Source organism: Cricetulus griseus, chromosome X, assembly GCF_003668045.3.
Source record: "Cricetulus griseus strain 17A/GY chromosome X, alternate assembly CriGri-PICRH-1.0, whole genome shotgun sequence".
Taxonomy (NCBI): Eukaryota; Metazoa; Chordata; class Mammalia; order Rodentia; family Cricetidae; genus Cricetulus; species Cricetulus griseus.
In genome coordinates, this window is record NC_048604.1 from 117700916 (window position 1) to 117772006 (window position 71091).

The following is a 71091-nucleotide window of genomic DNA, read 5'->3' on the forward strand; positions in this document are numbered from 1 at the left end:
CAGAGTAATAGAACAAAAAGAGGCCTAGAGGAAGAGAAGTGACAATATAGTATTTCAGGGAAAAGCTCTCCTAAAGGACTAAGGGCTGGCAATGGTATGGGATTGCAGTAGATAAAGGTCAAAAGCAATGCAAGTCTGGTAGTCAAGGAGAAAGGGAACAGAAAACCTGAGGACTGGATATGCTGGTTCATGCCTATAACCCCAGCTACTCGGGAGGGTTGAGGCAGGAAGATTGAATTTCAGCTCTGGTTGAAAATAAGAGCACTGTCTTAAAAAAAAGAAGTGGGGGTGTGGCTCAATGGTGGTAATAGTTAGTTGCTTAGCATGTGTGAGGCCCTGGGTTTGATCCTCAGTACATCAAAAAGGGATCAGAGAGCTATCTAAGAATCAGCTCTCAGAATGGGATGATAGATCATATTTTCAGCACAGTTCCACTGAACTCTGTAGTCTACTTTGGTTTATGGAAAAGAAATTGTTTGCAAGTTGCCCATAGGGAATCCATCATCAACATTTAAAGGAAACCAGTGACAATGGTAACACTTTAGGAATATGAAGGATGCAAAGTACTTTAATTTGCTCCTTTCCTCGACAGGTTTATTGCCTTTTAAGAAAATTTTTGTAAAATATAAATACAAAGGCAGAGAATTTACTTACAAAGTTAAAACACAGATTTCAAACATAAACACACAATTCAGAAAATTTTAGTTTTATGTACATTTTCAAGCAACCTCAACATATTATGTTAGTTTTCAATATTTTACAGGGTACAGAAAAAAATAGCTCAAAGTCTTCTTTAAATAAGAGCATAAAATGTTTAAACATATAAACAATCCGGTTTGATGTGTGAAAAGTAATTTCACAGCTTTTAAATTAGGATACAAAAGTTTCATACAATTAGTTGTTGTGTGTGGATATAGTTTGAATTTATATTACATACTACTGGATTACATCCAATAGCATTTACCTGGCATGAGCAGGTACTCTGTAAACAAAACATAAAAGTACATTGCCACCAAGTGCCTTCACCCAATCCACTCCCCCAAACCAACCACACGATGACAGTCATGGCCTGTCACCAGAGCTTTGTATGAAATTACGTTAAAGTATGGGGCTCCTTTTTCTTTTTTTGTTTTGCTTTTTTATTCCTTAGAAAAGAAAAATGTTCCAAGTAAAAACAAACATACATCTCTCAAAGCATGTGTGCACTGAAAAATAAAGACATTTGAACAGCTTCATAAAAACTGACTTAAAGTTTAGAAAGAAAACACAGGCTTCTAAGTTCTTCTGACTGGAGTAACTTCTCTTATATAAAGAAGAGATATTTTCATATGTAATAGTGTCCTTTCTTTACAGAAATCGTCATATTATGACACATATGCACAAGGATTAACACTATGACACACTGTACACAGTGGGTGGGCAGGGCAAGGCAGGGCAGGGCAGGGCAGGGCAGGGCAGGGCAGGGCAGGGCAGGGGGCTCACCAGTAGTCCTCAGGGCCCCCCGTGTCACTAGGGTGGAGCCACTCCACAGTGGAGCCCAGTAGAGTCTGGAGCTCATTGGTGAATTCCACCAGATCCAACAGCTCCTTGCTTTCAGAGTTGAAGGCTTCCAGGTCTTTGGGGCAGGAGAACAGGAGACTTGCAGAGACCTGTCGGTAAAACTCTGCTTCTGCAATGGTGACAATTTCCAAATTGGGATAATTGCAGCGGAATATCCGGGAGGACATTTTCAACCTCTTGAGCACATCTGAGAGCAGAAGCCAGTTTCGTGGCCTATAAAATAGAAAGAGATGGGGGTTAGATTTCTGGTTCAATGGAAAGCAGGCCAGTATTCCCACCTCTTTGACCTCTCTGAGGACCCTCACCAACAGATTACTAAACACAGAAGGCTATCTCCTCTCCCCTTTCCCAATTCTATCTCCATCCTTCAGTTATCAGAGTAGTGACACCTTTGAGAAGGGATGCTTAATAGTCTTTAGAACCTGTCACTGTTTGTAATGGCATACGTGTTTATAGCTTCAGAGCTGAGGAGGACATTACTCATTAAACACCTTTGTTAACACACAGTGTAGCAGTTTCTTGACATGTACACCCCAAAGGACTGATTATTAAGGTGCAGTGACACACCCATAGGGAAAACATGGGATCTAACCAAATTTGATGACACATTAAGGACTCCAAGTGTCCTAGATAATTGTCCTATTCTTAGGTGAGGAGGTAGTTTATCACTATAGTCCAATTATATCTCAAGTGCCTAGGGGAGCCCCTAGGGCGACTTATTGGGGGATGGGGTGGCAGCTGCTAGGGGAAGACTCATTTCTTAACTGTTGACTGCTACAGAATCCAAGATGGTGGCTTTTCATAGGAATTTCAGTTGCTGGCTTCAAAGCCCATTGGCCCCAAGAATGACTTGAATATACATACAGCTTCTCATGAGGGCAGTCTATACCATGCTATGGTTAAGCCCCAGCTCCACTGGGCATAAATAATCAAGCTGATCTGGACCATTATCCAAGGTCTGAGGACAGCTAAGAAGTCACCCACCACTCATCTATCTTCATCTGCCTAAAGGGACAAAGTGCCTTAGAAGCAGTTTGGACAGTTTGTCCCACAGATAGCCATGCTCACCCCTGAGCGACGGACACTTGGATGTTATAACACGGCAAGAGGGAGTGTTCAGAAAACTCAAACTCAAACATATCACTGTAGGAATCCTCCTCCTCATCTTGGTCTTCTGGTCCTGGGGGGTTAGCCAAAACATCATATCCACTTTCATCATCTGGTTCTAATGTAAGGCAAAGGAGAAAGAGGCATCAGTTGGCTAGAATATCATCTGACTACCAGATCCCAAGCAACCAAATCCTTCTTCCGGTGCCCATCTGCCACCTCCCTCACCCAGAGCAGGCAGAAACATTCTAAGTCACTCACTCACTCTCCACTGGACCATGAACAGTGATGCTTACCACACACACAGCTGCCATAGAACTCCCAACCACCACTGGAGTCATCCTCAGTGCGACCCTGTAGGTCGTTTAAATAGTCTGCAGAGAAAAGGGGTGACAGAAGATAAAATATACTGGCAAGTTAAGTATGATATCACACAACTATACTCTCAGAACTCGTGAGGCTGAGGCAAGAGGATTCTAAACACAAAGGGATCCAGTCCCCACATAAAACAAAACCCTGTCTGACAAGAACAAAAGGAAATGCTGATCCAGTGAGTGTGCCTAGCAAGTCACCTCTCAAATTTCAGAGGTCCTCTGAGGTGCCTGACTATTTAACCTGACTTGCTGAAGGACAGGCCATCTTGGCTTAGTAAAATGACAGCAAAGAAGCTTTGCAGTCTTGTAAAACCAAGGAAGAATTGTGTTACTACATCTTATCTCCAGTCCACCGGGCAACTCATCCAACAAGTACAACTCAAGGTGGCATGGGTGGATCATGAGCCAGCTGAAGGAATTCTCTGGCACCAAGTGTCTGATAAGGAACTGAAGCACAAGTGTCTGACAGTCACAAAACCCTCTGTGCTTCTGTTTTCAGGATCATATAACACCAGGGGCTTAAAAGATGGGTTTATCCTAAGACCAAACACTATGACACAAAACTGCATGCCTGGGAGCTTGGGCAATTTCACACTGACTTGCTGTGTAAACCTATGGGCCATACTTAGGTGAAAAGTGGATCTGTAGAAGATGCAGCTGACTAAAAAATGCAAACAAAGGCAGGGGGTGGTGGGCCATGACTGTAATCCCAGCACGCAGGAGGCAGAGGCAGGTGGATCTCTGTGAGCTCAAGGACATCCAGAGCTCTGTTACATAGAGAAACCCTGTCTCAAAAAAACCACAAACCAAACCAAAGAACAACAACAAAAATCCCACCAAAACTTTAAAAATCTTTGCTTTCTGCCTAGTCACACCTAAATCTAAAATATGAAGTTTCTATCTCTTCCTTTCTACCTATCCCTCTGGTGAAGGCCAGGGCTTCACACGTGCTGCTAAGTGTTTAATTACTAGACACACCCACCCACACACAGGCCCAATCTAACACATTTTTTTTTCTTCCCCAGAATACGTCTTGATACGGCAGTCAGGCTGGCCTTACACATACAACCCTCTATCCTCATTTTCTCAGATTACCTAAGACTGTACATTAATACCATCAAGCACAAGTGAATTGAACTTTTATATAAGATCATTCACCCAACTCCATCATACCTGTTAAAAACTTCTCCATAAGTTCACTGTGGGTCATTTTCATGATGGTTCTACCTGAGTATGTAGCCAAAGTGGGGTCAGCACCATAGGAAAGAAGCAATCGGACAATTTCTAAGTGGTCATTCTCCACAGCATCATGCAGAGGCCTGGAAAGAGACACACAGTGGCATTAAGCTTGTGCACAGCATGCTTGCCTCCCAAGTTGTCTGATTTAGAAGCATGGAAAATGGAATAAGGGCCAGTGAAGGGACTGTGTCAGGGCCAGATCTTAAGTTATATCTAATTTACCCTTAGGCATAAGGAAGAGTTCAAATCTATGTTGAAAATGTCTTCAGTGAAATGAGGTAGAGACAGACCATGTAAAGGTAATTTACAGAGGGGTCAAAAATCCCACAGTGCAAAAGGCAATCACTATAAAAAAACAAAACACACAAATAAAAACCCAGCGACCTCTGCTATTAGCAGAATTTGCTCAAAGAAGCACCCCTCCCCCAGAAGCAAGTCCTGGAAGTAGGGACAGATGGCCTTCAGTCTGTCCCTAGGAGTATTCCAGCTCAGGGTTCTATAAGGCAGCACCACCCCCTCCCTGACTCCTCTCGAGGACCAGGGCCTTCTTGGAGGCTTTGGTCTGTGGGAGAACTGGTCAAGACTGGGATGTTTTTGTCTACCCCTGCAGAAAAATCTGTTCAGCTCAGTTCTAGACTGGAAATCAGCACAGGTACAATTTACTCTCCACTTCTCTCCCTGGGGTTTCTGCATTCCCTGGGAGCTACTGTCTGCTTACCAGGGCGCAGGGAGAACAAGATACACCACTAACCTGGTTCCATCCTGGGCACTGCAGTTAACATCGGCGCCATATTCAAGGAGGTGGCGGACGATGTTGAGCCATCCCCTGGCACAAGCTTCATGCAGTGCACAGTAACCTGCGTTGTCACGATGGTTCACATCACAGATCTTGTTCTCCAGGCAGTATAAGACCACTTCCTGTGGGGAGGGAATGGGAAACACCATCCGATCACCATACAGTCGCCTCACAAGAAAGACTTCTTCATAGTTCTAAGACTACACACTGAGGCCTGAGAACCCACTGTGGTTTGGGTGGTGCCTAGATGTTTACTGAAGGGCCCACAACAGTGTGAAGGACTCTGTGTGGCCCAGGGTTAGGCAGCTCCAAGCGAATGGTGCTTTTCCTTTTTCAAAGCCTCCATAGGATGTTTGTGGGCCTGCAAGCAATGTGCTACCAAACACTTGTCTCAGTGCTGGGGGAACATGCAGAAACTCAGCTGCAGAGACCCCAAAAGGGCTCATTCGAAGCCAGGCATGGTGGCTCACAACTGTTATTCCCAACACTCAGAAGGCTGAGGCCAGAGAATTGACACGAGTTTGAGATTAGCCTAGGATATGGGGTGAGATCCTGTCTCAACAAACAAAATCAAGGGCACATTCATCTGTACAGTGGCATTTATATTCTACAGAGTCATTATAGATAGTCAACAGCCAAGTTTAGATAAAAGGAAGCAAATGTGAAGCAAATGGAAGAGCTTCATGACACCCCGAACCCAGAGCAGGTCAGGCAGATGGCAGCCCTGTGTGAAGACAGGAGGCAGAGTCTGGGCAGCCTGGGCTCTGGATGAGAGGCGGGGCTCTTGCCAGAGACCTTAGACCTCACCAAGAAATCACACAAAGCCAAGTGAGGTGGCATGCACCTGTAATTCCAGCACTCAAGGGACTAAGGCAGGAGGATGACTTAAGTTTGAGACCAGCCTTGATGGCAAGCCTGAGATACAAAGCCAAATCCCCTCTTAAAAACAAACAAGCTTGGGGGTGGTGGCATATGAGTTGTAGAGGCAGAGGCAGGCACATCTCTGTTAAGCTCTAGGCCAGTCAGCCAGGACTGTTACAAAGAGAAACCCTGTCTCAAAATACCACCAACCAACCAAACACTGCAAACAAAGAGACAGTTGGGAAAGAGACATAAAAAGTAGCTCAGTGGTGGAGCCTTTGCTTGGCATGGGCTTCATTCTCACCACCACGGCCTCAAATAAACCCACCTTTCCTCACTTTTTACTCTACTAGAGACAGAATCAATGCACTACACTCTTATTTACTTAAGTCAATGACAGGAATCGGGTAGATTCCATCCTAGAACAAAATAGAACAAGCCTGCCCCTGCCCCTGCAGAAGGCACTCAGTGTCAACACTTTGCATCCGAATTACTATTAATCTCACTTCTTTATCATGTTAAAATATTAATACGAACCACTCCCAGTAAGCACAGCAGTAATTTATTCAATGTCTTATTACCATGATTAAGCAAGTTTTCAAACACATTGAACAGTATCTGTTACCAGGAAACAGGTTACACTATCTTCCCAAGTTATGCCAAGCAGATCGTTACTGACTTCTAAGAATGGGGGAAAGCAATGTGGGGTAGCCTAATCTGCCTATGAGTGAAGGGGAAATTTCACATTGGGCCTCCCTTCGTGACACTGGGGGAACTCATCTGTTAGACAGAAAATAAGGGGCCTTCTGGCCACTCATAGACCTGAGGCATGAAAACTCTCATGCCCTTTCTAGGACAGTTCAGTCAAAGGTAAAGACTCACTTGGGTGCGCCTCCCTGTGAGCCTAAAGCTGCATGCTGGCAAATCTGACCATCTGTGCCCTGTTGCTTCAGGTCACCACAGCAGCTCCCTTCTAAAACAAGGGGAAGAAGGGAGAAGGCATGCTTGGCAAGGCATTTCTTCCTTCAGGTCCTAACCTGCCAGAAAGCCTACAATCCTTTGAGCTCCCAGGCCACCTGCCCTGAGCACCGGTATCCAGGATACCGCATGCAGCCGCTGCTCTTTTAGCAGGCCCTTACTAGCCAGACTCGAGTGGACGGCTGCAATCTAATGAGTTGTGTGCCCCAGCCAGGAAGAAACCTTGTCACGTGACTCTGGGATCGGCCCTGAGCACCACTGACTGCTGTGCTAAGATCAATTTATGTGGATCCCGGCAGCCTGCCTGGTGTCCTCTCAACCCAGGGTTTATTTGTTCTGACAATTATGGCCCTCACCTAGAAACCTTCATCACTACAGGGCTGAATTGAGGGAACCTAGAAATGACAGAAGTCAGAGCACGAGGCTAAGTCGATTCTCTCTTTTCCTGGAGGATGGCAGGCAAGGCAGCAGTGACCACACACTAGGTGAGGCATTTGCCATGGCTTATTCTCGTGCAGTGGCACTGCTGTCACTTGGCCTGAGATCTGTTCATCTGGGGCGTGTCTAGGAAACAGCAGGAAAGTGGGGAGTGTTCTCATCTAACACTTGGGGTGACTGTGGTCCAGAGGGATTAAGATTCCCAGGTCTTCAGGGGGAGAGTCAAAAGGTCCAATGAAAAGCTCTGATACAGTAGTGATCAGCATCCGTCTGACCCTCTGCTGGGCTCAAACATGCCAACACCACTCTCCTAGCTGGGAGAGTGATAGCTTCTTTACAGATGCCAACTGCTGTCCCCAACAGAGAGAATAAATAGTGAAGATATGTGCCTGCCCAACACATTTCTCAGTTATTTTCTGCATCAGAAATGGGTGTGTTTGAAGGACAGCCCACCCATTCCCAAACAAAATCAAACTGTTTTTGTTGGACAATTCTGTTAAAAGGCCATAAGCCGAATGCCATTAACCGCAAAATGTAACCATAAAGGCCATAAACCCGACATTGTTAATTAATTAAATGCCTCATTAACTTTTTTAAAAACATGATTTATTTAATTCATAGAAAATTTAACCATTACCACTAAATGCACAAGCATGTGGTTGCATACTGACATTTTAGCTGAAGAAAAAGAAGCCTCCTTAGCAGGAGACAAGCAACATGAGTGTGCCTCTCTGATCAGTGGTCTAGTTAAGACAAAGCTGAAGAGATGGGGTGCTGTAAACCCCTAGATCCACATTAGCTGAAAGAGAATGAGGCTCGGGTGACAGGGAAAGCTTTTTTATTGCACACAGGCATCTTTAGCCAAACAGGAAGCAACAGTGTCAAAGTTCACTCCTGGGAAACTCTCCCATAGCTGTGTGTTCAAGCAGTCCCTTATGGGGACTGCTTGAAATCGGCACATCTGAATGGCCTTATCAGACATCTTAAATTCTTCCAAAAGAAATCCAGGAAAGCTAGATTAACAGCTAAAACACTGGGCACTGAGATTTACATATTAAAAATTACATGTGCCTATATGTTGGGGGAGAAGTTCGATAAATATTCCCTGGGACAAAGGAACAGAGCCTAAAAAGTGTTCCTTAGTCTAGGCTTTAGACCTACTGGCTGTATAAAAATTGTTCCTTAGAGAAGCCATGAGGGTCTCTTGAGCCTCGAAAGGGTTCTCTCTTTGCAAAGGAAATGGTGCTAAGATCAAAGGCTAGGATAGAAGCCTTGTTTCTCTATGAGTAAAGCAGACTGCTGCCCTTGGGGAAATCCTCATTCCCTCACTGTCTCCCCTGGTGAGCCTAAGCACAGCACTGGTGAAGCCCCATGGAAGGAGTGGATGCAGAGCACACAGCCTCACCCTTGTCCTTCTCGGTATTGTGTGCTCTGCTTGTGAGAAAACAACCTGTGGCCACTGCTACTTAATCCACAGTAACTGAGCTAATTACCAATCATTCCATCTAGTTATTTCTGAGATAACCCAGAGATGTGTTGGTGCCAACAATGGCACATACAACCAGAAACACGAGTGCACCCAAGAACCACTCTTGCCTCAAGTTCCCACCCACAAAGCCACAATTTCCAGGATGGGATCTAGGTCACTCTGGGGTGTGTGTGGAATACAGGTTATGGTTACAGGAAATACAATGCTATCATAATGAAGGTGAGAATGCAGGGGTCCTGGCTAAATCCTGCTGGCCCTAGCCTGCTGTGGTCCAGTATGGATGCTGCCACCGCTTTCCTTCACACCTCCACACTTGCTGAGCTGCTTTTTATTTTCACCATCCAACTCCCAGAGCGCTGATGTCAACATTAAAAAAAAAAAAAAAAAAAAAAAAAAAGAGCGCCTTTTGCCCTGTGGGTTATTGCATCACAATTTCAACTGGCAAGTGTGTGTGGGGTGCACATGCGGGTAAAAGGAGCCAGTTAGCTCCAGGAGGTTCTGAACTGCAGAAGGGCTCCCAGTGTGAACCCTTGGAGAGTCTGGGCTGATGGGACACGGCCCGGCTTTGCAGTCACTGCACAGGATGGACTTATCTTTTCAAGTTCTTCAGTCCCTCTAGGGCTTTCTTCAACAGAAAGTGCACCTAACAGCAGTTATCAGCCCAAAGATGATGAAAGGGTCTTCTGGATCACACAGGCTTAAGAGCACAAAGTGGAGTGTTCAGTTGGGGCAACACTGAGGACACAGGTGCAGCTGCCAGCAGTGAGTTTGGGGCAGAGCCCTCAGGCCACCATTCCCTCTCTCATTCGTCATTCAAGTCAGTGCTGCCTTCCCCACCTCCGTGGGTCCAGGCTAACCCTTCCCACAGTCACTTCCTACCCGCTAAGACTACCTTTTTACAGGCAATAGCATAAGCCACCCTAAATAGAGCTAATCACGCCTCTACATCCTTGTGAATCACAAACCAAAAGAAATCATTGAAGTCCCCCCAGTTGCCAAGTCCCGGGCTATGTCAGACTTTCTATCAGACAAGTGAGCAAAAGCCTGGTCATAGCCTACCTGCCTGAACAGGAACTGAACATCTGAGGCCTTTATTTCTTTACCCCCCCCAACAGACATAGCCAAAGAGACAGCCGCCAGAGTGGGGCTAATACAAACATCCTGCTGGGCCTTGGAATACCTCCTGATGTGGAGGGGGCTGGGCTCTGCTCTCCAAGTCCCTCCATGAAGCTACTGCCCCCAGTCTAGAGCAGCAGCTACTGGATGTTTCAGATTTAGAGTGCCCACAAGTACACTCACCTCATAGCCTAGCCGGGCAGCCCGCTGCAGGAGGGTCTCGCCAGCATTCTTGTTGACAATAAGTCTCCGAGCTTCTGGCGGCATGGGGCGAGACTGGGTGGTCTCTTGAGGAGAACTTGAGCGTGGCAGCTGTGTGGCCTGGGAGGCCGGCAGCAATTGTTGCAAACGGTCAAAGGGCTTTGGATCTTGCTTGGCTGGTGACAATTCGTAGTCTGTACTGGGCTCAGGTCGTTTTCTGAATCTCCGCACAGTCATCTGCCACAAGAGAAAGAGGTGCATACAGCTAAGGCTGTGGCCATTTAAACACACCCATTGCTTCTCCCTGTCCTCTTCCCAGAGTGGCAAATTCAGAGAGAGAGACACTTTTTTTTCTTTCTTAGGAAGGAAGGGGGCTGTCAAAGAAGGGTTGGGGATGGGGTTTCACTCTTACTAGTTTGAAACTTCATGACCATCCAGAACACATGCCCCTCTACAACAGGAGTGATGGGGGGGGGGGAAGTCCCAGAAAATGGGAGCTGAGTCCATGAGAAGCAGGCACAAAGGGGGAGCGGGGCAGAAGATACCTTGCTGTCAGTGCTCTCCACATAGTAGTCTCCAGTGATTGGCAAGCCCCTCCTGGACTCCTGAGGTATCAAGTGCTTGGTTTTGCACAGTCTCTTCCCGGATGGCTTCTCGCTGTTGTCGGTGTATTTCTGCAGCGGGGAGGCAGCCTGGCAATCCTCTTCTTCCTCTGTGCACAGCACATCTGTCTTCTGGCTTTCTTTAATTTTCTGCTGTTTGGCAGGCAGCCTCGAGGCTGGCGTGCAGCTTGGCTGAGTCTGCTTTTTGCCACTTGCATTGGTGGATGAAAGGCTCTTCATGGGCGGAGAGCCGGAGAACACAGGCAAGCCTAAATACGGAGGGGGCGGTGACGGGCGGGGGAGGGGGAGAAGAAGCAGGCGTTACACAGTTGTAGCCGATGCAGAAAGAAAAGCCCATTGTTAGCACTGATCACTGGAGCGGCTTCAGTTTTTAAAGATATACCAATTATGTTTTCAAAGCATTAATATTTTAATTATCCCACATTCAAATGGCAAATAGGTTAACCCTCAAAATGCCAAGTGGTAACTTTCTTCAAAGGGCCAGGACAAGAGAACAGAAACTGGTTCTTCCTACTCTCCCCAACCCACTGGGCTCAGAATCCAGCTTGAGCCTGGAGGGACAGTGTTGGCAAGGTTGTGGGGCCACCCAGCCTTCCCTTCCTGCCCAGCCATAGACTGGGAAATAGGAAGGAAGTGGAGAGAATACAGGAAATGGGTGTGCAAAGGTATCACAAAAGTGCACCGCCTACCACAAAACCTAGTCAGAGTCAACTCAGATGGCTCAAGTCCCCCAGCACCCCAAAGGCCCTTTCCCATGGAATGCATGACCTCTGAGAGCAGAGGGGGGAGTCGAGAGGTGGCCTCTGCATACCTTGTTCATTGTCACTGGATTTGAGGGACTCTTCAGACCAGCCTCTGTTGCCTTTGGCCTCTGCCTTTTTCCTGCCAGGCTTCTCTTCAGTGATGTTATTCCCCTGGGAGGTGACCTCAGGCTGAACAGCCTGGGTCACTTCCTTTCTGCTTTGGCGGCCAGGTTTGTTCTCTGCTGCCGACACCTGCTGCTCCCACCGTTCTCTAAGGTGCAGCAAGTGGCGTTGCTTTTTAGGATGGAGCCCTGTTAATTCAATGCACACCTTCAGGTTGGTCAGCTCACTATAATGTGGGTCTTCTAAGTGGTTAGAGGAACTGTTTGTCATTTCCCTCTCAGGCCAGTCATCTAATGGAGAAATAACTACAAATTAATCAAAAAGCCCCCTGGGGAGGGAACAAACTGTCTTACATAGCACCAATGGGGTGGGGGAGGGGAGGGGTGTGGTCGCTGTCTCTGCTTCAGCGGGGCAGGTATTTTTCTTTGACCGCCTCTGGGTTTGGAGGGAGGGAAGGTGGGTGCCACCTCCCCAGGGCTTCAGAAGCAGCGTGGGAATGGCAAGGCTGCACCTAACACCCGCCTGCTGTCTATGAGGGAAGATGGGACAGGTGCAGCAATAACCCCACTGTGTCCCCACACAAGCACACCTCAAGTGGGCCCTCTGCGGCTGCATGCACAGGCCTCCCAAGCAGGCAGTGGAAGCTGGCCGAGCTCACCTTTGGAGATTCGTCTCCGCTTGGCTTTCAGAGGGTCCTCTGGTAACTCTTCCACAGTGGTCTCAGTGTGGGTGCTGTCATCTGACACTTTTCGTTTCTTGTCTAGCCGGAGGGTGGGGCTGTGTGGCATGTCCACCACCCCCTGGTCAGTGGGTGGCTCAATCACAGGCGGCGGCGGTGGTGGCGGCTCCAAGAAATACTTTTCTGCAGGAAGATCTTTGTCCTCTGGGGCTTCAAAGGGATCGTGTTTGTTTCCAGTACTATACTCGCCTGTGTGAGGAGAGACAACACAGAAATGGAGGTCCAGGTCCTCGCAAGGAGACAGGATATAGGAAGGACTGCAATGGCCAAGGTGATCCCCACCCATCAGAAGCATGGGGCCAATATAAACAGAACTTCCAGAGGAAGGGGTATGCCAGAATGAGGCAGCAGAAATTAAGGCAGGTCCCTTGTCTTTCTAACTTTTTTGGAATTGGGGTCTGAGGTACCCCCTCTCAATCCAGTCTGGTTAAGCTTAAAAAAAAAAAAAAAACTCCAGGGAAGCATTTGTTCAAGTCATTATTAGGAAATATGGAGGGGCAGAGGGTTGTAGTAAAAGACTACATATCCCCAAAATGTCATGTACCCAAGGGGCAACATCTATGTTTACTTGAACAGACAGACAGAAGACAGTGAAAAATGAACACAGATGGGAGTGTTGAAAGACACTTAGGACCTTGATGGGCAAGAGGGGGCAGAGAACCCTGCAGACCCAGGGCTGCTGGGAGGAGGGGACTGGCATAGCCAAAGGCAAGGATTCCTTAGCACATGGACTTCAGAGACAACTTCAAAGGGCTCAATCTGATGGCTGCCCACAGAAATCCCTATCACTAAATCAAGGAGCTGCTCTCATTTAATGTCCAAAATAGGGGATCCCCACGGGGACTCAGGTCACCTAACCTGCACTCTTTCTCTCATGCAAACATCTATAGACAAGACTTCACCCCTTCACAGTTTGCTGTGTCTTTTGTAGCCAGGCAAACATTAGCAAAACTGCTGGCTCCAGCCCCCTAGGGCTGCTTCTGTTCTCTGTAACAGACCAGACAGGAGGAACAGTAGGCACCCAACTTTTCCCTGAATCACCACAGACCAGCACCATTTCCTAGTGTTGTTCTAGCTTAGACGTGACCCACAAATGACTCTGGTGCAGCAGTTTTTCTAATACACAACAAAACATAAACACTATGGGAACCAGTGAAACAGTTCACCTGGTGCCCAGCTGAGGAACTGAATTCCATCCCTGGGACCTATATGGTGGAAGGAGGATTGTCCTCTGACCTCCACATATGCACTGTGACATGCGTGTACGCACACACAAGATCCTCAAAACAAAAACAAACAAACAAACAAAAAAACCACTATGTAACAACCACCATAAGGTTAGGCAGTCACCCATGGACCACTAAAATGATCCCACATGTTCCTGGGGGTGTGGGTCTGGGGCTTTGGTATCGCTACACAAGTCATTTTGTAGATGCAATAAGCATGCGCTTCATAGGCTGAGCTCCATCCATTTCCAATTCCACCCTTACTTCCCAGCAGCTCTGCTCATGCCTCATCAGCTCCTCTCAAGGGCAATCTAGCATTGAGTGGCTGTCAGCTGCAGGGTGAGCAGCACCTTGGGGTATGGAAGGCTGGATCCAATCTGAGCTAAGGAATGGCCCCATGTCTCCAACTGCTCCTCCTCTTCATGATGGTACACCTTATAGACAACAGCCAGCAGCCAGGCCCCTTGCAGTCCTCAGTACATCGAACTCAAGGACACAGTCAAAGCAAGCATTTGGTAATGGCAATGTCCTGCCATAAGGATTGACAGCAGTTAGAGAAGACATGCACACTGCCATAGACCACTGCACTCAGCTTGGCAGGGTCTCACTTGTGCTAGCCACTGTGACCCTCTTAACTGCTCTGGCACTAACAGTACCACTTTACAACTTGGCCATGCTAGGCTATAAAGTGGAAACATTATGACCAGCTGCCTCTTCCTCCAGGGGTAGGCTTCACCAACTCAGGCTGCTCAGGGCAAAGGGAAGGGCCAGAGAAATTACTTATGCAGGATGCTAAGATCCTCAAACCAGCTTGAATTTACCCCAGTATTTTAAAGTATACATTTTTTTTATCTCTTCCTTTTGTAGGTGATATGAAACAAAGGTAATGTCACAACTGGCCATGCAGCCACTCACTACCAGACAGTGCATTCAGTGTGGGGCCTAACCCAGATTGTACTGCCTCATTTTAGCCCTTTCTAGCATTGCCCCCTCCCTCCAATCAATCTCTTAAGTCTCTCTCTACAATGAGTGTTTTACATTCACTTCCTAGTCTTATAGCTGAACTCTGGGTCTCATGTAGGCACCTGTACTGTTGTCTAAGCTATCTTTCATGGGGAGGTTTTCCACTGAAGTTTTCATTTATGGCCTCACTGACAACTACTCCTAACAGTGAAATGAGGCTTATCTAAAATCATGTGACCCTTTGCCCAAACTGCACTGTAAAACCACCCAAAAGACTATTTTATGGGCTGGAATCAGCCAAGGGTGACCTGTCTGTTGCTCTCTCAATAGGAGCATCCTTACAAAAGCAGGCTTTTGCTAGTTCTTTTTCTTCTGGGATTTCCCCATCCAGGCAAACTTGCACACAGGAAAGGTGTCCCTACCACTCACTCCATTACCATCCACTACTCATTGACAGGGAAGAATGGAGAACACATTGCTCACTGGCTCCTTCAACTCCCCACCATTCCTTATCCATCTGGCCACTGTATTCCTTAGCCTCCCGGGGGGGGGGGGGCGCCTGTGACTCACTGTATGGCATGTCCCCTTCTGCCTTTCCTGAGAAAACTCCAAAGCAGTGCCTATTGTTCTCTCTCCATTCCAAATTGTCATCAAGAACTCTCACTGATGAATCTGGAATTGACACTAGTCCACACACCATCAGCATCTGTTTTCCCTGCCATTCTCCAAATCTTTACAAACTGGGTGCAACCCTCTTCTTAGTCATCAAGCCTCTTAGGGCAACGATTTCCCATTCCCTTCAGAGATGCCCCAAAGATCTGCACCAGGGTGCTCTTCCAGGAGCTAACAACAATTCTGAAGCAAATTCACCCCTAACTGACATCAGCCATTGGAAGCTCCTTGTCATTCCAATACACTTTGACTTGGACCTCCTCAAACGGGGCCAGTCCAACCCTTAGAGCAAAGGTGATGGGCCGATGAGAACAAGCAACAGAAGCCTTAGCCACCAGGCTCTACATACTGCTTGTACTAGTCCCTTGGCCATGCCATGTGGGCAGATGAGGGTGTGGCTGTGTTTGACACTTGCTCCCTATAGCATGGTCATGTGACTTGCAGCACATATATCCCATAATTTATCATGACTGTGCTGCCATACTATACCTCATAGAAGCATCACCATGGCAACATTTGCAAATCACCATGGCAACAAAGCAACTTCATCACTGTGGCAGCCATGCCCAGTGAGCCCTAAACAAGATGGGAGAGTTTAAGACTTCTGAGAGTTGGCCTCGATGTCAGTCCTCTCTGCAGGTAGCTAGCTGTCACCCACAACAGAGAAGACCAGGTGACTGATGCCAAGGCATCTCTCCTCCAAATTCAAAGTAGTTCATAAAGCATGCTGCTGCTGTCCTGGGGGAGAAATTCCCCAAGTGACAAGTTCCCACAAAGTACCTTGACTCAGGCTTCCTCCAGTTTCTGTCCAGGCTACCACTTAGCAGGTCCTAGGTCCATGTCACCAAAGAGACAGTAGCTTATATTCGGAAAAGACCAGGCTAACGCTTCCTTGTCCTTCTCCATCTCCAAAACGTCACTGGTACTTCCTACCCACGAATGTCAGGTGTGCAGGGAAGTGCTTCACTCATTTGACCAACTTCTACAATAGCTGAATTCAGCCACCATACCAAAGAGGGCAAATTCAAATTCTGACCAAGGCCCCTTCCAAACAGATGCACCCACCATCTCAGGGAGATGGGAGCAGAGAGGCTGACTCAGAAGGGAAAGGGAGAAGAGACTGGCAGCACATGCCTATAATCCCAGCATCTGAGAGGGTGAGGCGGGAGGAATAAGATCAGCATGGGTTATGTGGTAAGATTCATGTATCACACTCCTACCAAAAATAAACCCCAAAAGAACCAACTAACCAAAAACTGTGGGAGTAGGTAGAGTTTAGAATCCTGTGCCCACTAATCCAAATCCCCACCTTTACTCTCATATGCAAACAGCTTGGCTCTTGTCTGTGACATCTATGAGAAGTAAAGGGATCCATGAGGAACACAGCCTAAGCCCACCTGAGCTGTGATGGCCAAGATGGCTCAGTAATTCACAGCTGAAGAAATCTAGGAGTCCCTGTCCTCCCACAATGAGGTAAGGTTCTTTAAGGGTGTCCCTGCCAGTCAGCCACAAACATCAAGTCCCCAGACAAGTGTGTGGATAGTAACATACTTCCTTCTTGAAAAACAAGCCTCTTGCACATCACCTGCAGAGCACTTGGTGGCAATTTCTGGCTCTTACAAGTGTCAGGAGCCCTGTCCTAGTGCTCCAAAATAGTCTACTGTCTTGGAGGGGCCTCTCAAGCTACTCCAGTTTCTTGTCTCTACTGTCAGCAGAGGAAAAAAAAAGCAAATAAAAACAAACTGGGAAGGAGGTAGACCTCCCAGGCAGGTAGGTGGGTGGCTTCAGATGTTTATCTGAGGGCAGTGGCCACTCTGTGCCGGGCTATGTTACTTGCAAACTAAAGAAAGGACCAAAGGCTGGAAGCTGTCCCAGTTCCCACCTCCCCCCCTTCTCCCAGTGTCTCTCAGTGTTCACTCAGAACAAAGGGGACTCCCACTTGTGGGTAGCTCGTCCCCTCTAGAAGCACCTTGTCTACTTCTCAGTTCTTACAGGCTTTGCAAAGACCTGAGCACTCACAAGGTGCTGGTGATGGGATCACTTTGTATTCCCTCTGAGCACCAGAGTAGAGGAAGGTTCTTTGCTACTTCACCCAAGATTAGCCCAGACCCTTTACTGCCTACTACACATGTGTGATGGGAGTGTAGGGATCCTCATACATGCGCACATCAAGACTCCCCTGGGAAAGGGCATCACTTGCTTGTCACAGAAATGATTTTTCTTTTTCTTTCGTTCTTTATTTTTATTTTATGTGCATTGATGTTTTGCCTGCATATATATCTGTGTGAGGATGCCAGATCTTCTGGAACTGGAGTTACAGACAGCTATGAGTTGCCATGTGGGTTCTGGGAATTGAACTCGGGTTCTCTGGAAGAGCAGCCAGTGTTCTTAACCACTGAGCCATCTCTCCAGCCCGAAACGATTCTTCTTTAGGACTAACTCACAGCAAACCTTTGTCTGCCTGTTGCTATAGCCTGGCCAGAGCATTTGCTGGACCTTAAGCATGAACTGTAGTGGAGGAAAGATGGTGTCCTAGATAGCCAAAAGCACATGTTTCCTGGACCAGAAACCCTCAGATTCCTCAGGCACTGAGGAATTGTACTGAGTGTGCTAGACCTGTCCTCCATGTCCATCCAGATATCCCAATTGGGACAGAGCAGGACTCAAAGCTTAGGCATGTACATTTGAGGAAACCAAAGACCTTCACCAAGTGTTGCAAACACCTTCACAATCCTCCAAGGTTCAGTCCAACAGGGGACCCACTGTGAAGACTGACGTGCCCTCAGAAAGGCACTTATATACTTTTCCCCACATTTTACCTCCAGAGCATAAGCCACCATCTGTCTGAAGGGCAGAGACCTTTCACATAAACCACACTTGGGGTCTATTGGTAATTGCCAACAAACCTGAACAAACGCAACAAATACCAGTTATTATCTTTCTGGTGCCTTGGCCAACCTTCATCTCAACAAAACCCAGGTGGAATAAACCTGAGTACTTTCTATTCCACATTAGACTTTCGTGTGGGAGAAGGGCAGGGCTCCTCTCATTTCAGTTGCTACAGAAAGAACTGACCCTCACCACCCACTCCCTTCTGCTACATTGTATTGGGCTGTCACTGACTTCAAGCCTGGTGTTTCTTTGAAAACAGAGATGATGTCCCATACAAGAATCCCAGCACAAGCCTTTAATTCCAGTACTCGGGAGGCAGAGGGAGGCGGATCTCTGTGAGTTCAAGGACAGCCTGGTCTCCAGAGAGAGTGCCAGGATAGGCTCCAAAGCTACACAGAGAAACCCTGTCCCTAAAAACCAAATAAATAAACAAACAAACAAACAAACAAACAAATAAATGAAAAAGAATCCCAGAATCACCAAATTCCCTGCCGTTACAAGCAGACATCACTGCACTGATGGCCAAAGCAACCCCTTTCTCAGAGCAATCCCCAACTGGACCTTGGGCTATTATTCACAAATCACTTTTCCTCTCACCATCCCAGGCTTTGGAAGCAAGGGTGGCCCTGTTATCATGGACATGGTACTACAAGCCAGCTGCTCGGGTTACTTACATCTCTCACTGTCGTTCTGGTCAGCAATGGTCTCTTCCAGAGTGACTGACTTTGGCTTTTTGTCCTGACTTCCTTTCAATCTTTCCCAGTCGGCTGGGCCGAATTTGCACACCTCGGAGTCTTTGGTTGCTGGGTGGCCACCTTCTCTCTCTTTCATCTCCAACTCTGAGAAGCGCATCATTGCACGCTAGAAAGAGAACGAAGATGGGAAAAAAAAAAAACAACATCTTACCATAAAGGCTATTTCATGTACCTTATACTATAAAAGAAAGTGTTTTAAAAAGAAAAGCTTGCCCAAAGCCAACCACAATTTGAGATGCAACTCAGATATTTTAAAGTTTAACAGATAAAATTTAGGAGTGTCTATATGTGAGTAGTCACACATTCTTTATCCATAGTCATGTGTATAGAGATATAGACGCAATGCGTATGTATAGCATACATACACGATTGCATAGAGACAGACATTCTTTTTTGAAGGTTATAAATAAAACAAAACCAAACAACAACGCAAAGAAAACAAAAGAAAAGCACAACAGAAAAGAAACAAAATATACAATGAATAAAGACGACCATGGCCCACAAACTTCCCTTTGTGTATTTGGAAATGAAATTTAACTCAAAAGGTTTATGGAAGATTCTAGTAATAAAAATTTGAAGAACTGACCTCACAGTAAGCAGCGGGTAGACATAAAATACTGTCCTCTTGTAATCCTTCCATCTATGTAATTAAAATGGGCACTCAATGGATCATTTAGATAACTTCATCCATTTTTATCAGCATAAACCAATTTTTTTCTTAACATTGCAAAACAATTTGGCTTTATTCATCTTTTAATTAAAAGTAAAATATCTTAAGGAAATTCCTATACAACATCTATCATAATTCACTAGCAAATTAAATACATACTCTATCCCTTTAAGCGAATTTTTTCTTTCTTTTTGGTGAAAAAAAATGCACGATTCCCACAGACATGCGACTGCTACACATCTCCACCAAGTATCAAGTAAGGTATTCTAAGCAATGCTTCTAGATATATTTGTTATCTTACAGGCAGAGACATCAAAGCAATTGCTAGGTAAACGTCATGTAGTCTTTAGACATCTTTCATAATAATTACAACTTGTTATCAGCATTCCAGTAGAGTTCTCACATAATCTACAGAATAAAGTATCCAGACACATCAACCTTCTAAAAGCTACCACTGTACTGCTGTCCCCGTACTGAACACATTTCATACATTCCAATTATCCTAAGTGTCATTAACCAAATCTGCCTGGTGCTCTGTCCTACCACGTTCCCCCCAAGTCCCCTTTGCACATTACAAAACTGACAACTGATAAAGTTAGTGACATTCGGGTGGGGGGGCTCACCTGCAATGCCCGCTGCTCTCGGCTGAGCTGACTGGAATCTGCGTACAGTTCGGTAGTGACACACTTGAATCGGTCGCCCACATAACCTGCCGAATTAGCAATTCTCTTTGCCAGCTTGGATGGCTTCGGTTTCAGAACTTTGCCATCATTGGATTCTGCCTCATCAGTTCCATCTTTGGTATAGGTGGGGGTGACATCCATGCTCGGTGGGGCGCTGCCCACACAAAATGGTTTGGGATCCTCTTGGGTTTTCCCAAAAGTCACAGCAGGGGCCTCGCTGCCCAGAGTTGTCTCCAAGAATGGAGTTGCCACCGGCACCCCCAGGTTCTCTTTGTTGGTTCCGGCTGCAACACTGTCCTTGCCTAAGCTGAACACTGGCTGGCTTGGGGCCTGTTTGAAAGCATAAGATTCATGGAAGTCATTGATGCGACCCAGCTCCTCTCTGAGGGAGATGAAGTCACGGTGTTGCTGGATCACAGGGTCAGCTGTGGGCTTGGTGGGCTCTGTGTTCTGGCCCACGTTCTCAGCTACAATGCCTGGTTTGGATACCCCTGCATCAGCTTTAGAATCTGCTTCTTCTCGGAGAAGGTCTACGTAGACTAGCTTGTCACTTTTGACCCCAGTTTTCCCTTGATTCCAGCTAGGGTTTGGCTTCAGGTTCTTGTCAGTGGGGACTTCTGGGTGTAGTTTGGTGCTGTTAGCTTCCAACATCTCAGAAAATCGATTGCGGAGTGTTGGGTCCTCATAACGGGTTCTCTCATGGGAGCGGGACCGTCTCTCTGGCTTCTCCTCTTTTGTGATCTCCATGGGTGTGTGTGGGATCAACATGGGATGTACCATGCCCAAACCCAGGGCATCTTGGTAGGCCACAAACTCTGGCCGGCTTGTATGCAGCCCATAGGGCAGGCCAGGCTTAGGGGCAAGGTGCCCAGGAAATAGACTGCCATTGGGTAACAAAACTGGGTGAGGGTACACAGGTCCTTTGCCATGTAGAGAGAGGGGACTTAGAGCGATGCCTTCTGGTGCTGGGTAAGGGAGGTAACTCCTAGGGTAGGGAATTGGTGGGGACCTGAATGCTTCATTTGGAGATAGAAATATTGAGGTTGGCGGGAGGCCATTCTCACTTGCTTTGAAACTCGGTTCTGGGTTGCTGGCTTTGGCTCCCTTGCTGCTGGTGCTGCCACTGTGCTTGGCAGGCGTGGTTGGGGGCTGGCCCACGTGCTGAATGACTGATGGCGTGGTATCCACAGTGCTCCTGTTGGTCTTGGTACCATCTGCATTAGCATTGGCATTGGGGGCTGGTGATGCAGAGGCTGGGCGTCCTGAGCTGGACACCGACCCTGAAACATTGGTGATCACAGCTTCTGTGCCACCCATGCGAGGACATGAGGAACTCCTCTGTTGTGGTATTGCCCACTCCAAAGCCTTGTTTTTCAGTGACATGCTCTTGCCATTGTTCTCTTCATTAGGACTTGGCCCTGGCACCACCCAGGATGAGGGAGCAGTGCTGATGATTTCTGATCTATAGATAGCACAGCCATTTCCTGAAGGAGATAACGTTTCTTTTGGAATCTCACTTCCGGAGAGCACTAATCCACTTGCAGCCCGACTGTGAACCAGGACTGTGGGAGCCATCTTTTTCACGTGGTCAGCTTTGGAAGCATCTCCATCCACCACTTTAGAAGATAAGTCTAGTGGTTTATCTGTGACGTCTTTGGTAACAGTCTGCTTTTCCAACAGAGGTGGTGAGCCCCCATCTTTTCTGTCTTGAACCGTTGTCTTCCGGGTATGCCCAGGCATGGACTGGGTACAATCACCATCTGGGGCCTTGGGGTACTTGCCATTGGACAGTCTGGCTGTGGGGAACTCGCTGCTGACTGTCATGTATGGCTTTGTCAGCGTGACTGAAGGGGATGTGGAGATCCTAGGGTAATGCTTGTGGAACTCGGAATAGGTCTCTGCAGCGGGCTGAGCAGGGAGGTGCACACGGGGTGAGGGCCGAGGTGAAGGGGGCAGCAGGAGAGCTGTGTCACCTGGCAGGCCACTGTTAACTGCCTTGGCAGAGGGCACCCTGGGCTGCTTACTGTTTTGGATGTGGGGATAGTTATGAGAATCAACAGGGTTCCCAGGGCTAACACCCATCTTCCATGGGAGACTTTTGTCTGAGCAATGGACAAGAGGTGGGATGGCTGGAGAGGCTGAAGGTGTGGAAAGTCTCATGGGCGAAGCCAAGGAGGAGGGGATGTGGGGGTTAACATAGTGCGGGGGTGGCAGGTAGAGGAAGCGTTCCCCACTGGTGCAGACAGGAGAATACAGTGGCTGGGTCAAGCCGTAGGACTGCTGAGGTAGCAAGGCCTTGTACATGTTCAGTGAATACTTATTTGGCGAGTCGAGGAAAGGATAGATGGCTGGAGTGGCCCCCTCCATGTAAGGGTTGACCCAGGGCAGCCGCAGGTAACTAGCACCGTTGATGTTGAGAGGGCTCTGTTTGTCGCTGGCAGGCCTGTCCAAACCCAAGCTTTCTGCTGTGGCTACAGCACTTTTTTGTATTCCAGGCGGTGTTTTGTATATAGCACTGAAGCCATTTGGGGCTTTTCCAGAAACAGCAGAAGCCTCCACTGTCTCAGGAGTATTCGGTTTGAATTGCATCTCTGGATTTCTTTCTGAAGAAAACCCAAGGCCACCGAGAGAGCTTGAGGCAGCCTCTCGACCCTTTTCTGAGCCCAGTCCACACAAGCCAGAATAGACGATGTTTCCAGGGACCCGAAGCCCTTCCCGGATGAGGCCTGTACGGTCCATGCTCAGTGCTGCCAGACCATCAATCCTATGGGCTCCACTGGTATCCACCTTTGTAAAAGAACAACACATGTTACTTGGGACACCTGTCACAGTAGCAGCCCTGGTCCCAAAGAAAGGCCACCCACTAGGTCACATGACATCACCCACAACACAGAAAAGATTAAAGACAGCTTCACTGTGTCCAGAGCAGCACCCCCACCATTCAAATCCCTCCGAAGCCTAATTTTTCATTTCTGTTCAACTACTGAAAGATCCACTCAGACTAGAAGCCAGTATATTATTTTGCTCAAGTCTTCGCTGCAGCACAGACAAGACCAAATACAACATTGTCTGTTCTACTCTTATAGGGTAAGGGACTTATACGAATCCCGTGGAGCCTCTTGGGTTGGATTGGGGGTGGGGGTATTCATTTTCCTGGAGACAGAAAGGGATCATTTAACAGGACAAGAAATAATTTTCCATGGGACAACGGGTATAGGGAACTTTAGCTTATCTCATTTCTAAATCAATAAAGGGGCCAGGGGTCAAAGGGTGGTTGCATCTTTTGACTTCCTGTCCCTGGTGTCTAAAAGGACAGCCCAGTGTTTTGTATTTTATTGGCAAAAGTAAAGCCTTAGGAACTACTTGAAGGCTGGGAAGTTATCCACCACTAATGGGGCACATAGTTTATGGAAGCCACCCCCCCCAGCACAAATAACAGATAAAGACCAGTGGGGGCAGAGCATATTAAAAGCAATACATAGTCAGGCCCTGATGCTCTCCCCCTTGCCACACTGAATGTACATCACACACACACACACACACACACACACACACACACACACACACACACACACCATAATTGTACATAAATTAATGCATAGTCGATTACAGATAGCTGATATTCAGCCATTCTATCAAAAGAAGCCATTCATCTCTTACCACGTTGTGATTCAAGGGATTCTCCTCCCTCAGTTCCAGCCTGGCTTTTGAAGCATCACCATCATTCACAGGAATTTTCCTATTTAAAAGGACACACCAATTTCATGAAAACATTTCTTGCTGAATATATCTTTCATCTATCTCCCCAGACCAGACCAGTTTCTACTAATCTCATTTATTTTTTTGAACTCTCCTAACCCTCCCTGCCATGACCTATAGTGAAAGTTGCTCCCAAATGGTGATTCAATATTACCCTGGCAGAACAAAGCAAAGACAAGCCTTTCATGTGTGGGGACATGAATAACACATATGTCCCAGAGGTGGGCAAGCCAGAAATTAAGCACACTTCTCTCACGTGACCTTTTCTACAGAGGCCAAGTTCTGGCCTAGCTAACCCTTATGATCTGTCCTGGAGGGCAGAAATTCAGCAGAATGGCCTTGGACCAAGTGGACTAGAAGTCTACAGGCTACTCCCTTCACCTACCACATCTGTGTTAACCCTGAGGGCAGGTTTTCAAAACTTTTCCCCCCAAACAAAGTTAGGAACCACATCCATGAGACTAGTTTCCATGACGATAGTGAAGGTATATTTTTGGCCTTTATCAAAACAATGTGGAGATGTGTGTGGATACACAAGAGTACCAGAGAAATGTCAGCCACTCCAGGCAGAAGAGGAAACTACACATCTGTGCCAGGCTGCTGTTGGCTGTCCCGGGACTTGTTATCAGAGAGCATTGATAAAGAAAGGGTTCTATGCCAACTTCCAAATCCCCAGGATAACATCGCTGACAAGCAGCAGAGGACAAGCTTTACCATTACCCCAGAGTTGCTTCAATCATCTACGGTTCCGTTGCCCCTACCCCAGTCCAAAACTACCGATTAGAAAGCCTAACTGAGTTGTCCAGTGATCAGAATCTGGGCCAATAGCCACATGGAATGGCAGCAGAGGGCAACCTGAAACCTTGGGTTGTACCCAAGGAAAGGGTAGCCATCTCTTCATTTATTACTAAGCAAACTATTTGTTTTAAAAGCACATCGAATGCTGATCCACCTGGGCCCACACTCCTGACATTTAGAGTTAAAGCAGCATATAGACGGGGATTAATTCTCCTTCATAAATATGAAATAATAAATTAAGGACGAAAGTGCACTGAAAGGCCGCTTCAGGGGCTAATCTTTTAAAGGGCGGCAATGCTTCGCTGAGCCAGGCTGCCTGTTAAAACTGTAAATCAAGGGCCACCAGCTAGGAGATCTCTCTTGCCCAGACCTTTTGGGTCCCTCTCTGGCTGTGGGAAGGTGACGGGGCTTGGGCATGGGTTCTGCTCAGGAGTGTGGGGGAGGAGACCAGTTTTGCCTCACCAGGCCTGGCCCTGGAGACCATTCACCTGTCTTCACTTGCTCCACACATGCGAACCCTTTCGCTGTTCATCCAGCTGTGAACGTTCCCATACAGGGGAGTTGCTGAGAGCATGTCGTCTTCTTGGATGGCAGCTTGGCTTCAAGCGTCTAGTCTGTTTTAAAAAAAAAAAGACAGGGGGAGTCCCCAAGAGGTTAGGTATAAAGGAGAGGCAGAGAAGGCCTCTTTCAAGGCAATTGATACAGGATGCAACTTGTGCCTGAGGACTGTCTACAAATGACCATGACCCAAGAACACATCTCACTCACAATGATGAGAGGGAACAGACTCAAGCTAACAGGAAAAGCCAATCCAAGCCACAGCTTTGTACCTGCCCACCCTTTTGCCATATTTGAAGAAGGACTAAAGAGACACAGGATGCTAGACCACACATTGATCCCTCTTGGGGTGCTAGGAGTAATGGTGAGGTGGTGGTGGAAGGTTTGGGATTCAAATTGCCACATTGTTAGGACTGAATTTGCAAGCTGTCCTGTGTACAACCCAAAGATCGAGGGTGAAAGAGAGAGTCCAGTGGGCTGGTGAACCTTTCCACTGAAGCCCTGGATTAGATTAAGCACCTAACAGGGGTGATTTTGCCTGGGAGCTGCAGGGGGAGGCAGCTGAGTAATTCAATGACGCCTGCTCGCTGGGGACAAGAAATCATTAGTGCATAAGTCTTTGCAGCCAGGGCTGATGCTGATGGGCTCCAAGTAGCTGGCACACAGGAACAGGCAAAAGCCACCCATTTTCCACCTCGTGGGAGGGGTAGGCTGTGTGTGCAGGGGGTGGGAGGGTGGGGGCTGCAAAGGAGCCCAGACCACCTCCCCCACTTACCTTCTCAGCCCACCGCCCCCACCCACACCACATTCTAGTTTGCTGCATGAGTGAAGGGTCAGGACAAGCTGCATTTTATTAACAGGATTATCACGGCGCGTGATTTATCCTCGTGCAGGATTTTAATTGCTCTTTGGAGGTTGAGCCGTTTCTTTTGACTGCGCTTCAGCCCATATCCTGCTGTTAAATGCTGGGTTAATAAGTAGGGGAGCCTTTAATGCCTGGGACCGATGGCCCTTGGCAATTCCCTGCTCACAAACACATCTCAGTTTTCCTTGTCCAGGACAGACCACGGCATATTTCCACGGGACCCAAACCTGAGTGTGAAGTAATTGGTGTGCATAGAGATCATCGGGGGAACTTTTCTTTCTCCTCCCTCACACAGCCACCCACACAGTTTCCGAAAGCCCAAATGTTCCCTTAAGTCGACACATTTCCTTTGTTAGCAGGAGAAAATATGCAAATGCTCGCTTTTACACTTTAGCACACGGAGAAGCAGACTGCCAGGTCGGTTGGGTGGAGGCACCCCGTCCAGGGACTCTTCTGCCAGGGACTGGGGGTGGGGAACGCTTGGGAGGACTGAATCCAAAAGCTCAGCTATGCTCCTTTCTTTGTCCTAACTAGGTCTTTTGTCCACCAGCAACCCCCACCGGCCCCCAACCATAGAACACCACGCACCAACACACCACGCACAGTTAGAGCTCAACAATGAAGCTGCAAGGGGAGGAAGGGCCCCGAAGAGACTGGAATCTGTGAAGGCATCATGGGAATGGACTGTGGCGAAGCTGTTTTCCTGGGAAGGGTCTATTTCTTCAGACGGGAACTCCAAACGGCTTAGCCACAGTGCACGGGGGAACTGGCTGGAATGTTGGGGAAGGCTGTGTGCTGTTCACTAGTTTCCATCTTCCAGATATACAAAGCAAGCATGGAACGCCACACCACCAGTGCTGGAAACCCAAGACCTATTCCATGGACTGTCCCTTTCCTGAGGATCTGCTGCCCATTCTCACAACAAAAGGAAAACATTGTATTGTGGGTGGCCTGATCAAGTAAAGCACCATTCCTGGGTGCAGGTGCCCTGCACAGCAGGCTGCACCAGGGACCACACCATGCCTTCGTAGAGCACTGATGAAGTGCAGAAATCCCTTTAGGAATGGAGGACTCCACAACCAATACCCAGGAAAAAGAACCTGCCTAAGGAAAGTCAAAACTCCCTGCTCCAGTTCCTCAGGGAACCTTCCCTTGAAACCCAGCAGCCTACCCTTAAGTGGACCACCTTGGGAAAAGTACCTCGGGGGACCTCAAGAATCATCTTAGGGAATGTCTTCCTCACAAAAACTCAGGAGCATCTTTGCTTTTCCAGAAAAGGCCACCTGGACTGTGCAGCACTAGGGATAGACTAGACAACGAAGCTTCAGCCCCTCTCTGGGCTGGGGCTCGTCCTTTAGGATTTTCAATCTTAATGTCAGATAAGTAGCATTAGTCATCAGGCTGAATCGTCACACAGGGTCATACTGAGAGTTAAGGCCTGGAGTGCATTTCAGTCTCCTCTGTATGTGGTTGCAGGGTGGGGGCAGCTAAGCCAAGGAGAATTGCACAGTGCTTGTGCACACTCGTGTATACACACTCACAATCTTTAGCTGCTCCATGAACTTTTTGTGAACTGTTTAAAAGTGGAGGTCTGTTGAACAAACAGCGGCGCCACTGCCAGCCATAATTTCATTGCAACAAGCTAAGGACTTTTAACTCTTCAGGTCCCTGGCCAAAGAGAAACAGAGTAGAAAGGGCCAGTGACTGGGGGGGGGGGGGAGGTCCTGCCTGGCAGGAGGCCCTTCTCTAGGATGACAAACAAGGGCAGCCCAAGTCCCCAGCAGGTACACAATCAGCAGAAACACCTTGCTTCCACTAAACCATTGAGGACCATCACCCAAAAGCATGGGTGAACAACCACAGACCAAGAGGCAGAAGAGACCAACACTTGGCAAACTCATCCCAACCAGTTTCTAGAGAGTGCTAGCAATGGCTAGGGCTCTGCTTTCTACCTCTGAGGCAAAACACGTCACAACAGACTTTGCTGACCCTTGGCTGTAGGATGTGGTAGAGAGAATACAGAACACCTCAAGGCACTTGGCTGCTATATATAAGGAAGAGGCTCGCTTTTGGCCCCTTCTTCCACATGCAGGCCATGCCTCTAGAAGTGCCAAGACGTGTGAAGTCACTCATGAAAAAGCTCTTTACAAGCACCAGCCTGTTCCGAGGGCGAGTTGCTAGCTTTACCTTGGCTCTGGGTTTTAACCCCTTTCGCCAGCTGTGGAGAGAAAAGCAAGGGAGAGGAAGGTAATGCCAAGAAAGGATGGTTCAGAGGAGAGCCAGGCAGGGAGGGCTGTCAGATTCTTACGGAACAGGTTGATTACTAAGGGTACTATCTGCCTGCTGAACACAGAGATCTGAGGGAGCCAACATGTCACAGCTACACATGGTATGTGGCTGCAGCTGCTGGTGCTGTGTTTAACTGGATTCACCTGGACGGACTTTGAGCAATCATTGCCCCAGAGCCAAAGGTTGTGGCTAGAGTACCCAAGCTTGGCCTGGACACAGGGGAGAGGGACCTGACTGGCAGAAAAGAGTCAGAGGGACCAAGATTAGATAGTGTTCCTCCAACCTTGGCATCCTTGAGAAGTTCTGTTTCTCTTTATGAAAGGCCATAAGGTGACCCCCAAGGAGTACCTTTTAACACCATTTCATGGATCCCTGCCAAGACAGGACTGTAGATCCAGGAAAAGGACACACTTTTTCCTTTTTTAAAGACAAGGTCTTACTGTTCTAGCTAGCCTGGAACTCGAGAGATTTATCTGTTTTTGCTGGGATTAAAGTCATATACCACCACACCTAATTTCCTTGTTTCTTCTTTAAGGACATCTAAGATTTACCCTGTGAACAACAGGGAGTAGTAGTCTGAGGAAAGGCTAGAACAGCGAAACACCAGGCTCTTCTTAACCTTCTCTGTTCCTTCACTGTCACCCCACAATGGACACACCATTTCCCACTGCCATCGGTGCCACCTGCACCCACGATAGGAAAAATATCGCTCCTCTCCATTCAAGTGCTGGCAGAGTCCCTTCTTTGGGGGCTTTTCTCCATACCGTAAGCAGGTTGGACAAGTATGTAACAGATTCTAGCTTTGGGGAAGACACTGATCTGCTCAGGTTGGTGTGCTAGGTAGGACCCTGGTGAGGAAAGAAGCCTCTCCTCCCATGGCTCTCTTGTGGTCATCACACTCTCCCAACTCTGCTCTCACCACCCACCTTGTGTCCCTGGGCAGGTGGCCGAATCTCTCCAACCTTGGCCCCCTCTGTAAATATTTGGCACTGTGTTTTCCAGAGGCTTCAGCTGCACTATGGACTTGAGTTTTGCCTGGCAATAGCTGGATCTGGCCATGGTTAACCCCAACAGCATCTGACTCCACTAAACACACTGTTCATATTAAGTCCCAGAATGGTTACTCGTTTTTTTTATCAGGGGCGGGGTGCTGAGGAAGGAGATACAGAGGGACCAGGCTGGAGGGAGGGGACAACGACGACTGGTGTGGGTTTCACCCAAGCCTAAAGCTAGCGCCAGCCCTTCCTGGGGTTGCTCCAAACCCAGACTGAGTCACAGCAGCACCACACTCTGGGTGTCAAGGAAGGGAGGGGGAAGAAGTTTCTATTTTAGAATGTTGGGGGGAGGGCCCGTGTGGGGGTGGGAAATGAAAAGAAAATGCTTTCCCGGATGTGCAATGAAGGGCGGGTCCTCCTGGGCTGCTTTCCCAGATGTCACATAGCTGATGAGTAGGGGACCCTCTAATTGCTCCCAAGTCCTGCGCAACCTTAGCATCTGAGGTGTGGGGTTTGGAGGTGTGATCCAGGCTGCCCAGGTACACACTCCAAGCCACAACTCCTGGCTCTGTCACCCACAATGCCCAATTTTACATCAGCAACAGAGGGAGAGGGAACGATGCTTGCACAGACCTGATCTCCCCAGCATCCAGAACCTCCCCAGCTTCTTCTTGAAGCTCCCAAGGTCACAGCAGAGAGCCACCAGGGTAGGAATAAACTTGGCCCTCAGTGGCAGCAAAGGGAGAGAGGAGGGGCACCCCTCTCCAGGCCTCTATGGAGCAAGATGTGATAGGGCTGCAACAAAGGGCTTGTCTTTCCCAGTACTGCTCAGAGCTCACTAACTCCTTCTCTTCCTCCTCACAGTTCCCAGCAGGACCAGCCAGGAGTCCCCTCAGGCCTTCCAGAAACCCTACCAGTTCTCCCTAGGGCAAACTGCCCCCTCCCCAGTTAACCTCTGAGACCCTATGTTCTCAGGGGAACTTCCAGAGTCCCTCTGCTGGAGTCTCCACTACTCCTTTGGTCCCCACCATGAAATTTCAGGCAGAAACTAACTTTTGCATGACTTCAGGTAGAGTCAGGACAACAAACCATTCCTACCTTCATTCACTGTGGGCTCCCTTCAGTCAAACTAGAGGGCTGCTGCTCTGGACCCTCCCCTAGGAAGATGGGAGCCAAATATAGCCTACAGTAAAATGGGCCAGGTGTGGAGCCCTGCCGACCCTGAGTCTATCCAAGATGGGTTGCTTGTCATACATCCTCTGAGCTAGGCAGTGCCCCAGTTGCTGGGATCAGATTTACCCCTGCTCCCAAATCAAGGAGAGATGGGATTCCCCCATTCCCTTTTACCGGGATGGCCAGAGGCTCCCTGGCTTTTTGTCCCTTTCACTTTCCTTCAGGTTGTGCCACACCAACTAGTCAGTGAACTACATGTACACCAAAATGCAGGTGGGGTGAATTTGGAAACAGGGGTTCCTTAAAAAAGGAGGTGGATCCAGCACTCAAAACCTAGGACTCCTCCTTATGAGCCCCACCCCCCACACTGGGCCTGGTCCAACAGAGTTCAGTCCCTACCGGGGAATCCATACAACCTGGAGAGGAATCCTAAATAAATGCCCCACATGAAGGCCATAGTAGTATACATGTCTCCACTAAAGCTTTGTACAAACGAAACACATTCAATGGCACTCCCTGCTACAGAATGTAACAAGTTACACAGAAGGCTATCCCTAGTAAGTACAAAGGAACTTTTTAAGAAATTAAGATGTGGAAAATGCAAGGGTCCTGAAATTTGCATGTAGGCTTCTTGCTGATTGTGCAGAGCCTGGAAGTCCTGGGAAGGCTAGGGGATGAGGGCCAGGAGAGGGACATTCACTTTCTTTACAAGGAACAATAGGAATTCCATGTCTGCTACTCGGTCTTGGAACTCACAGTACCCCCAAAACAAAGCCATATAGATGGGAACCCACGAATTTTTTTGTGGCTGTTCAGAGCTTAATTACTCCTCCTTGATCCATGGGACTAGACACGACACCGCCAAGGTTAAAATGCCCCAACAGCGCTGAGCAGATGTGAGCGAGCTGGCAGACGCGCAAATGAGGCCTGCCTTGGAGCACGATAACAAGTGACTAATACATTGCATATCGTTGAAAGAAAATTATTTTTCTCTAATTTGCATTTGCTTGGGGGGAAAAAAAGCCAACCGAGTCCCTCCTTACAAGCACAAGTCTAATCCTGGAAATACAGCCCGGCTGCTTTAAGAGAGCTGGAAGGAGGGAAAGACTGCCAGTGTTTTGGCGTTGCAGGCTTGTTTATCTTTCCGCCTTTCCTCCAAGGCGAAACTCGTTTTGCAAGCAACATTCCTACAGAAAATGGCACACGTCATAAAAAGAGACCAATTTATAGAACTGGCACCGAAGTTCATGTATCACTCCAGAAGCATCTCACAGCTCCAAAGGGAATATGTAGAAGTCCACATTTAAAACTCACCATGTTTACTGGGGGGAGGGGGAGTATCTAGACTCAGACATCCTGCAGGTTGTCTACCCAAGGGCCAAAGTCACAGAGAAGGGGAGAATATAGAATTAAATCAGCCTGAAGAGATTCTCTATCTCCCAGGGACAGTCAGGGCTTACTTGGGATTTCTGGGGGATGGAGTGATACTTAACTCTCAGCTTGCCCTGACCATCTAACAGAGAGACCCAAGTTCTTGACCATCTATGCCTTTCCAGGACTGGAGGGGGTGATGGCCATCACCAACTGTTCTTTCCACCCTGATGCTCACAGAGAGCACTGCTGCTGCTGTGCTGCTGCTGCCAGCAGGCCTTTTTTTGACTGTAGCTGAAGGCCAATGTGTTCTGACAAGGGAAGGCTATGAGATGTGAGTCAAAGTGAACCTGCACCCCTTCTCCCCTGCAATGCACACCCCTCTGGGCCCCGAACCCACACTTGCATTTCCGTCCTGAAGAACAGTGCCCAGTGCCCAGAACACAGCAGCCGCCAGTCTCTGTCTAACTTGTCTGAATAGGGCCATTGCAGAGGAAGAACAGCCCTCAGAGCCCCTGGAATCCCCAAAAAGCCTTCAGTTAATAACACACTTTCCAACAAGCTAACTAGGGCTGCTGGTTGCTTCCCGAAATCTTGCAAACTCTGTCACAAGCAGCTGAGGACCTAGGTCCATGGATCTTGGCCAACCCCCTCCAGACACTGACAGTCCAAGCCCCCTGGGCCTTCTCCTGACACCTCTGCCTAACAAGTTCCCTAAACCACAGCATATACACCATTCCACACCCTCACCCCACCCTTGGGAAGTCCTTAAGGTGTGTGCTGGGGATTGATTGGTGATGGGATGTGGCCCAGCTTTCTCTCATCCGAAAGCATCAGCCACAAAGTGGTGGCCACCTCTGCAGCTCCTCCATGAGGCCTGCATAGTGCGCGCTTTGTGTGAGTGCTGAGGAGGCACTGCTCGCTCGCGCGTGCGCGCGCGCGCCAACAGCTGTCACATTATTTGCACTCGCTGTAAACAGCCTTCACATTCCCCCCTTACCACATAGTTAAAGCCAGACTAACAATCCACAGTTAGAGATCAAACCAACAACAGCAGCATTGTGTCTGCCTTCGCACCAAGCCCAGCAGCTGGCAGGTTTCTCCGGAACAAGGGACCCTGGCTCTCCCCCCACCCCACCCCTCCGGGCTCTAGCCAAGGCCAGCTAAGGAAGCATGCGTTTCTCGGTGCAGTTTGTTAAAGAACGAGAGCACCGCCATTTCGCAGAGATTTCACTATGGTTTATCAGCCCTCTCCCAGAGTTTGAGCCTTTGGTAGAGTCTGGAGATGTGGGGTGGGAAGAGATGGCTGCTCACACTCGTAGGTCACTGGGACAAGTGCTCAGGCTGGGACTGTGACAGCGAGGCCTGCAGCTCTCCAAGTTGTCACAGAGGCTGGGCATGTCTGCTCTCTGTGCAGACCCACAGAGGTCTGCCTCTGGTCCTTCAGAAATCACCCAACTCATCGAATACTTACTGGTCGCCCCACTGATCAAAATGTCTCCTTTATGATTTTTGGTTAAGTTGAACATTTCCATAATCGTCATTATTATCGCAAATTACACGCCTAATCGGTCCTTAAATAGATTTTAATTAAATAATCATACTAGGCTCATTTTATGACTTAAGAAAGGCATTACTTTTCGTTAGAAACTTTCCACCAGGATATGGAATAATGACAGACAAATACTTGTTCTTTGAAGAGCACCAATAAGCAAGGGGCAGAGTAGCCTGTAGTAGACCCTGTTTTACCTTCCAAGTGGGAGCTGGGAGCCATCACATTACAGAGGCTCAACCGTGCTCCTAGGATGGGAGGGGAAAGCTTTCTCCTCAGTGCTACTTTTGGCTTTTTTGGACAGAAGAAATAAACTGCCTCTCCATCTGGAGAGATCTCTCCAGCTAGTGGGTTTGTAGACCACTTTTCCCCACCCCCCACCCATGTTCCACCCCAGTCACTGTGGAAAGCGGGCAGTCTGGGCTTGTTAAATGCTGTGTAAAATGCTGTTAATAAAATAATAAATACAAAGGATGGAGGCTGCTGGGTCCATGGCTGTTTTGACTGGAAATGCCTTGGCACTTGTCATGTGTTTATGGGAGGGCAGACAACTCCAAGGATTTACATAGTTTGAACATTTTTGTACTTCATTTATCCTTTCCTAAATGACGTAGGTCTTGAGCTATTTCAAGTTTGCATTTGTACAGAACTGTGAAATGCCTAGGAGTTTCTCCAATTAAAGCAAGTTTTTAAATCAGACTCAGAGCTGGAACATACTCTCGCCTGTGTCCACCCTCAGCCTCTTGGGCTCCAAAAAACAAACATCCTCAAAAACAATCCTGGGTCCTCAAGCTCCCCACCTTTGCCCCCTCGTGAAGGGCCCCCAGGGCAAAGGTTAAAGAACCTTCAGATTCCAGGCAGCTGGGCTCCACACTATAGCCATCATAGCAGTTAGGAGCATCCTGTCCACACACTACCTCTAAAATAGTGAGCTAAAACGGGGGCAAAACTGCTGGCCTGGTAAAACCCACTGCTCAACAAAACAATGTCAGCAAAGGCTGTAAGGCATTCTTTAGAAGGACCAGGGATTCGTGCCTACTGAAGCTCTTTCAGCACAAAGGCTTTTAGGGAAAGAAGAGAAGGGGGGAGGGAGGGAGGGAAGGAGGGAAGGAGGGAGGGCTCCTGTTTCAGAGCAGGCATCCCCTGAGAGTCAAGAACCAAGTGTAGCTTCAATCAAAAGCTGACTTACCCTCTGGGAGTCGAAGAGGAAACCTGATCACAGTAGCTTACTGTGATCCATACAGGTCTGGTTTTCTTCTCGTGCTAGTAATTTTTTTAAAAATACATATCGATATAAAAGAAGCAATCTCTGGCCGACTTTATTGAAAACCACATCGAGCCTTCATAACATCCGTACTTAATCCCTATCAAACCACAGCACCTCTGGCCTCTGCAGCAGGCCGTTCCTTCCCCTCTTCCAACTAGGACTTCTCCAGCAGCTCCAGTCCTCTTCCCTGAAATAATGACTGGAAAACTTGCCAAACAGCACCTAGATACCAGTTCTGGAATCAATTCCTAACCATATAATGATCCCACTTAGAGGGAAAAAATCCAAGTCGTTGCATATGGAATCCCTTAAAGGCATAAGGCAAAGAACTCTAACAAAGAGAAAGAGGAGCCCACATAGGCTGACCCAGAGAAATGTCCCTGGAGGGAGCAGCTGACCTGCATCGTTGGTCCCTGGGACACTGGCCTAGCAGGTCTTGGGGGCAACAGAGAACTGAGGAGAGCAACTTATAGAAACATGGGCAGTCATTCAGGGCAATTATTAACCCTCTGGGCCTACTATGTGCCAAGCATTGTCTTTGATCCTAAAGGTAGATAATTATTCCCAGTCATACAAATGAAGAAATGTACTGAGGCTCAGAGGCCATAAATAACTTGCCCCCAAGGTCACACAGCTAGTAAAAATGGGCCATGGTCAAACTCAGTCCTGGAGTTGCGGAGAGGAGCCAATTATTGGTCTATTTGTGTCATCTGAAATCCCCATTTTCACATATTGTCTTCACCTCAAGTAAGTTTGGAAGACTTCTTGGGTCTCAGGTGTTTACCTTGCCAGCACATGAGCCTTATGTAATTCATCCAGTATGGGCTCAGAGGCGTTTCCCCAAAACATTACAGCAATCTCTAAGGCCACTGAAAAGGCTTTCACAATTTCCCTCTACATACTACAAATCTCTCACATTGAGATGGCCCTATGTGAGGGCCAACAAGGTGCCACATTCCCTTAGGGTACTAGCCTACAGCACCTGAGTAGGTAGCCTCGCTTCTCTTTTCTCACGGAAAATGCTGACCACTGTTCCCAAGTCCAGATTTCCACCTTCAACTTGCCACATAATGCAATACATTATCTAGATAGAGCAAAAGGCCTTTGGAAGGTGTGCCTATGTACCTCTTCTAAGGCTCCAAGAAAACACCGTAGGGACAAGTGGGAGAGAAAATATCAGCCAAGTGGATTGCAAGATATCAGGCTCCACTGGGCATTCCAATGTCTCTATCAAAAGCCAACCACTGAGGCAGGCTGGAAGACTTTCCTTTTCCTTGCCAACCTTTCCTCCCAGGATATGGCCTTCAACCTTAGTGTCCCAACATCCTCTCCCCACTACCTCCTAATTTCTAGGCCCATGGCCCCCACCCCTGCTCTCGGTTGCTTTTGGAACTTTTCCACTGAAAGCTCAATCGTCACCTTTGCTCAGTGAGGACTTGTTCAGGCACTAGACACCTGGTCACCTCTGCCAGTTTCTGAGGCTCTGCTCCAGGAGAGCCTCTGAAATGAAGCCATAGAGACAGAAGGAAGGAGAGGGTCTACGTGGAAAAGGACTGCACACTCCCTTGCTCACCAGCCCAGTGGCCAGGAGGCCCAGCTGACCTGGCTCCCAGCCAGCCCTCGGCAAGTGGCTTTCTCTTTTAAAAACTTTCCAGCCTTGGCTCGCCGGCTGGAGTTTCCAGCTCCCGCCTGCCCTGGCTTGGAACTGGCCTAGCATGCCAGAATTTCTAGAGGCGATCCCCCCGCCCCCAAGTCCCTGGCAATAGGTAGGCCCGCAGACACCTTCTCCTGCTCCAATACAATCCACCAGAATTCCTCACCCCCAACATCGACCACCTGGAGTCAGCGGCTTCCCAAGCAATTGCCATCCAGCCGAGCTTGCAACCATAGCTTCCGTCGTGAGACAATTGCCTACAGTCCCATCAGTGCAACCCACTGGGCCTTGCCTAGGTGGAGGTCAGGCTTAGCCCCTAACACATTCACGCCCACTAGGTCTACCGCTCCAGAGGGAGGGGAAGGAGCAAGGAGGGAAAGGAGAAGGGCTGCCTTTTTTCCCCTTCTTCCTTTCTCTCTTCAGGTTTTGGTGTCCCTGGCACCATAGCAAAGGCCTGACAGAGCCAGAACAATAGAAATGGGAGGTGGGGAGTGCCGGAAATGGTGCAAGAAGACCCCCTATAGCCCTATAAACCTCCCCTCTCCCTTATAGTTACCGTTAGCATTAAAAGACCTAGGGTCTTCACTGCAATTGTACCTTTTTATAACTTTTTCCCTAAACTCGACTCCCTTCCCACATTTTTAAATCACAAGGTAAAGACATTCGGGAAAGTTGTAAACTGCCCCCCAAGCTCTGAGTCTCTTACCTGTTCTGCCCCTGTCGACCTAACCTGTCTCACCTCCCTCCCCCAATAGTTCCCCTGGTTTGCACCTAGACAATAAATTTAGTTTAATTTAGCTTCCGGTCTTTAATTTTAGCAGGTCTCCTTTTTGCATGCAAATCAATATGGCAATTACCATCTAAAAGCTCGCCCAGCCCCGGGTCAATGTAAATTGATCATTGTCCGCCTTCCACAAAATAACACCGGCAGTCTGTGGTGCATAATGAGATTATACTGGAAACTGTCTTTTAGATCACAAATTATATTTTATGCTGTCAGGATCTTCTCTGAGTGGACTTCTCCATTTGTCTAATCATGGGGAGCCCAGCCTGTGGGTGCTGGCTAGCAGTCCTCAGGCTCTGGAAAAAATAAGTGGCGATATACCACAAGAATCTGGATTGAGAAAACACAGAATTGAGCTTCAGCCCAGAACGGGGAACCTTGAGAAACACCCCCTGGAGAGCACCATTAACTACCACCCCACAAAATGTTGGGGATCAAGTTTGCAAAGCTGTTGGGGAAGTGAACAGGGCATGCTTTGGGCCAGGTGCTCAAGATGAACCAGGTTGAGCTACTGATGGGAGGTGGACAGAGGGCTTAACACCACACCTCTTTTGGATATCTCAGCTCCACCACCTAGGTCTCAGCAGGGAGGCCATCTCGGCAAAAAGATGAATCCCATTGGCCATCAATGCTAACCAAGTCCCTCTGACGGTGGCCAGCCGAAGCCTTCCTAAGTTTGGGACAGGTCCCCGCTAAACCGGATCCAGACTGTTCCAAGAGACTCCTCAGCCAAAACACTGCACTTACACTTTTCAGCGACTCCCAGGACACCCCTAACAAAGGGCCTTCCGAGCTCCTTTCGGAAAAGCAGTGGGAGATGCATTGAGGGTGGTTCAGGCGATTCCCCACCAAGCCTGGCTAGGTGTCTGGACCTTCGAAGAGTCCTCCAGGAAACTAGGGAGGCATTGTTAAGGGCTGCTGGTTGCTCCTGAGGACTGTATTATGGTTGGGGCAGCACTCGGGGCTTCCACACAGCCCAGCCCTGCCCCGCCTGGCCTGGGCTCCACCCAAGTGTGATCTTCCCAATAAAAACTGGAATTCCTGACTGGGTTTAAACAAAGAGGGAGCGAGGCAAATCGGTGCCCCAAGCAAACTAAACCCTAGCAGGAGTTTACATGCCCTTCTGGGGTCACTGAGGCGCCTGCTAATGCACCCAGCACAGGTCGTCCCAGGCTGGGTCTCCTCCAGCGGGAAGGCAAAATACATAATAAAAGCATACCAAAATGAAAGCATACCACTCTCTCCCTTTATTTCTCCCAGAGGGCAAGCGTCTTCCGATTGTTTCTCAGTCCTAGCCTGACACCACCTTTGCCAACAAGTCTTTACCACAGTCTCACATCTTTCTCCCTGCCACAAAGTAGAGAGCTACCGCTTTTTCCTTCACCTTCCAGCCACCCAAGGTCAAGAACTCCCAGTCTCTTCAGAATCCCTGCTACCTGGTAGGCGAGGGCAAGAACTAGAAGTAATCCTAAACAAGGGCTATCCGCCAGTTTGGGAGCTGCTTTACCATTTTCTACTGCCCAAACACATTATTTCCCTGAGAATGTGTCAATGTAGTTGCCCCAATCAGTCTTCCTCAAAGTAAAGGGGAGGTCTTGGTAATTTGGCCCCCGTATTGTGTCTAAGCATGGGTATGTATGCATGTGTGTGCCTTTTGTGCTTTTTTCCCAAGTGACCCCCTTCACATTTTTAATTGATTTTTTTTGCCTTTGCAACACAGAACTTCTGCCCATTCCCAGCTTCACAGTGTCTAGTTTTTCTTTTAGAATACCATTATACATTTCTGCATTTGCATACCCATGTTTACATTCATCTAGGCCAGTTCTTTATCTCTTATGTATATCTCTAGTTCCATTAGGTCGTAGGGACCAAAGTGTCTTGATTTGTCGCAGCACACATCATTCTGGGATACGTCTTAATCTAAGCATTCCTTCCTACTACCCAGGTTCTTTGGCTATCCCTATAATGCAGTTCATTTCCTGGCCAGACCAGCATGGCTTTACAATTTAAATGTAAATAGAGGAACCTTAGACCACAAATCTTTAAGAGGAAAAGAGGGGAAGGAATAAGTTAATTATCTATAGGGGGACCCACCCATCAATATCCAGCTCTGGAAAGAACTAACTAATGTATGTTGAGTTGTATTAAATTATAGACCATCGATACACAAATCATACATTTTTAAAAGTATCCAGACCATCCCCTATTTAGATTGTCTCCCTGAAAATGTCTGATTATAACTGTTCACAAGTTCATGGTTAAGTGTTTATATATGGACAGCTCAAGGAATGCCGTGTTCTCCCTCCAATGCATACACACTGTACTTCCCAGCCTAGCACTTCAGGCTCAGGGCCTTTAATCTGCAGCAGCCTGGGTCAGAGCCTTTGCCCAACTAACTACCTTCACTCCCTTTGAGTCTCCCCCACACAGGCCAGTCCCTCTAGGAAGCAGGTTTTCATAGCCTGCTCTCAAACTCAGATCCTTAAGTGAGGGTGCCCATTTTGGGTTCCCAGCTCCCCCAATAAGTACCGAGTTAAGCTAGTTCCTCTGCCTAGCAGCTGCATTCGGTTTGTGAAAGAATCGGTGGATGCACGCACAGAAGAGAAAGAAAAACAGTAGTAGGTCTAGACCTCAGCCCTCCACCCCTGCGGACCACTCCACTTCCAGTCTCTTCTACTAGATTCCTTGTGCTTTTTCCCCCATTAAACTCTTTACCGCACTTAAAGGGTTAAGACACACACACACACACACACACACACACACACACACACACACACACACACACACACACACACACACACACACACACACACACACACACACACACACACACACACACACACACACACACACACACACACACACACACACACACACACACACACACACACACACACAACCTGCCTTCCACCCGGCTTGCTGGGCCCGCAGGCTAGCTTTAGCTTGCTCGCTCGCCGCTCTCGGGAGTCTGCTGCCTTCTCCACTGCCCCCCCCACCCCCGTCCTTCAGCCGGGAGGGAGTCTGCATGCCTGTCTAGACCGATCTATCACCCGCACACCAACAACACCCGCGAGAGCACGGAGACCCTGCTCAGGTCCCCCTGGCCCGCACGGTTCACAGCGGACGGAGTCCAGAGAGCGTAACGACGCCTGCGGGGTAGGGGGTGAAGGTCCAACAAGAATCTGGCCACCCCGAGCGCCCCGCTAGTCTTCCCCCAGACCCTATCCCCTGCGTTCGCACCACCCCGGCTACCCGGGCACAGTCACAGCTCTGCGCGCTGGGCAGTCCTATTTTTATCTTGTCTAATCCCAAACTGGGCGGGGAGCACAGGCGTCGTGCTTAGAGAACAAGAGATAGGCGAGGGAGGCGGGGAGGAGCAGCCAGGCAGCAAAGCCAGCTAGAGCGAGTTAAAGACACAGTGAAGGCAACCGCGAGCAGGAAGAAAGAGCGGGCTGTGTGGACCTCGCCGCGCTGCACGCAACGCGCAGCCCTGCGAAGTTATATTGGCCCGCCAGCTGTCCCTCACTGACCACCCCTCCCCACTTCCCAGCGGCACTCTCCGCAGCCCGGACCGCGGGGGCCCGGGCTGTGTGGGAGGCGGAGGCCAAGCCGGCCCTGCAAAGGGCTGGAGAGAATCGCTAATGAGCTGTGCGGCCCATTGATCCAGAGAACACTTCCTAATTAACTCTCAGTCACCTACTGGTGACAGCGCCTCAAAGGACAGCGCTGATCGAGCCCCAGTACAGATCTACCCGCCCAACGCCTGGTGACCGAACCCCGCGTGATCCCCTAACCGCCGCAGGCAATTTTCTGTACGCGGTGTACACCCTCACACTGAAGGCCAGCCTCAGATTAAACCTGGACGGCATATTAATCACCCCTCCGCGTAGCTCTACGCGACACAATCCAACCCAAAAATAAACACCAGAGCCAACACTGCAACCCAGACCAGGTAACAAGTCAGGGATGGAGCAGGAAGGGCCGAGAAGCCAGTATTGCCCAAGTGCCCACATACAGGCGTCTCTGAGGGCGACAATTAAAATGCCTTCCACACAAGCAGTTCTGATGGCAAAACCGAATCCAGCACCTTGTACAGGTCGATCTCTCCCGGTGATGTCCGTTTCCAATGCCACAGGAAGTGTCAGATAGCTAGAAATACCAAGTCTGTCTACTCACCACGCACCACCTTCTGGGGTGGGCCATTTCCTCATTTTTTTAAAAAAAACTCCTGGTCCATTCTTTTAGGATTTTTTTCGCCCAAGGTACTAACCTTAGAACCAAATAGCAGTACTCCTCTCCTAGCCTTCTCTGAGTAAGGGTGCGCGGGGAGGGGGCTACACAGTTAAAACGTCTAGTCTAGACGCAACCCGGCAGTACGAAAACCTATTTGAAGAGCGCTGGTTTCTTTTTGAGGTTTGTTTTCAAATAAACATAACCCTCCTCCAGTTCCTTCTTCGCTTTCCCATTTCCCCAACCCCCACCCTCTAGACGCCGGCGGCGCGCGCCTTCGCGCGCGGGCACTCACAGCTAGCTGGAGTCTAGCTGGAGGTCGCGGACTTCTGGAAAAGATTCATTAGCAGCAAATTATGGCTCGCTGGGCCTCGGTCTAAAAGCGGACGGGCTCTGTCGTCTTCGAGACGTGGGTACGTGTTCCCGTGTGCAACCGGGCAGCCAGAAGTCCGCCGGGACTACACGTGCCACTAGCCACCCTAGTACAGGGCGCTCCTAGGCTCTCTTCGTAAACAGCAGGCGCTCTTCGCGCCACCGCCCTGAGCCCCCGGGTTGGTGGTGGCTGGGCAGCGCAGCCTCCCGCCTGCTCCAAGCGCTTGGCCCTGTGCCGCCTCGCCCTCCCCGCCTCAGCCCAGGATCGCGCCCGGTGCGCAAGTTCCTCTTAGCCCAGAGCCTCCGTGTCGCCCGCCCTCCGAGTGGGACCAACTTCCTCCGGCCGCAGACTTTCACACGCCCATCAGGGCTTCCCACCAGGCTCCCTACTGCCCAGCAGAGGGCTGGGTGCTCTGCTCGCTCCCCCAGCCCTGCCCCTTGCTCCCACACAAGCAGTCTACAACCGCTCCAGGAGGTTCAGAACTTATCGACCCAAAGGACATCTCCCAAAGGGAGGAGATGGGAGGGGGGTCGAATTAGAATCTTAAAAGAACATTTACAAAACAAAGCAGCTGACCTGGCAGGCGGGAGGACTGGCCCGGTCTGAATCTCCAGCTCTCCACGGATTCCTAGTAGTTTTTTTTTTTTCCTCCTAAATCCACGTGATTCACGCTTTGGGGCAAGCCAAGAGGAAAAAAAAAAAAAAAAAAAAAAAAGAAAAGAAAAAAAAGCCGGGACTCCCCTCCAGAGTTGCGCGACGACGGCAGGTAGAGCTCGGCTCGGTCCGAGGCGCCCGCCGCACACACTAGCGCACGCCAAGCCGTCGTTCCACACGGAGGCACCACCGGCCCCAGGAGAGGCCAGACGAGGCGGCGGCGGCTGGGGGTTTTTACAGTTCTTTTCCGAGTCGAAAAAGAAAGCAGACGGGAACCCGCCGCCTCCCCTTCCTGCTAGCGAGGTAAAGCCGAGCCGAGCTTCCCAGCTTCCAGCCCAGCACCCCCCCACCCACCCACCACCACCCCCCCGCGACTGACTCCCGACGCTCGGCGACGACCGCGCTCCCGCGCAGACACACAGAGGCTGCAAACTTCCACTCGTTGAACTCCCCGTCCTCCAAGCCCCTCGGGAGGCGGCTGGTCCCCCGTTGAGTCCCTCCCTCCCTCTCTGGTGCCCACGCGGGGGCCGCTTAGGTTAGCTGCATTTTTAATAACTTACAGCTCTGATGTAAAACCGAAAGCGAGCAAGGTAGCTAAGCCTCCCGACGGGGGTCTACTGGAGTCGGAGGAGAAAATCTCCGAGGGTGGGAGTCCCGAGGGACGGGGTCGGCTGCAGTCCCCCGCGCGCCAGCCCGCGGCCTCCCCGGGGAAAGGTGTTCCGGGCACTGACCTGAAATCCCCAGTCGGGAAGTAGGCAGGGAGCCTACGATCCGGCGCTTTGAAGTTTTCCCCGGAGCGGAGTCCAGGCGGCGAGGAGGATCCGGGGGCGGCTCGCTGGGTGGACAGACGTGTGCGGGGTCGGGGGAGGGCGGCGACGTTAAGGAGCGGAGAAGGATCCCGGCCGGGGAAGCGCAGCGAGCAGCAAAGTTTGCCTTCCCCGGATGCCCGCAGCCCGCTCCCGGCGCCGCACTCGCTCGCCTCCGTCTCTCTCTGCAGCCAGCCGGCTGCCCTCGGGGTCGGCTCGGCGGAGGGGTGGGCTCTGGGCCGCGTGGGGGTGGGGCCGGGCGGGGCGGGCTGCGAGCCTCAGGGCAGGTGGCGATGGCCCCGCGCGATCCTCGCCTCCCGCTGCTGGACTGGGCTCGGTCAGCCTCAGCAGATCCCGCGCCGCCGCTGCCGCCCGCGCTCGGGCAAGAGCCCCAGCGCCATGTTGACGGTTCGCCGCGAGCGCCCGCTCGGGCTGGGTGTGTGTGTGAGTGTGTGAGAGCGAGTGTGTTGGCCAAGTCGTCCCTGCGCGGCGACAGCGCGGCTCGGGCTCTCCGCCCGGCGGCTCGCGTGCTCCCCCTTCGCCACCGCCTCGCTCCCGCTCCCGGTCGTGATGTGGGTTCCGGCGCGTCTCCCCCTCGGCCGAAGAAGAGCTCGGTCGCCGTTCAGCCCGGAGCGCGGCTCTGCCTCACCTTGCCGCTGGGAGCCCGGGCTCCGTCTGCCGCCGCACGCCGCGATCCCAACGCGTCCCCCCTCCTAGGTTCCCTCCTCTTCCTCCTCCCCTCCCTCCCTCCCCGCCCTCCCTCCCTCTCAACAGCCGCCTCCCCTCCCCCTTCAGGCGCAGCGCTCGGGCGACAGCCGCCCGCCCGCCGCCGCCTCCAGCTCTCGCAAGTTTGAGCTCCCCAGTCTCCGCTCACCCTCCGCTGCGGCGCCTCCGCGGTGGGGGTTCGGGAGGGGGTGATTCCCCGGGAAAGGTTCGCCTGACTTTCCCTGGCCGTCACCGATTCCCACCCGGGTGCATTGGGGCCTCGCCACATCCGAACCCCGAACCACCTGGGCGGTGGGGTCGTGTCGTCGCCCCCTCACACACACACACACACACACACACACACACACACACTCCACCGTCCTCTGTCCTCTCCGTCCCAGCTCCGGCCGAGTTGGCTATTCATGCCCGGCCGGGGCTCACGTCCTAGGGGAGTGGAGACGACTGGGGCGGCGACGACGGCTAGGTCGGCCAACAGATCCCCAGCCCGAGGAATGGGGGGCGGCTTTCCCTGCTGCGCTCCGAGACTCCTCTTGCTACCCAGAAGGCCAGTGGAGGACCGCAATTACCATAAAGCGCCTCGCACTCCTCTCAGCCAAAGCTGTCAAACCCCAGAGGCAGGCGCCACTGCCGCCTCTCGCCACCAGCGTTGCGCTCTCCGGGCCTCAGGTCCCCTCCGAGACCCAGCCCGGCAGAGCCCTGAGTGAGCGTGGGCGTCCACCCACCCCACCTCACCCCTTCTTCCCAGAGGACCTACTTCCCCTTCAGGCACGAAGAGCTACACGTAAACACCACCGCCGGCCAACAGTGGCCATTCCGAGTCCTAACTCTGCGCCCTTGCTCCCCGGACGTTTCAATTGTGTGGGAATTATCAGGAGGGGGTGGGGAGACTGCTCCTGTGGGCACAAGGGGGTGGGAGGGCCGTAAAGGGAATTGGGATGTGCCTGAGTTCTTCCCAGTTCTTGAGCCTTTCCCGGTCCGTACCTCCTATGGCTGAAGGGTCTGCCCTCGTCTATCACCTCGGCCTCGTGAGAGTATCTCCCGCGTTTTATTTTACTTGGCCGGGAACAACTTTTGGCTTCACCGTTCAGCACATAAATTTCCACTCGGTAACGTGAAGATCCGGGCTCGGCGGCGGCGTCCAGCCTGCGCCCGCAGCAATCCAATTCAATTGACACGTATTGAGCTTCTACAGCGCACCCGGAGCAGCTCTGGGCGCCAGAAGGGGGAAGGGCTGGCAGGGGAAAGGGGGAAGCCGAGAAGCGAGGTTCCGGCCTCCCCGGAGCGCAGAGCCTCAAGGGCGAACCCAGCTCCACTTCGTGGAGCTGGCGGGAAGGGAAGTCAGGGCACCCAGGCTGGGAGCTGACACGGAGGCCAAAGGTGACCCTATTTGGTGGTTCTATGGGGTCTTTTGATTATGGGAAGGGGGTGGAGTATCTCTTCTGACTAGGCTCAGAATGGTGCAGGCTTGATGAGAACCAAAGTCCGAAATGAAGTGGCTAGTAAACCCACACGGAAAGTTTTTAAATATCCTGGAGAGTCTACATGCCAAAAAAATAATCAAAAGCATCTCAAGTTGATTACTAAGTCAAGGTCAAGGCCAAAATCATCTCTAGCTAGAAGATATTTTCCCTTTTAAAAATGAGGCCCACTACTGACTGTGGGTCTGATATTAGGTGCAATTTTATTCATTCTGTTTTAGTTCTCAGCACATTGTTATAAAAACAGCCCTTCTCAAAGCAGAAGTGAAACATCTCTACCGTTTGAAACCCGAAACTTCGAGCAGAGTTAAATCTTCATGCTCCAGAGCTGCTTGTAACAACTGATGCAAAAGACAGGCAGGCAGGCAGGCCGGCCAGTGAGCTGTGCCTAGCCATGCTGGGCTGCTAATGCGTCCAGGACCCGCGCCTGCAGAATGGAATGCCTGCCTTTTTCTTCCTGGTGTTTCTGGGGGGTGGGTGTCTCTGAAAGCTAACCTACACGTTTTTTTAATCTCCTGCAACAAGCAGAAAGACACCTGGACTATTATGCTGTAAAGCTATTTTTTATAAAGACGTTTTAAGGCTAGACATTAAAAGTTATTAGACTGAACGCATGCGAGTTACAGACACAGCTGGGGGAAAGGCCGCTGGTTGTGTGTTGTAGCAACAATTCTTTTTGTAGAGACTCCTTTTATTCAAAACAAGTCTAAAATAACCGGGAAAGCTGGAGTTGGGTATTTGTGGGGGAAACTCTGTACACGGTTCCAGGCAGAAAGGCCGCTGCTGTGCTGCTGTGGGATGGGCTGGAGGGCTGGTCTGGGAGAGAACAGCAGAGCAGTGCCAGGCTCATCCGGCTCGGTTAGGCTGCACCGCAGAAGCCCTGGCTCAATGCCCAGCCACCTTCTCTCCCCCTCTTCTCACCTCCGAACTCTCCCAGGAACAGGCTTTTCCCAGAGTCCGAGTCACATTAACTGTCCAGAACTTTTGGAAAATCCAGAAGCCAAGCACGGAGCCTGAGGCCTCTCTGAATCCCAGGGCCTCCTGGGACTGCTGACAAAGGGGCCTGTTTGTCTAACTTTAAGTTCTAGAGCTAAAATGAATTGGGGTGGGGGGTGCTATAAGGGCAACGGGGCCTTGGAGAGGGCTGACTGCTTGAGAAATTTGATGCTGGAGACAAACAGGCCAGTAAATTTGCCTTTGACATAATTTGTGGCAGTTTACCCCCTCTACTTTAAGGGGGTCTCTGGACTCTATGGTGTTCTCCAATTGGGATGGTGGGATTAAAGGCTTTCTCTCCCATCTCCTAGGATGCATTTTGCAATTTCATGGGCTTTAAAAAAATATCTTATTAAGGGACTCCTAGAGGTGCCTGAGTGAATGAGAGAGAGAGAGAGAGAGAGAGAGAGAGAGAGAGAGAGAGAGAGAGTGTGTGTGTGTGTGTGTGTGTGTGTGTGTGTGTGTGATTCACTGAGAATTAAAATGTGAGATCTTCCCCAGTTCCCTTAAGTGGAGAAGGATCACACCTATTGGCCTGGTTTGTCAGAATTGTTGCCTGTGAAGAGAAAGCTGTCAAAAGGCAGTCCCATCTTGCATCCTTACTCAGGGGGTCACTGTCAAGATCCAAAGATGCCTGGGGTCTACCTCATATTCTCAAGGTCTGGCTCTTCCTCTGTCCTCTCAACTGCCCTCCTCCATGTCCCTCTGGAACTGACCCCAGTGTCAGGCCTCTGAAAGGGGAGGATTTCAATGAAAGCAGAGGAATAGATGGACTGGATGAGCAACGAGCACAAGGGAGGGGAGGCCCCTGCAGCCAGCTGAAAAATAAATCAGCAAGGAAATGAGAAGTACCCTGAGGTGGAGCTACGGAGACTGCCCCTCCCCCACCAGCCTCATTCCCCCCCCCCCAGTCTTGTGATTATAGCATATGGCTGGACTTCAGACTCCCAGGCTGAAGATTCTAAGCAGGCTTTGCAACTGGGAAAGTAAACTGGAGCTTCTGGGAGCAAACTTGAAACCTGCCTGCCCTTTTCTGGTTCTGCTAACTACAAGATCTGCCAGGCTTCCACCAGTCTGGCTACTCCTAGGCCTGGAGTAAGGCCTTCCATTCTGTCATGAGGTCCTACCTGCAATTAGGGGCATTCTGGGTTCCCTAACTGTATGTATGGTGGGGGTTCATTTATGACAGGTATGTGTAGAATAGAAATCCTAGTTCTCTAGGCATCCTCAGCTATTTTTTTCCCCTGCCTTTAACACTTGATACTGGAGTAACTGGAATACTGCACACTTGAATAGTAAAGATGATACATTTTTAGTTTATACAATGTAACTATCTTTTTTAAAAAAAAATAAATACCCACACTGTCTTCCTTTCAAAACTCAAATGAAGTAACAACTGGAGGCCTATCCTTGACCCTAGGGATTTTACTAATTGTGAAATATTAGAGAGCTGCCTTCCCAGGCAGAAAACTGTTGGACTTGGGGTTGGATGGGATAATTGCCTTTGGAGAGTGGGAGGCCCAAAGAACAGAACCAACATGGTTCACAGAAACACCAGAAAATTCCTGGTCTAGGCTACATTTATGTCAGGCCCTGAACTCTGGGATCTCCAAGTCTACACTGTTATTGCCAAAGCCTGCCTGGGTGTTGATCAGATGGCATAGTGGGCTTTGGGGAAGGGTCTGTCCCCTCCAAAGCCGGATACTACTACAGATCAACCCTGACACTACCTCCAGGTCAGGGTTCTTTCTTGCTAGGCCCTCTAGTGCATATTTTACCCTGCTTGGGGCGGCAGAGAGTAGAAGCACAAGAGAAGGGGGGTAGTCAAGTTGCCAAATAGTTGCCCTCACACTCAGCATACCTGCTTTCAGCCCCAACCATTTTTAATTGAGCTTCTCTTCTCAGCTTCCTCAGGGGCCACCTGGGAACTGGAGGGCTGCCACTACCAGCCTCTCACTTATAGTAAGAAAGGGCTACAGGCCAGCAGATAGAAAAGCAGAACTGGTGTAGCTCTAAGCAACTGAGACCCCTCACAATACATACACACCCAAAGTTGGGTTCAGAAGTGATTGGCGTGGGCTGGTCACCGAGGGGTAGTCCTGGCCAGTAGCACAAGTCCGGGAATCCCAAATGGTTTAAATTAATCTGTGGCACAATTTACCTGATTCTGTTCCTCCCCAAGGCCCATTCTGCTGTGCCCTCTCCCCACACCCCAGCGTCTCCAGCTTGTTAGCGACCCCACAGCCCCCATGCCTCGATTGAAGGGAGCAAGGATGGAGAGTGGTGTTCATTGCCAGGCCTGAGAGAACGTTCCCCGTGTGTGGGGCAGCGGTGGGAGGAGGCTAATGCATAATGCACCGCGCCTGGAAGCCTGGCCATTAGCGGCCTGTCGGTGACACAGACAAACGACTGAGAGGGAGGAGATCCAGCAAGCTCTGGAGTTTAAATATACCAGCTTGGAGGGGAAATGCCATGATTTAAAAGTGTGTGTTTGCAGACACCCGCATATATTTTAATGATTTCCAGCAGGCTGCACGTCCCAGCTCTGCATCCCACCCGCCACCCCCCCAACGGAGGCTATGTGTAGAAGAGAGGGTGAAGGTACAGTACTGACAGTTTGGGGGGAGAGATGAACGGGAGAGGTTAGTAAACAGAGTACTGAGAAAAAAGAGGCCTTGGGAAGCTGCCCAAGCCAAAGCCATACGGGTTTTTGTTTTTGTTTAATTCTTCTTTTTAAAAAAGAAATCTGGTCATGGTGCCAGCTGGGACTGGACCCTGGGCACTGTACAAGAAAGGCCTAAAGGAAATAAACTGTCACCCTTCTTTCCCCAAGGACCCCACATATTAGAATCTTCCTGTTCTACTGACAATCCAGAGACCTCCTTCCTGCCCGTTTAACACACCAATGTTTTTTAGCAATTAAGGCGAGAAGGGGGTGGGGATAAAGATAAGCCAATTTTTTTCCGCCATGCAAGTGTGAAAGATAAGATAAGGCTAAGCTGGGGCAAAGCGGCTGCTTACAACCTCCCCTCAGCGATTTTGATCGGTCACTTCTTATCTCGAAAAAATGCTCCTTTCGAAACTGCATCAAAAAAGAAAAAAGCTGAAGGAAAGCGTTTTCATTTGGAAGTGACATTTAAAACCCACCTCCCTTCCACCAACAACCCCTCTCCAATGGCGAGGATCCCCAGGAAAAGTCGCACCTCTACTGCAGGGTTCCAGGCTTTTTCGTGGGGGGCAGGATTTCTAGTGTAATTAAGCTGAATAAAACCAGGGATGCATGATGAGGATTTATTCTGCATCCTGCACAAGCTTGCAAAGGCAGTTTTCTTCTTTTAGTTACTGGTCTAGGTTTATGTTTCACCAATCGAGCCGACGTGTTGAAACTAAACAGGTAGCTGTATTTTGGAGGGTCATATAACTATGTCAACAACGAGGTGGCTGTTAATTGGAAATAATAAGAAACTCTGCTGATCTTCGCAAACCCCCTGTAAAGGGAGGAAAAAACATCACAGGGCCCAGACCCTGAGAACTCCCAGCTAAACTAGACCCTCCCAGAGTTTTAGCAATCCTTTTCTCTTCACAGGGATCTCACTGAGGGATTTCCGGAAGACTTTCTATTTGTTGAAGGTTTTGGTATCGAGGTCCAAGCACTCAGGATGGCCAGCAAATTCCCCCCAGCCAAGCTGCTGGCCCCAGATCGCAAGCGGCAAAGGAGGCCGGTCCTCCAGGCCAAGCTGGGCCTTTGCCCACCACCGGCTCGACGCTTTCAGGCACCTTCTCCGGTCTGCACCCTGGAGCCAGGCTCCCCGAGTCTGCCCTCCCGGGGCCAGGACACAGGACCCAAAGCCCAGGGCCAGCCGCAGCCGGATTGTCCCCAGGGAGCCGAAACCACCGGTCGGGGAAACCCCTCCTCTTGCCCTTCCCCGAAGAGCCTGGTTGCGGCGTCAGCGCAGAGAGAGCGGGCATCTGCTGACAGCGGGGCCTCTCAGGAGGCCCACACGCGTCCCATTAGTCAGCTCGAGTTCCCCTCGGGCGAGCCGTCTGGCACGGCCTCGAGGCCCGGTTCGGGCAGGGAGGGGGTGCGGGGTGGCAGCGAGCTCCACGGGACCTGGCCCGACTTGGTTCCGCGTTCCTGGACCCGTGGGGAAGCTGGGCCGGCGGGCCAGGCCGCTCCCTGGCGGGCTCCCGGCGCTGAGCTGCGCTTCACGTGCCCGCCATAGCAGCGGCGCGGGGAGAAGGGGCTGGGAGGCGAGCAGCCCCTCCCGCAGGGTCCCCGACCCCCGCCTCCCCGTGGGGGAACTGGGCGGGGACCACCCCGAAGCCCCCATCTCCGCACAAGGTGAAGGCGACGTCGCCAGACGCCCAGAGGCTCTAAGGGCGCCGCTCCGAGAGCTGAGCGGCGGCGGTGGCGGTGGCGGCGGCAGCCAGGGGAGAGTGCTCCTCGCGGCCGCGCCGGGAACTTCCCGGCCGCCCCGCCGCCGCAGTCACGGGGACCGGAAACCCTCCCGCCACCCCGAACGGCCTGCTCTGGCCCCCAGGGTAGTTCCAGACGAGAGCTGGCCGCCCGGCAACCCAGATCCCTCCTGGCTCCAGGCGACTGTCCGCACCCTGGAATAACCCCATTTAAGCACGGAGGACCCTCCCCGCGGTCCGATGAGGCGTCCCTCAGTTACAACCACCAACACGCCCCCCCCACCTCCTCTCTCGGCCCCGCAGCTGGGACAGGAGGGGGTCGGAGCCGCCACTCCGGCCAGGCAGGAACACCTGCTCCGGGCCCTGCAGCTGGGCGCATGGTGCTGGGAGAAGCTGCCTACTGTTGTGTACAGAGATCGCGGAACAGAAAATGGGGCTCCAAAGCAGTGGGGTCGCATCCCCCTCCGTTTCCTACCTACTCTGGCCGGTCAAACCCAAAGCCAGAGGGCTTGCTGAGGGCCCTGGTCTCCCTGAGAGTCTTAGGGTAGCAACACCTGAAATCCAGCTTCTGGCCTTAAGAGGTCGTTCGCAATCACATGGGGCAAAAGCCAGTTGTGGGAACCTTCCCCAATGTCCACCCCAGCTCTTCAACCCAGACACTCATCTGCCCCACGCATTCTCGCCTCGTGCCGCGGACGGCAGTAGGTCAGGATGGCACCAGCATCTCCCCCCTTTCCCGAGGGACAGAGAGTCTGGTACGGACCTCCGGCTTTGCCACTGCGCGTGGGGGAGGGCCAAGGGGTCCTCCCCATCTTCTGGATGCCCGGGGTCGGGCGGCGGAGCTAACCTGCGTGGCTGTCCCAGCCTTACCCCGCCCCCGTCCGGCCCTCTCCGACTTCCCTGGCCCAGGGCCCGGCCGGGGAAGGCGTTGTTTTGCCAGCGGGAGCCGAGCGAGTGCGCAGAGAAAAGCCACCCTGCTCTAATGAGAGTGCACACAGCGCTGCAGCGAGGAGGAGGATTACCCGGCGGGCGGGGGAGGGGAGCGCGGGCCGGGGCCGCGGGCGGCGTGTGCGGCGGCCCCGCGGGCCCGGAGTCCCCGCCTGTCTGGCTGCTAATCGCACGCTTTCTGCTGTTACGGAGGCAGGCGGGAGCTGGCGGCCGAGCCCAGAGCCGGCGACTCGGCGGGTGACACGGAAACATGGCGCAGCGCGCCCGCCCTCCCCGCGCTCCGCCTCCCGCCTCGCACTTCCTCCCGCCTGCGCGGCTTTTGCAGTTCTAATGCTCTGCTTTCGGCCTGGCACCATTACGCTAGCAGACGCTTCTCTGCGGCCTCGCGCGTCTCTTTCCCCTTTGTTTTCAGGGTCTATAGAAAAGGTTTGCTTTTGTCCCGAGCTCTCTCGTTAAACCAAACTTGTGGTGGCAACGGAAGGCAGTGCGGGCGGGGAGGGGCCAGGGTATTTTGGCAGTAACAGACCAGAGCGTGGTGGAAACTTCTCTCGCAGGGTTCCCCGCCACTGCCTTCCTACCCCCACCCCCACTCACAGACCAGCCGCCCCGCCGACGCTTCTCTCTTGAGAGCCCCCCCCCACGCTCCAGAAAGGAGGCCTGAGCCACAGAAACTGTGACCACAAGCCTTCGAAGAGACCAGGGTTCGTGCCTGTGACCCCCAGACTTTTGGCACGCAATGACCTTGCTCTTTGCGGCTTTTACTTGACTTAGCTTTCCTTGGGTCATTTGGGGCCCTGTATCTCAGTCGGTTGGTAAAGAAAAAAGAGGAGCAAAGTAAAGTGGGGGTGATTGTTATTTTTAAAAGGTCCGCTGTAATAGTGCCCTTTACTGCAGGCCTCCTTTATCGGGTCTAGGGCTAGAAGAGGGAAGCACGGACTCAAATGACAAATGATAGAAAACCTACTCCTTGGTGGCTGGTCACCTCACCCACACTCACTCAGCGAGGCCTCCTGGGAAGACCCTGCAGAGTGGGGAAGACCTAGCTCCCTCTGTTCAGATGCCAAACCTTCCTCTCTCCAGGAGAGAAATCTGGACCACCCCTCCCCCCCAAGGCGCACTCCCAAGACCCAGACCCACGCGTATGTTGTGGCTTTCTGCACTGGAGCTGCTCAGGCGGCAATTTTTTAAGCCTGCAATTAAGCGAGGCGTCGCCGTGTCCTCTGCTAGTGTCGATCCTGTCAGTCGCACATGGCCTTGGTGCTCCGGTCCGAGGCCCCGCGATTAGTCACAGGCTCGCTTCGCTCCTTCCCTAATCCGCCTCTGCAGGCAGCCTGGGGACGCGGCCGACTAGGCGGCGCTGGCAGGGAGCCACCGCACACGGGGCGGGACTCCTGGTTAGTGCCAGCCCCACTGCACCCGAGCCAGCGCGGGCCCCGAGGTGCGGGATTGAGCCCCCCCTACCGCCCCCTGGTGGGGCGCCGGCGTCCCTCCTCCTCCCGCCCCTCTCCTGGGCCTGCAAGATCTATTTGTGTGGTGTCATTTGCATAAAAATAGGACAAGTGTTTCAGTGCGTTCGAACGCGGGAGGCGAAATCCTTATTGATGTGTCTGTGTGGAGCCTCCGGTTGTCGGAGCAGTTTGATTTAGGGTGTTTGTGTTGCCTTCTACGAGAAATGAGAGGAAATCCTGTGCAACGCTTAAGGCGGCCAGGGCCCCCTGGAGCATCCCCCTCCGCGCGGCTGGGAATAGTGCATGGCTTGGGCCCCAGAACACCAAGTCTACAACGGGCAGGTTGAGGGCCAGGCGGGCGGCCTATTATGACTCATAAAACCAGGCGGCCTAATCACCAGCTGCCAATCTATTTACATGTGGCGCTTCCCAAGGCACCCTTCTTCGTTCAGGCCGGGCCTCCCGCGGGTTCGCCGCGGACACGGCTACAGTCTCCCAGTGGAAGCTAACCAAGTGGTCGTTCCTTCCCGTCGGTAGCCCGGCTTCCCCTTCGAGGCGACCCCTGCTCTCTAGGCCTCTGCGCCTCTTTCCAGCAACTCCTCAGCCTGGACAAATAGCTTGGGAGGGCGACGGCCTCTCGGAGCCAGTAAATCAATCATTAACTCCCTCGCGAAGCCAGGCCAAGGGAGGGGGCGGTGGCCAGAACCCAGTGCGTGGGGCAAGAGCAAGGCCCCCTACCCTGGGCGGAGAGGCATCCCCGCGCCAGCGAACAGATGCTTGAAGACAGCTTCCTCCAGCTCTTCCCGGTCTCCTCCCGAAGCCTCAGCCCTCTGGGCCTTTCAAGCCTCACCGCGCCTTGCCGGGCAGGTTAGGTTACTGCGCAACCCCTTGGCTTCGGGCTTCTCAGACTGCTGTCCCTAGGAGAGTGTGCCGTACTGGGCTAGTTCCCCGGATCCATTGGGGCTCCACACGACTCCGGCTTTGCCAAACCTAGCTCTGATCCGGTGGACCTGTCTCCCGAGGCATGCTCCCTTGGAGCCCTCGGTGGCTCTGGCACGCCAAGGGTTAAAAAGCCCCAGATCGCCCTGACTCCTTGGTTGCACAGAGGAAATGCTGATCAAAGTGCCTACAGGGAAGGAAACACACGCACACTCGGGGCTTGGGTCGAAGGAGACCGACTCGGAGACGGCTCTCGAGTCGCCTGCCTCGAGCCGATTCCCACACTCCCGGCAAGGCGGCGGCTGCGGCGGCGGCGGCCCGCAAGATTCACCCCGCGGAGCTCTGCGTGCAGGGGCTGGGGAAGGAGGAGGGACAAGGGGGCGGGAGGCGAGCCCGGGCTGCGCGCCAAGAGGCCCGGAGCCACAGATTAGTCACCGCTCGGCTCGGAGCTCACGGGTGCGCCGGGGAAACCGGAGGGCAGGCGGCGGCCCAGCTCAGCCGGCTCCCGGGGCCTCGGCGCCGCTGCCCCCACCCCACCCCCACCCCCACCTCGCGTGCGCCTGGCGAGACTCTCCGGGACTCTCACAGCAGAGATCCACTTGTCAGTTCAAGGGCAGGACTGAAACTGCAAGCTGAGTCTTGCGAACAGGAAATTTCTCATTGACAAGGTGCTACGCCCCCCCCCCCCGCATCTCGCACCCCCCCACACACACACACCCGGCGCTCAACAAGGCTTTGAAACAAAACCAAACCCCAGCACGAGCAGCCGGGGTGCTCACTCGGCCTCGATCGTCTCGGCGTCTCCCGCCCCTCAGAGTCCCAAGCCCGGCGCCAGCACACTGGCTCGGCGGATGGGCTCGGCTAGGGGCCCCACGGAGGGCGCAATCATCGGTGCAGGACCGGAGCAGGGGCGCTGGGCCCCGGAAGCCCTGTGCCTTCTCGGGGATTGAACCCGGCCGATGAGCTTTGTGCTGGATGGCCTCCGGGTCAACACTCTGCGGGGAGGGGGAGCTGGGAGGCCGCAGCGAATATCGCTGCAGGATCCAGGGAGGGCTGCGAGCTCGGCCTGGTAAAGTTCCTGTGGAAACTCCATGTTTTTAAACTCCAGCGGCGTTGCAGGAGGGGGAGAGGGGAACGCGCCGAGCACCAAGGGCGACCAGCACCCGCCTGGCGCTCCAGGGGAACCTGGCCCGAGCCTCTCCCTAGCCCACTGCGCGTCTGCAGGGCTGGCAGGGCCATGCCCCTGGAGCAAAGTCTTTTTTGTATTCCCCTTTTCCTCCGCTCTCCAAGGGAAATTCATTAACCCGTTTTATTTACTGAGACGAAGGCTGCCTTTTTAGGGGGCCCTGATATTCTGGGTAATTTCGTATTTGACACGTGTAAATACTTAGTACTCTCAGGTAAGGTCAAATTATTTATCATCTTAATTTATATTTCAATAGGCCTACAATTTAGAGTCGAGAAATGCCTCCTTATGAATCATTATGGTCTATTAGAGGAACTAATGTCTAAACAGCACTATTTGGGAGGGAATCACTTATGTTGACATTTAAATGGCTCTTCAATAGTTAAAAAAAAAGGCATTCGAGTGCCTTTGATTAAATATACAATTTACAAGACCATCAGCAAAACCATCAGGACTATAAATTCTAGGGGATTTTTATTTATTTTCAATTTTTCCAAAGCCTTCCAGGACATATATGACATTTTCTATGGGAAAAAAATCACACAAATGTCAGACAATTCTCCCCCCCCATACACACACCCCTAATCAAGGGCCCCAGATCCTGTACCTTAATGACAAACTTAACCACTTTTTAGCACTATTGTAGGTAACATGTAAAAAGCAGCTTACCTATCTTGCTGAAAGCCAACCATCCATCCTGATGTCACCACAGCACTCAGAACACCCTCCTGTTGCTTTACCGTCCTCTATTCCTGCTTATATAAACTCCAGTCTCTTCCTGGCTGTCTCCATTATGACTCCGTAGTGCTCATTTGCTCAAAGAATCTCCTGTGATGCAACATCTCTTTCATGGCCTCAGATTTGCCTCGTATATGTGTATATATGTATGTCTGTTTTCCAAGACAGCCGGACCCCTTGAAAAAGATACATACCTACACCCACAGTAACATTTCCATTTCCTTACTTTATTTTTGTGTTTTGAGGCAGGACCTCTCTACATAGCCCTAGCTGTCCTGGAACTCACTAGGTAGACCAGGCTAGCCTCAGAGATCCTCCTGCCTCTGCCTTCTGAGTAATGGGGATCAAAAGTGGGTGTCACTACCCAGCTTTTAAAATCTTTGTTTTCCTTAACTTCCCAGAGGCACTTAGCACACCCTTAACCCCAATCCCTAACTGCTCCCTCTTATTGGCAGAATACACAGGTGTTTTTGTCCAGGCTGAAAGCCACTTTCAGTTTCTTTCTGGGCTCTTGTCTCTGGTCTTCCAGTGGTCTTGGGCCTGGATACTCCCCTCCTCCATGACAAACCTCTCACTTGGTGATTCTTGGTTTATTTTTTTCCCAACTTCCAGGCCACCATATAAAACTGCAGACCAGGTATTTCACCTCAGTATCCATATTCAGCTTAGTAACCAGAGCTAACACTTACACAGTGGTTTCTAGGTAAGAAAGCACACAAAAGAAATTGTCTATAAATTCTTCCAACTATCCAGTAAGGTAGTTAGTCACCACCCAGGAGTCACAGAAGAAAAACTGAAGTAAAGGACATCAGAAAACTCACAGGAATCTGTGCCATTAGGATTCAATTACAGGCAGTCCTCTGTCGGGAGTCCCGTGTTCTTAATCACCCCCCACCCACACTACACAGCCCTACACAAAATCCTACACAAGAATAAGCCCCCTCCTTCACCTTCTACCTTGCTTCCCTGCAGCACTCTGCCAAAGATAACTAATTCTACTTTTCAGTGTTCTACCTAGACATCAACCTTTTGCATCAACTATAGGCCAGGCCACCACATTCTCTTACCTGGATTACTAGGGTTTTAACTCCAGGTACCATTTCTCATGCTCCTCTAATCATCCTCTCCATAGCAGCCAGACAGACCTTTTTGTAACATGTCACATGTGGGCTTGGTGGTGAGTACCTGCAGTCCCAGTATTTAGGAAGGAGGAAAGATTAGGAATTCAAGGCCAGGCAGGGCTACATAGCAAAATAGGGTTTCAAAAGAGGAACCAACTAGGTACTGGTAAGATGGCTCATCTGCTAAAAGTGTCTGTCTCCAAGTTCTAGCCCCATGAGCATTGTGGTGGAAAGAGAGAACTGACTTCCAAAACTTGGCCTCTGACCTCCACATTCAGCCTGTGCTGCACATGTGCTCAGGAACACACATGGAAATCAATGAATTTTAAAAATTAAAAGCAAGCTGTGTGGTGGCGGTGCACACCTTTAATCCCAGCACTCAGGAGGCAGAGGCAGACGGATCTCTATGAGTTCGAGGCCAGCCTGATCTATAGAGTGAGTTCCAGGGCAGGCTTCAAAGCTGCACAGAGAAACCCTATCTTGGAAAATAAATAAATAAGTAAATAAATGCATACAGCATGTTGCATATCACTACCTCATTAGTTCCCATCATACTTGAAATAGAACTCAAACTTCTGAGCCAGGTGTGTGCTCACATCTATAGCATCAGTGGTTTGAAGAGGGAAGCAGGATGACCTCTAGTTTGAGGCTAGCCTGAGTTACATATCAAGTTCCAGTCCAGGTTGGGCTGTATGGTGAGGTCATGGCTCTAAAAAACAAACCAACAACCCTGAATTCTCTGACCTAGCAACTTGTTCTCTACCTTTTCACTGCTTGCCACTGTCTACCTCATCATCAGAGTGGGCCTACTGTCAGCTCCTGAACAGGCTCTTTCTGTTGCTGATTTTCCAGACTGTGTCTTCCTAGGGCCTATCATGGTACCTAGCACACATAGACTATATGTATAACTGAGAATGGTGGTGCACTCCAGCATTTGAGGAGCAGAGACAGGTATATCGCAAGTTCAAGGCCAGCCTGCTCTGTATAACATGTTCAGGTCAGTCGGGGCTACATAGCTAGACCTTGTCTCAGAAAGAAAGAAAGAAAGAAAGAAAGAAGGGAGGGAGGAGGGAGGGAGGGAGGGAGGGAGGGAGGGAGGGGGGAGGGAGGGAGGGAGGGAGGGAGGGAGGGGAGGAGGAGGGAGGAGGGGGGAGGGAGGGAGGAGGGAGGAGGAGAGGAGGGAGGGAGGGAGAGGAATGTCACTCAGTTGGTACAGTACCCGGAGTTCTATTCCCAGCAACACACTTTTAAAAAAAAATGGGTGTGGCACACTCCTGTAATCCCAGCACTCTAGCAGTGGATGCTGGAGATTCAGAAATTCAAGGTCTCTTTAACCTTAGCTCTCTGAAGGCAGAGGCAGGTGGATCTCTGAGAATTTGAGGCCAAGCCTGGTCTACAGAGCTGGCAAGGTTACAGGACAGCCAAGATAAGTTACAGAAAGAAACACTGTCTCAAAACACCAACAACAAAAAGAAAGAAAAAGAAAAGTTCAAGGTCATCCTCAGCTGCAGCCAGCCTGAGACTCGGTCTCAAAAAAACAAAACAAAGACCCAGTGTGATGGTGCACTTAGGAGGCAGAGGCAGGCCACCCAACCTACATAGTGAGTTTAAGGCTGGCATAGTGAGACTCTGTCTCAAAAACACAAATGAATGCTTGATACATTGTTATTCTGTAGCAAAGGCAGATATTTTCAGCAAGTTCAAGAGAGCAAGACAGCTGTAGGGGTGGTGCTAATGTGCAGGGAGTGGATCTGTGGTTCTGGTGAAGACCTAGGCAGGAGTAATTAGGAAAGTGACGTACAAGGCAAGAAGAGTCAATACCATCTGGAAAGACCCAGGAGAGCAGAAGATGAATCTACACAGCTTTCTTGGTCAGAGAAGCCAAGTGACTTATTTGGGTGCACATGTTTCTGGGAGGCCCTTGGAGCCTTAGTCTTCCCAAGAGCAGCAGAATACCATCCCTGGGAGGTGATAGCAGGCAGGATCCCTTAACCAAGAGCAAGACAAAACCAAATGCAGGACCCCTTTAAGTGTGCCTTGCCTATCCCTGACCACGCAAGACAGGGTCTCACTGTGTAGCTCAGGATTACAGGTGCACACCACCATGCTCAGCTAAATCAGCTGATACCTGGTGCCAAAAGATGTGGGCTTTTCCTCCTCAAGACCCTCAGGAACCATCAATGTAGGCCCTGGTCATAACTGGCACTGGGCCATTGAGCATTTTTTTTTCTCTCAGTTCCATGCTTTTGACCTCCTAACAGGAACTGTGTCACTGTGTTATTCTTCACAGCAAGCAAGTCTGTTTGAATAATTCGTACAGGATAAAAATAGCTACTGTTTATTGAGGACCTTCGCTCTCTTCCAATTCTTTACTAGGTACATTTCCATGCAATCTCGCTTATGCTCCCTAATAACCCTGTGGTTACACACGGCCATCTACTTTACAGCTGAGGAAACTAAAGCTCTTAGAATTGTGCCCCCCCCCCAAAGAAAACCCAAAGCTATATATGGCTAATCTAGGAAAGTGTGGCCACAGGGATTCCCCTAACTTCACACCCTTCTGGCATGCTTTAGCATAGAGCAAGTATATGGCTTCTCAGTCATGCATCTGTACTGTTTCCACAAACCAAATACTTCTGGGGCTAAATCCTACATAGATAGCTTCCTCAATCAAATCTTTCTTGGGTCATCTTGGCCACTTGCCAACTGCAGTAACTACCATACAAGGAGTTTCTTTCCTTCCCAGTTCAGCAGGTGTCAATTGATCCGTCCTGCTCACCATGGGGACCTGGGCATTTGTCATCTTCATGAAGAGTGCCTTCCTTCCTCCCAGGTAAGCCTTGGAAATGTGGGGCAAGAATCTCAAGGCAAAGACCTACTCCTCATACGAAGCAAACAGACCCTGGAATGGAGTTGGAAAAACTTCTCTGTGCTCCTAGTGATACTAAACTTTGGCTCTGCAATAGATAATATTATGACCCGCCTCATCCTTTCCCACACCTGGACAAGTTTCTCGGATTTTGAGCTTCCGTGGACATCACTCTTGGGGCTGGCTGGAGATCTGGCTAAACAGCAGAGCACTTACTGAGCATGTGTGAGGCCCCTAGGTTCCATTCCTAGGCCTGCAAGCAAGCAAAAGTTACCACCACCATAAAAAAAGAGATGCCATGGGAAGGGGTTGCCATGCCCCTTCGACCCAACTCCTCTCCAGAACTTAAAGAGCTTTTGAGATCTGGGTTGCAGATTAGCTTTCTTCAGCTCTTAGAACAATAGCTGGAATTTACTAAGGGCTTTCTATCTGCCCAACACAAAATACACTGATCTCATTCCTTATAGAAAACTGTCATCACCATTGCCCAGATGAGGAGGGAATGGATGGAGGCCTAGAGACGAAACATGACTATTTCCTCAGATATTCACCACCTGAATCCCCATAACCAACTGCTACCCATCACTGCCCCTGCCCTCATTGTGGGACTTGGGCAAGTAAATGTCATCCTTTCTAGGACCTGTGGACAGCTTCATTCTTTGGCCAATTCCCTGGGCTCGTCATAAACAGGCTCTGATGACAATGTTCTTCACTGCATTCTGCCATGCAAATGATGTCCCCTAAGGACATCATTGTCCTGTGGTGAATTTATCTGCCAGATCCCTAGGAGAGGGCATTTTTTTCTCCCTGGGCTTGTAAAGCCAAGGATGAAGCTGGCAGACACTCCAGAATGAAGGCTGGGATGCCTTCGTGGGTTCAGTGCCAGTGGCTACACTGGGACCGTCCCTGGCCTGCTTGCTGGCACAGGGAATTTGGAGAAGAGATCAATCTTGAAGATAATTTAGCTTCTGTCTGTTTTGAAGCAGCCATGGTCCTCTTCTCTAGGTCTGCCAGCGATGATTAATGCTGCATGCTTTCTCCCTCTCGTCTGCGCCTTCCTTTCTTTGGGGTTTATTTTCCAACCATTGCCACAGTTTCTCTTCAGAGCCCAGTAAATAAATATTCAGAGTAGACCGGCAGAGCACAACCCTAGTGCTGCTGACAGGGTCCCAGGTGGCAGATGGCACCAGATTAGTCCTATAGGACCTACTGCTACTGTTTATAGAGTTCAAGGCTAACCCGCCACCGCCATCAATTGAGGCCTAATCCTTTAATTATTCTCAAAATGCCAAAAATAAAGATTGCAAGGAAGGCAATTAATAGGATCATACAGTGTATTCCTCATTTGTAATTATATATTATTATTTTTCTCCCTACTTTGTTCCAATAATGATTTAAGGCTGCTTCCAAAGATACACAAACCCAAGCAAAGATAAATAAAAGGAGTGGGACATGAATTACAATGTCATGCCCGCTCAAGACATCTTTGCCCCATTCTACATAATAGAGCTGAATTCATAACGCCTTTCAAAATGAGGTAATTTAGTTCTTTCAGTAGCAACACTAGGCTCTTTGTCAAGAGAAAGGGTGTTACACAGTCTGGAAAGAGCTTGGAGAGGACAAGGGGTCTGTTTTGTAAGGCTGGCTGTATCAGTATGTGATCTTAGACAAGTTGCTTATGTTAGTATAACAAAATACTGGAGGTTGAGCATTTTATAAAGTAACGAGGTTTATTTGGCACACAATTTTGGTGCCTGGAAGTTTCCAACAGCATGGCATTGGTGTCCTGGTGAGATACTCCTGGCTGTATAACTACATAACAGAGGACAGCAACTACATAGAGACGGGGACAAGAGAGTCAGGTAGTGGGCACTGCTTTGCAGCAACCCAATGTCAGGAAAGCTAATCCACTCCAGTGAGATTTGCATTAACCTCTTCAGAAGGCTATTAGGAACCAGTCATTTAATCACCTCGTACCACACCCTACCACCTAAAGTTGCCACCACCTCAACACTTCAGGAGAGCAAGCTTCTAGCATGCTAATCCTTGTGTGTGTGCAGTGGAGCATTGCGGGACGTGTTTCGAACCACACTCAAGCGTTAGCATTCACCCTTTCTGGACAGTGGCTTCTGAAATCCCCACAGGTCTCTGTAAGGCCTGGAGGTACCCTTGGATGTGGGAGGCAGAAACCAGGAATGCTCCTCTAGCATGGAGAAGCCCTGTGAGAATTCCTGTTCAAGAAACCATCTCCCTGCACAGAAATCAGTGTCTCTCTTGAATTGTCTCCTATCCTGTGGCAAAGATTCCCCTTCTCACCCTTATGCCAGAATGTCCTGAAGGAAGTACCTCAGAAGGGACAAGATACTGCAGCTCAGGCAGTGCCGTTGACTTTAGAGGTGGCTTATCTCCTTTTCACTCCTGATAAACACGTATTCCACTTTGAAATTCCAAGCAGCACCTAACACAAAGCTTATCCTATCACTTCTGTAAAAGGACTGATAGGAAGCCAGGGGTGGTGGTGACACACCCGTAATCCCAGCACCAACGCAGAAAGGAAGATCCAGAGTTCCAGTCTAGCCGGGTGGTGGTGGTGCACGCCTTTAGTCCTGTGGAGTTTGAGGTCAGCTTGGTCTACACACACACACACACAGAGAGAGAGAGAGAGAGAGAGAGAGAGAGAGAGAGACAGAGACAGAGACAGAGACAGAGACAGAGACAGAGACAGAGAGACAGACAGAGACAGACAGACAGACAGACAGACAGACAGAGTCCAGCTTGGGCTACATAGGAAGAGTCAGTCTCAGACAACCCTGAGAGGGTAAGGACCTAATATTCTCTCTGTCCCATTCAAAGTTTCAAATGGAGAGATGGCTCAGTGGTTAAGAACATGAGGACCCTGGTTCAATCCCCAGCAACCACGTGGCAGTTTACTACTGTCTGTAACTCCAATTCCAGGGGATCAGACATCCCCAGACAGACATATTTAGGCAAACACCAATGCACATAAAATAAAAATAGATTCTTTTAAAAAAAAAAAAAGTCACAACAGACTCACTGCTGCCTCTTTCAAGCAACAGAGCTCCTGGGGCTTAGCCCTGCTGGACAGCTGTTCTGGAGAGCACAAGCACAGACAGCTTGGGTGCATCTCAGAGAAGAAATGTGCACACGGGACGTCTGCCCACAGAAACAGGTGTTGCAGAGTTCCCCTGCCATCCCCTCAGAAAGTGGACAGTATTGGAAGTTGGACTACGAAGCCGAGCAGTGGTGGCACACACCTTTAATCCCAGCACTCGGGAGGCAAAGGCAGGTGGATGGATCTCTGTGAATTCAAGGCCAGCCTGGTCTACAGAGCAAGCACCAGAACAGCCAGGGCCACACAGAGAAACCCTGTCTCAAAAAACCAAAACCAAAACCAAAAACAAAACAAAACAAAAAAAAAAAAAAAAAAAGGTTGGACTAGGAGTTTCTCTTCCCCTGTGAGGACTTCTGGAATATTCTGAATGTTGATATGGATGTCGGTTACATACATAAATGAATGTATTTTGTGTGCCAAACCCCAATGGAATGGTAACAAATTCAAAATATAACAAATGGATTTTTAGAGGACTTATTTTATTGTTATTTGTGTATGTGTGTGTGGGGGGGATTACTTGTGGAGGCCAGAAGAAGGGATCAGATGCCCTAGAGCTAAGCTATTTCTTTAGTTCCCCCTCCCCTTAATATAATAAATGTTTAACAACACAACAACTGAGTGAGGATAAGATATAAAATCGGGAGGATAAAGTGTGAAATTGCATGCCCAACCTGGGCAAGATAACTTAGTGTGTAAAAGCACTTGCCAGCAAGCTTGATGCCCTGAGTTTAATTCCTGGACCCTACTCTATGTAGAGGTGGGAGGAGAACAAACTCCACAGAGTTGTCAAGACTTCCATGTGGTGCTGCCCCCTAACAATAAACACAATTTTAAAATAATAAAGTAGAATAACCTGAGAAAACTGGGCATGGTGGCCCATGCATGCAAGCCTGACTCTTTTTTTTTTTTCCAAGACAGGGTTTCTCTGTGTAGCTTTGGAACCTATCCTGGCACTTGCTCTGGAGACCAGGCTGGCCTGGAACTCACAGAGATCCGCCTGCCTCTGCCTCCTGAGTGCTGGGATTAAAGGCTGCACCACCTCCCAGCCCGAAAGCCTGACTCTAGAGTTGAGCCAGGATTGTTGAAAATTCAAGGCCACCTTAAGTTTACACAGTGAGTTGGAAGCCAGTGTGAGCTACGCAGTGTGAGACCCTGTCTCAAAAAAGAAAAATATACCCCCCAAAACACACGAACAGAAACAGCCTTTCTTCTCTATACTAGAGCCCAGTTGATTGGAATACTATGTCATGCAGATGTTATGAAAGCTGTCTGCTCAGGACAGGACACCAGGTCTATCCTGTCTGTCCTTCAGTCCCACTGCCTTTTCTGCAGGGACACATGTTGAATATGTAAGCCCCATTAGTCACAATTGTTAGTGCTATTTGGGGGAGGGGCTGTGGGAAATAAGATGCATTTGTGTCTCACCTCATGATGCCTCCACCCTGTGAGGATAATGACTGCCTCACTCTTGCACCTACCAGCCTTCAGAACCCATTCGCCCCCTCTCGCCTCGCCTCTCCCTCTCTTCTTGCTCCCTCACTCTGTCTCTTATTTTTGTGGTGGTTAGATTCTCTTTCCTTTCTTTCATTTCCTCCTCCCTCCCTGAGAACCAGGGCCTCACACATACTAAGCACAGGAGCCACGCCTATATTACCCCGCCCCTCCATTCTATAGCCCAAACTGACCTACTATTGTAATTCAGACTAGGTATTTTTGGCAATTTCCTGCGCTTAAATTTTTAATCTTTTTTGTTGTTTTAGTTTTTGTTTTTCAAGACAGGGTTTCTCTGTGTAGCTTTGAAGCCTGTCCTGGAAGTCAAAATATTCTGACAATCTGGGCGGTTGTGGCACACTCCTTTAATCCCAGAGGCAGAGGCAGGTGGATCTCTGTGAGTTCAATGCCAGCATGGTCTACAGAGCGAGTTCTTTATCTTAAAAAAATACACTTTATTTGATTATTCATTCATTGTATGTGTGTGTGTCCTCTGTGGCCCTTGTGTGGGTTAGAGGACAATTTTCAGGAGTCACTTCTCTCCTTCCACCATGTGGGTCCCAGGAATTAAACTCAGGGAAGTGCCTTTACCTGCTGAGCCATCTTGGGGCCTATTTATTTTCCCCTGAGATGGACTTAGACTGGCTACAAATTTGCTATATAATCCATGTTGGCCTTGAACTCCTGATCCTCCGACTCTCACTTCCTAAATGCGGGGATTACAGGCATGCCCCAGCATGTCCGGCTTGAATTTCTATTTATAAAGTATCTGGTCTCTAGAATGCTATGCAACTACAGAAAATGGCCCGGAGTTGCCGAGTTCCTCGGTCCCCCACCTATTATCCAGTAATGCAGCCCGGAAGTCCTTGATCTTGCCAGCTCCCTTCACTGCTCCTCCATCACCAAATCCTGCATTCTTTGCTGTCTGTAGCATGACTCATCCATTGCTTGTCATCCAGTGCCCAGCTGGCTCGCCACAGCCTCCTGTCAATGCTGTGGCAACGAATGCCTGACTGGTTCCCTTTTTCTGTTCCTGGCCCTTTATAGTTCACTCTTTTCACAGCAGCCTGTGGCTATACCCCACCTGCAAGACACACACTTACTGTGTGCAGAGGCCAGTCCAGGCACTATATACTCCATGGGGACAAACCAAATGGCTACCCTCAGGGCATCTGTGTTTCAGCAGGACAGATGGCAGCTAAACAATCAAAGTAATAGGTTATACTATGATCCAAGATGGTGGACAATGGACATACTAGAAAAAGTGAGAGCAGGTGAAGGGAATCTAAGAGGCACTGCGGGGAGAACTCTGCATGATTCCAAGGTGACCAGAGGAAGCCTTGTGTGAATGAGAGTGTGGAGGTGCACATTCCTGTCACAGTGCTTGTGTGGAGGTCGGAATGGGTTCTCTCCCGCCAGGGATTGAACTCAGGTTTGGTGGCAAGTTCCATTGTTCACTGAAACACCTCACCTGCTCAAAGCCTTTTGGAGACATAGATGGTAGGAACACATGAAAGGAGGTGAGGGGTGAGTCAGGTGGATTTCTGCAGGAAGTGTGTTGGAGGCAGAGACACAGGCAGTGTGCAAAGGCCCTGCAGAAAGAGGGTGCCTGCTCTGTGTAAGGAGGAAAAACAGGATCCTAGCATGGCTAAACTAAGACAAGAAAGTGGGGGATAGGGAGGCAAGTGACCTGCCTCTGTGGAACTCCATGAAGCTCCAGGGCATTCACTGTGGAGATAAAGATGAAAGACCTCAGTCTGCTCTCCTGGACATGCCCAGACCTTCACTCTGGGCCTGTTTTCAGCCCCTACTCACCTTGGGGCCTACCCAGAAGCTGTTCCTGTTTATGTTCCCTTAGTCCCCTTTGCCCAGGCATTCAGAGTTCTAAAGAAAGCACCTGCTCCCAGAGCCCTTCTCCAGACCACCGTCCAGGCCCTACCCATGTTAGTGCTTCGCCCTCTCAAACTGTCCCCTTCCCTCTGCCTCACAAGCTCCCCCTTCTCAGCAGGTGGCAACTTAGCACCACACCTACAATCCAATGATCAGCCCACGAGGTTTGTGGCATATTTGAGGGCTCATTCCTCTGCGCCATGAGTTTCCCTGGATGTCACAGGCCCAGTGGTGACCAGCACTACCAACAAGCCTAACCCTAGGAGATAAGCCACACAAAAAGCAAATAAAAACAACTTTGGGAGATGGTGAGCATGCTTCCATAGATGATCCAGGGCACTGTGGGCTCACAGTGGTAGGCAGGAAACACCTTCAGTCGGGGTGGCCCAGGAAATGACCAGAGGCTAAAGCACAAGTTAGATGAGTCTCTAACAAGAATAGCTCCAGTGTTAGACAAACTACAAGCACATAGGCCCTGAAGGACAACTGACCTTGGCTCCTGTCCTGGCTAGTTTTACGTCATTTTGACACAAGCTAGAGTCATCAGAGAGGAGGAAGTCTTAATTGAGAAAATGTCTTCATAAGATCAGGTATGGTAGGCCTGTGGGGCATTTTCTTAATTAGTAATTGATGGCACCATTGTGGCTGGTACCATACCTGGGCAGGTGGTCCTGAGTTCTATAAGAAGGCTGATCAAGCCACAAGGAGCAAGCCAGTAAGCAGCACCCTCCATAACCTCTGCATCAGCTCCTGCCTCGAGGTTCCTACCCTGTTTGAGTTCCTGTCCTGACTTCCTTCAGTGATGAACAGCAATATTTAAGTGTAAGCCTAATGAACCCCTTTCTCCCAAATTTGCTTTTTTGGGCATGCTGTTTCATCACAACAGTAGAAACACTAAGACAGTGCCTCTGAGGAAGCAAGGACAGCTCCTATGGCTTGACTGGAATGACTCTTTCTACCTAGGACAGTGAGTGATTCCATGGCCCGGAAGCCCGGAAGGCCAGAAGACCTTTGCCTTCCCTGTGTGGCTCTGTCTATCCCTCAGGGTAGCTCACAGTTGATGGACACTGCATCTGTTGAATCTGAAGGTATAGACATGAGGGCTGTGGACATGGCTCTAGGGAAAATGATTGCTCTGAAAGCAAGAGAACCTCAGTTCAGATCCCCAGGACCACATAAAAGTCAGGTGTGGTTATGCACACTTGTGACCCCAGCACCCGAAAGATGGAGACAGGAGGAGCCCTGGGGCTTGCTGGCTAACTACTCTAGTTGTTGAATCAGTGAGCTCCAGGTTCCAACCCTATCTAAAAAAAACAGTGGCAGCAAGGTAGTGGTGGCACATACCTTTAATCCCAGCACTTGGGAGGCAGAGGCAGGCGGATGGATCTCTGTGAGTTCGAGACCAGCCTGATCTACAGAGCAAGTTTAGGACTATACAGAAAAATCCTGTCTTGAAAATCCAGAAAGTGGGGGGGGGGGAGAGAAACAAAGAAAGTGTCTAGGGGCTGGGTATGGTGGCACGTGGGAGACAGGTAGGCAAATCTTTTGGAGTTCAAGAACAGCCTAGATGGAGGGTGGTGGTGGTGCACGCCTTTAATCCCAGCACTCAGGAGGCAGAGGCTCCAAAGCTACAGAGAAACCCTATTTTGGACCCCCCCCCCCAAAAAAAAGAGCAGCATGGTCTATACAACAAGTTTCGGGTCAGCCAGAGCAACGTGAGACCCCCATCTTAAAAATAAATAAAATAAAATACATAAATAAAACATAAATTAACAAATGTAAGGCTGGGTGTAGTGGCTACGTGGTAAGATCCTGTCTCAAAAAACAAACACACAAACAAGTAAAATGTAGAGACAGGTAGAGGAAGATGCCCAATGCCAACCGCTGCCTCCCACACACATACAAACAACATATACACATTTATTTCTGTCCGCTCTTCTACCTTTTATTTGGTTGAGGATGGATTCAAGGGTCTCACAGATGCTAAGCGTGAATTTTACCGCTAAGCTCCACTTCAGACTCTGAAGGCCCAGGCATTCCTATTCTGATCTTTTGTTGTCCTCTTTTTTTTTTTTTTTAATTTTGGTTCTGTTTCGTTGGTTGAATTTTTGTTTGTTTTTGAAACAGGTTCTCAAGTAGCCCAGGCTGTCTTTGATTGAACTTCTGAGTCTCCTGACTGCACCTCCTAGTGCTGTTTCAAAAGTGTTCAGCACCATAATCTGGTGTATGTGGTGCTAGGGATCAAATCCCAGGCTCTACCAAGCAACTGGTCTACCAGCTGAGTCACTTTCCTGCTCAGCCATCAATCAGCTTTCTCTACAAGCTTGTCCCAGCCCTCTGTAGACCTCTAAGAGCAAAACACTAAACCCTAAATCCAAACGGAGACCATTCCTTGGCATCCTTGGGCAGTCCAGGCAACCGTGAAAACAGTGTTCTTGTATGTGCAGCCTCTTTCTACCTCAGCGAGCCAGTGAAATCACCAAGACACAACTATTTGTGAAATGCTAACCTGAAGCCCTCATTTTGCATCCGAAGAAACAGCTGTTGGAATGTGTGCACCCAGGGTCTGCCTGGCTTTTGTCACCCAGCTGCTAGGCCTCAGATGCACCTGATCTAGCTGCTGATGTTCCTCAGTATGTTGCCCTGGTCCCCTCGAGTCGGATGGCCTTGATTTTAGAAGGGATGGGCAATAGGTCTATGCTTTTCAAATTTTATATTCCCTGAATGCAGGATCAGGCAGATGCTTTTTGATGTCCCCTCATCACTTCCGTGTCTACATATCCCAGGCAGAGGGACGGCTCCATGAGCTAGGACTTCGTAGGAACCTCCTTCCTCTCATGCGGAAGGACAACAGAAGCCACCACATAGGGTGTCAACTGGCTTGTGGTCATGCTGGCTATTCTTAGCAGCCTTCGGTCACCATCCTGAGAATTCCAAGTCCCCTGTCACTAGGGCTTAGCTCTTTCCCCACCAGGGCAGGGGAGTTTTCTATTTCTAGGCACAGAAGTCAGAGTACAGAATGACAGGGAACGTGCTCATTTAGGAAGTCCAAGTTTTTGGGGCACAGCCCAGCGACACACTTAGCCTGTTGCTACCCACCACTGCCCCGGGCCTGACTGACAGGCCAGACTGTTTGGAAAACATGTTCTGGTTTAGCAGAGAGGCATGGCATGGTGGGAGCTCTGGCCACAGCACAGTGGTTATCACGTCTGACCTCATTCCTGGGGCCTGAGGCAACTCTGAGGTCTGCACGTCTTGAACACTTAATCTTCCTTTAAAAGATACCCACCATGAGTCGAGCAGCAACACTGAACAAGGGGTGTGGGCATTAGTAATCACTAGCTGGGTCCTCTCCTCAGAACCCCCGACAAATGCCCCCTCTGAATGAAACCTTGTCACCGATTGTGGAGGGAATATCGTTTGTGACTTGCCATCAAGCTGCATAGGTAGGGGTGCTCTAGAGACAGCACTGTGGGAGGACTGAGGAGAGAGTGGTGGCTCAATCCAGCCAGCTGAGCATGTTACAGAAGGAAAGTTTCTGCTGATCAGCTAGGGAAGTCTAATGGAGTTCCCACATAGAACCCAGGTGGAGCCAGACTGCCCTACAGAAGTGGATCGGATCCAGGATGTGCTTGAAGGCCTTTGTCAGCTTTGCTGTTAGTGGTGCCAAAGCAACTTCCCTCAGCTGCACCCTGACTGAGCTTCTAGAAGTGGGGCATTTGATGTCCCCCACTCCATGCTGTTTGTGTTTGTTTGTTTCCTCTTTTCTCATTTCTCTTGGGATGGCTGTGTCTACAAACTGTATTCGCCCTTGCTTTGTCTGGCTCCAGGAGGGCCAGAGAAAAACCTGGGAGGAGATGGAGAGATGGAGAGATGGAGGCTAGGATGAAGGACAATTGGGAGGGGGTATTTAAATGTGGATATGAAAGGATCAGAAATGTTACCTGTGATTACTCACTGTCATCACAGTTTTGCCCACCAGGTAGTGAAGGAAGAAGATGGCAAGTTCAAGGCAAGCAAGCTGAGCATAAAGTCAGGTTTTGAGAAACAACAGAAAAGCCACCTCACTCCCAAAATCAGTGTTCCTCCAATCTGCAGCAGGTGACAGTCAGGTTCAAGATCAAAACCCCATGTCTTGTAACAAACTTTTGCTCACTCACCCTGGAAGATGTGTCCCAGCTAGTGGGAGGAAGCTGCTATAGAAATAGAGGAAGGTAAAGGTCTTGTAGGGTGGACACAAGTAAGGAGGAGCTTACATAAGGAAAAATGGCTCAGCAGTTGAGAGCACTTGCAGCTCTTCCAGAGGACCCATGTACCATTCTAGCATCTACATTAG

At 50.2% G+C, this 71091-nt stretch overlaps 1 protein-coding gene across 9 annotated transcripts; it reads right to left on the reverse strand.

The window, feature by feature from the left end:
• Window positions 1-567: 567 nt before the first annotated feature.
• On the reverse strand, window positions 568-53325 carry Bcor (BCL6 corepressor). Of its 9 annotated transcripts, none has more exons than XM_027433152.2 (15): window positions 53078-53325; window positions 25294-25419; window positions 23909-23987; window positions 20189-23035; window positions 19482-19535; window positions 18815-19001; window positions 12307-12576; window positions 11594-11938; window positions 10705-11030; window positions 10142-10396; window positions 5032-5198; window positions 4215-4360; window positions 2964-3041; window positions 2629-2785; window positions 568-1773 (listed from the first exon to the last, which is right to left on the reverse strand). In XM_027433152.2, exons 2-15 carry the CDS (start codon window positions 25377-25379, stop codon window positions 1479-1481), a joined length of 5292 nt encoding a protein of 1763 aa, XP_027288953.1. In that variant the 5' UTR covers window positions 25380-25419; window positions 53078-53325; the 3' UTR covers window positions 568-1478. The 9 variants fall into 9 exon arrangements, with proteins under 9 accessions (XP_027288953.1, XP_027288951.1, XP_027288949.1 ...); XM_027433150.2 differs by lacking the exon at window positions 53078-53325 and adding an exon at window positions 51756-51871; XM_027433148.2 differs by lacking the exon at window positions 53078-53325 and adding an exon at window positions 43302-43482.
• Window positions 53326-71091: the final 17766 nt, after the last annotated feature.

Coding starts and splice junctions, on each gene's coding strand:
- Bcor (XM_027433152.2), bottom strand. CDS start 25,379: ATGCTCTCAGCAACTCCCCTGTATGGGAACGTTCACAGCTGGATGAAC. Junction 4,361..5,031: donor AGTGCCCAGGATGGAACCAG/GTTAGTGGTGTA, acceptor GTCTCTTTCCAG/GCCTCTGCATGATGCTGTGG. Junction 1,774..2,628: donor CAAGTGTCCGTCGCTCAGGG/GTGAGCATGGCT, acceptor TCTATTTTATAG/GCCACGAAACTGGCTTCTGC.